Raw genomic sequence first — 65,928 nt, forward strand, 5'->3', positions numbered from 1 at the left:
GCCTCTACGGGCTCGCAGAGGCCTGCTACGGGCTCGTACGGGCTCGCACGGGCGCGCAAGGGCTCGCACAAGCTCGCACGGGCCTCTACGGGCTCGCAGAGGCCTGCTACGGGCTCGTACGGGCTCGCACGGGCGCGCACGGGCTCACACAAGCTCGCACGGGCCTCTACGGGCTCGCAGAGGCCTCCTACGGGCTCGTACGGGCTCGCATGGGCTCGCACGGGATCGCACAAGCCTGCACGGGCCTCTACGGGCTCGCAGAGGCCTCCTACGGGCTCGTACGGGCTCGTACGGGCTCGCACGGGCGCGCACGGGCTCGCACAAGCTCGCACGGGCCTCTACGGGCTCGCAGAGGCCTGCTACGGGCTCGTACGGGCTCGTACGGGCTCGCAAATGCGCGCACGGGCTCGCACAAGCTCGCACGGGCCTCTGCGGGCGGGCAGAGGCCTCCTACGGGCTCGTACGGGCTTGCACGGGCGCGCACGGGCTCGCACAAGCTCGCACGGGCCTCTACGGGCTCGCAGAGGCCTCCTACGGGCTCGTACGGGCTCGTATGCGCTCGCACGGGCGCGCACGGGCGCGCACAAGCTCGCACGGGCCTCTACGGGCTCGCAGAGGCCTGCTACGGGCTCGTACGGGCTCGTACAGGCTCGCACGGGCACGCACGGGCTCGCACAAGCTCGCACGAGCATCTACGGGCTCGCAGAGGCCTGCTACGGGCTCGTACGGGCTCGTACGGGCGCGCATGGGCTCGCACAAGCTCGCACGGGCCTCTACGGGCTCGCAGAGGCCTGCTACGGGCTCGTACGGGCTCGCACGGGCTCGCACAGGCTCGCACAAGCTCGCACCGGCCTCTACGGGCGGGCAGAGGCCTCCTACGGGCTCGTACGGGCTCGTACGGACTCGCATGTGTGTGCACGGGCTCGCACAAGCTCGCATGGCCTCTGCGGGCGGGGAGAGGCCTCCTACGGGCTCGTACGGGCTCGTACGGACTCGCATGGGTGTGCACGGGCTCGCACAAGCTCGCATGGGCCTCTGCGGGCGGGCAGAGGCCTCCTACGGGCGCGCACGGGCTCGCACAAGCTCGCACGGGCCTCTACGGGCTCGCAGAGGCCTGCTACGGGCTCGTACGGGCTCGTACGGGCTCGCACGGGCGCGCACGGGCTCGCACAAGCTCGCACGAGCCTCTACAGGCAGGCAGAGGCCTGCTACGGGCTCGTACGGGCTCGCATGGGCACGCACGGGCTCGCACAAGCTCGCACGGGCCTCTACGGGCTCGCAGAGGCCTGCTACGGGCTCGTACGGGCTCGTACGGGCTCGCACGGGCGCGCACGGGCTCGCACAAGCTCGCACGGGCCTCTACGGGCTCGCAGAGGCCTGCTACGGGCTCGTACAGGCTCGTACGGGCTCGCACGGGCGCGCACGGTCTCGCACAAGCTCGCACGGGCCTCTACGGGCTCGCAGAGGCCTCCTACGGGCTCGTACGGGCTCGCACGGGCGCGCACGGGCTCGCACAAGCTCGCACGGGCCTCTACGGGCTTGCAGAGGCCTGCTACGGGCTCGTACGGGCTCGTACGGGCGCGCACGGGCTCGCACAAGCTCGCACGGGCCTCTACGGGCTTGCAGAGGCCTGCTATGGGCTTGTACGGGCTCGCACGGGCGCGCACGGGCTCGCACAAGCTCGCACGGGCCTCTACGGGCTCGCAGAGGCCTGCTACGGGCTCGTACGGGCTCGTATGGGCTCGCACGGGCGCGCACGGGCTTGCACGGGCCTCTACGGGCGGGCCGAGGCCTGCTACGGGCTCGTACGGGCTCGTACAGGCTCGCACGGGCCTCTACGGGCTCGCAGAGGCCTGCTACGGGCTCGTACGGGCTCGTACGGGCTCGCACTGGCGCGCACAAGCTCGCACGGGCCTCTACGCCTTGCAGAGGCCTGCTACGGGCTCGTACGGGCTCGTACGGGCTCGCACGGGCCTGCAGGGGCTCCCACAAGCTCGCACGGCCTCTACGGGCTCGGAGAGGCCTCCTACAGGCTCGTACAGGCTCGTACGGGCGCGCACGGGCTCGCACAAGCTCGCACGGGCCTCTACGGTCTCGCAGAGGCCTGCTACGGGCTCGTACGGGCTCGTATGGGCTCACACAGGCGCGCACGGGCTCGCACAAGCTCGCACGGGCCACTACGGGCTCGCAGAGGCCTGCTATGGGCTCGTACGGGCTCGCATGTGTTCGCACGGGCTCGCACAAGCTCGCACGTCCTCTACGGGCTCGCAGAGGCCTGCTACGGGCTCGTACGGGCTCGCACGGGCTCGCACGGGCGCGCACGGTCTCGCACAAGCTCGCACGGGCCTCTACGGGCTCGCAGAGGCCTGCTACGGGCTCGTACGGGCTCGTACGGGCTCGCACGGGCGCGCACGGGCTCGCACAAGCTCGCACGGGCCTCTGCGGGCGGGCAGAGGCCTCCTACGGGCTCGTACGGGCTTGCATGGGCACGCACGGGCTCGCACAAGCTCGCACGGGCCTCTACGGGCTCGCAGAGGCCTCCTACGGGCTCGTACGGGCTCGTATGCGCTCGCACGGGCGCGCACGGGCGCGCACAAGCTCGCACGGGCCTCTACGGGCTCGCAGAGGCCTCCTACGGGCTCGTACGGGCTCGTACGGGCTCGCACAGGCTCGCACAAGCTTGCACGGGCCTCTACGGGCGGACAGAGGCCTCCTACGGGCTCGTACGGGCTCGTACGGACTCGCATGTGTGTGCACGGGCTCGCACAAGCTCGCACGGGCCTCTGCGGGCGGGGAGAGGCCTCCTACGGGCTCGTACGGGCTCGTACGGGCGCGCACGGGCTCGCACAAGCTCGCATGGGCCTCTGCGGGCGGGGAGAGGCCTCCTACGGGCTCGTACGGGCTCGTACGGGTGCGCAGGTGCTCGCACAAGCTCGCACGGGCCTCTACGGGCTCGCAGAGGCCTGCTGCGGGCTCGTACGGGCTCGTACGGGCTCGCACGGGCTCGCACAAGCTCGCACGGGCCTCTACGGGCTCGCAGAGGCCTGCTACGGGCTCGTACGGGCTCGTACGGGCTCGCACGGGCGCGCACAGGCTCGCACAAGCTCGCACGGGCCTCTACGGGCTCGCAGAGGCCTCCTACGGGCTCGTATGGGCTCGTACGGGCTCGCACGGGCGCGCACGGGCTCGCACAAGCTCGCACGGGCATCTACGGGCGGGCAGAGGCCTCCTACGGGCTCGTACGGGCTTGCATGGGCACGCACGGGCTCGCACAAGCTCGCACGGGCCTCTACGGGCTCGCAGAGGCCTCCTACGGGCTCGTACGGGCTCGTATGCGCTCGCACGGGCGCGCACGGGCGCGCACAAGCTCGCACGGGCCTCTACGGGCTCGCAGAGGCCTCCTACGGGCTCGTACGGGCTCGTACGGGCTCGCACAGGCTCGCACAAGCTTGCACGGGCCTCTACGGGCGGACAGAGGCCTCCTACGGGCTCGTACGGGCTCGTACGGACTCGCATGTGTGTGCACGGGCTCGCACAAGCTCGCACGGGCCTCTGCGGGCGGGGAGAGGCCTCCTACGGGCTCGTACGGGCTCGTACGGGCGCGCACGGGCTCGCACAAGCTCGCATGGGCCTCTGCGGGCGGGGAGAGGCCTCCTACGGGCTCGTACGGGCTCGTACGGGTGCGCAGGTGCTCGCACAAGCTCGCACGGGCCTCTACGGGCTCGCAGAGGCCTGCTGCGGGCTCGTACGGGCTCGTACGGGCTCGCACGGGCTCGCACAAGCTCGCACGGGCCTCTACGGGCTCGCAGAGGCCTGCTACGGGCTCGTACGGGCTCGTACGGGCTCGCACGGGCGCGCACAGGCTCGCACAAGCTCGCACGGGCCTCTACGGGCTCGCAGAGGCCTCCTACGGGCTCGTATGGGCTCGTACGGGCTCGCACGGGCGCGCACGGGCTCGCACAAGCTCGCACGGGCATCTACGGGCTCGCAGAGGCCTCCTACGGGCTCGTGCGGGCTCGTACGGGCGCGCAAGGGCTCGCACAAGCTCGCACGGGCCTCTACGGGCTCGCAGAGGCCTCCTACGGGCTCGTACGGGCTCGCACGGGCTCGCACAGGCTCGCACAAGCTCGCACGGGGCTCTGCGGGCGGGGAGAGGCCTCCTACGGGCTCGTACGGGCTCGTACGGACTCGCATGGGTGTGCACGGGCTCGCACAAGCTCGCATGGGCCTCTGCGGGCGGGCAGAGGCCTCCTACGGGAGCGCACGGGCTCGCACAAGCTCGCACGGGCCTCTACGGGCTCGCAGAGGCCTCCTACGGGCTCGTACGGGCTCGCATGGGCACGCACGGGCTCGCACAAGCTCGCACGGGCCTCTACGGGCTCGCAGAGGCCTCCTACGGGCTCGTACGAGCTCGTACGGGCTCGCACGGGCGCGCACAAGCTCGCACGGGCCTCTGCGGGCGGGGAGAGGCCTCCTACGGCTCGTATGGGCTCACACGGGCGTGCACGGGCGCGCACAAGCTCGCACGGGCCTCTACGGGCAGGCAGAGGCCTCCTACGGGCTTGTACGGGCTCGTACTGACTCTCACGGGCGCGCACGGGCTTGAACAAGCTCGCACGGGCCTCTATGGGCTCGCAGAGGCCTCCTACGGGCTCGTACGGGCTCGTACGGGCGAACACGGGCGCGCACGGGCTCGCACAAGCTCGCACGGGCCTCTACGGGCTCGCAGAGGCCTGCTACGGGCTCGTACGGGCTCGCACGGGCGCGCAAGGGCTCGCACAAGCTCGCACGGGCCTCTACGGGCTCGCAGAGGCCTGCTACGGGCTCGTACGGGCTCGCACGGGCGCGCACGGGCTCACACAAGCTCGCACGGGCCTCTACGGGCTCGCAGAGGCCTCCTACGGGCTCGTACGGGCTCGCATGGGCTCGCACGGGATCGCACAAGCCTGCACGGGCCTCTACGGGCTCGCAGAGGCCTCCTACGGGCTCGTACGGGCTCGTACGGGCTCGCACGGGCGCGCACGGGCTCGCACAAGCTCGCACGGGCCTCTACGGGCTCGCAGAGGCCTGCTACGGGCTCGTACGGGCTCGTACGGGCTCGCAAATGCGCGCACGGGCTCGCACAAGCTCGCACGGGCCTCTGCGGGCGGGCAGAGGCCTCCTACGGGCTCGTACAGGCTTGCACGGGCGCGCACGGGCTCGCACAAGCTCGCACGGGCCTCTACGGGCTCGCAGAGGCCTCCTACGGGCTCGTACGGGCTCGTATGCGCTCGCACGGGCGCGCACGGGCGCGCACAAGCTCGCACGGGCCTCTACGGGCTCGCAGAGGCCTGCTACGGGCTCGTACGGGCTCGTACAGGCTCGCACGGGCACGCACGGGCTCGCACAAGCTCGCACGGGCATCTACGGGCTCGCAGAGGCCTGCTACGGGCTCGTACGGGCTCGTACGGGCGCGCATGGGCTCGCACAAGCTCGCACGGGCCTCTACGGGCTCGCAGAGGCCTGCTACGGGCTCGTACGGGCTCGCACGGGCTCGCACAGGCTCGCACAAGCTCGCACCGGCCTCTACGGGCGGGCAGAGGCCTCCTACGGGCTCGTACGGGCTCGTACGGACTCGCATGTGTGTGCACGGGCTCGCACAAGCTCGCATGGCCTCTGCGGGCGGGGAGAGGCCTCCTACGGGCTCGTACGGGCTCGTACGGACTCGCATGGGTGTGCACGGGCTCGCACAAGCTCGCATGGGCCTCTGCGGGCGGGCAGAGGCCTCCTACGGGCGCGCACGGGCTCGCACAAGCTCGCACGGGCCTCTACGGGCTCGCAGAGGCCTGCTACGGGCTCGTACGGGCTCGTACGGGCTCGCACGGGCGCGCACGGGCTCGCACAAGCTCGCACGAGCCTCTACAGGCAGGCAGAGGCCTCCTACGGGCTCGTATGGGCTCATACGGGCTCGCACGGGCGCGCACGGGCTCGCCCAAGCTCGCACGGGCCTCTACGGGCTCGCAGAGGCCTGCTACGGGCTCGTACGGGCTCGCATGGGCACGCACGGGCTCGCACAAGCTCGCACGGGCCTCTACGGGCTCGCAGAGGCCTCCTACGGGCTCGTACGGGCTCGTACGGGCTCGCACGGGCGCGCACGGGCTCGCACAAGCTCGCACGGGCCTCTACGGGCTCGCAGAGGCCTGCTACGGGCTCGTACAGGCTCGTACGGGCTCGCACGGGCGCGCACGGTCTCGCACAAGCTCGCACGGGCCTCTACGGGCTCGCAGAGGCCTCCTACGGGCTCGTACGGGCTCGCACGGGCGCGCACGGGCTCGCACAAGCTCGCACGGGCCTCTACGGGCTTGCAGAGGCCTGCTACGGGCTCGTACGGGCTCGTACGGGTGCGCACGGGCTCGCACAAGCTCGCACGGGCCTCTACGGGCTTGCAGAGGCCTGCTATGGGCTTGTACGGGCTCGCACGGGCGCGCACGGGCTCGCACAAGCTCGCACGGGCCTCTACGGGCTCGCAGAGGCCTGCTACGGGCTCGTACGGGCTCGTATGGGCTCGCACGGGCGCGCACGGGCTTGCACGGGCCTCTACGGGCGGGCCGAGGCCTCCTACGGGCTCGTACGGGCTCGTACAGGCTCGCACGGGCCTCTACGGGCTCGCAGAGGCCTGCTACGGGCTCGTACGGGCTCGTACGGGCTCGCACGGGCTCGCACAAGCTCGCATGGGCCTCTATGGGCTCGCAGAGGCCACCTACGGGCTCGCACGGGCTCGTACGGGCTCGCACGGGCGCGCACGGGCTCGCACAAGCTCGCATGGGCCTCTACGGGCGGGCAGAGGCCTCCTACGGGCTCGTACAGGCTCGCACGGGAGCGCATGGGCTCGCACAAGCTCGCACGGGCCTCTGCGGGCGGGGAGAGGCCTCCTACGGGCTCGTACGGGCTCGCACGGGCGTGCACGGGCTCGCACAAGCTCGCACGGGACTCTACGGGCTCGCAGAGGCCTGCTACGGGCTCGTACGGGCTCGTATGGGCTCACACGGGCGCGCACGGGCTCGCACAAGCTCGCACGGGCCTCTACGGGCTCGCAGAGGCCTGCTACGGGCTCGTACGGGCTCGTAAGGGTGCGCACGGGCTCGCACAAGCTCGCACGGGCCTCTACGGGCGGGCAGAGGCCTCCTACGGGCTCGTACAGGCTCGTACGGGCTCGCACGGGCGCGCACGGGCTCGCACAAGCTCGCACGGGCCTCTACGGGCGGGCAGAGGCCTCCTACGGGCTCGTACAGCCTCGTACGGACTCGCATGGGTGTGCACGGGCTCGCACAAGCTCGCACGGGCCTCTGCGGGCGGGGAGAGGCCTCCTACGGGCTCGTACGGGCTCGTACGGGCGCGCATGGGCTCGCACAAGCTCGCATGGGCCTCTACGGGCGGGCAGAGGCCTCCTACGGGCTCGTACGGGCTCGTACAGGCTCGCACGGGCGCGCACGGGCTCGCACAAGCTCGCACGGGCCTCTATGGGCTCGCAGAGGCCTCCTACGGGCTCGTACGGGCTCGTACGGGCTCGCAAGGGCGCGCACGGGCTCGCACAAGCTCGCACGCGCCTCTGCGGGCGGGCAGAGGCCTCCTACGGGCTCGTACGGGCTTGCACGGGCGCGCACGGGCTCGCACAAGCTCGCACGGGCCTCTACGGGCTCGCAGAGGCCTGCTACGGGCTCGTACGGGCTCGCACGGGCTCGCACGGGCGCGCACGGGCTCGCACAAGCTCGCACGGGCCTCTGCGGGCAGGCAGAGGCCTCCTACGGGCTCGTACGGGCTCGCACTGGCTCGCAAGGGCACGCACGGGCTCGCACAAGCTCACATGGGCATCTACGGGCGGGCAGAGGCCTCCTACAGGCTCGTACGGGCTCGTACAGGCTCGCACGGGAGCGCACGGGCTTGCACAAGCTCGCACAGGCATCTACGGGCTCGCGGAGGCCTGCTGCGGGCTCGTACGGGCTCGTACGGGCTCGCACGGGCTCGCACAAGCTCGCACGGGCCTCTACGGGCTCGCAGAGGCCTCCTACGGGCTCGTACGGGCTCGTACGGGCTCGCACGGGCGCGCACGGGCGTGCACAAGCTCGCACGGGCCTCTACGGGTGGGCAGAGGCCTCCTACGGGCTCGTACGGGCTCGTACGGACTCGCATGGGTGTGCACGGGCTCGCACAAGCTCGCACGGGCCTCTGCGGGCGGGGAGAGGCCTCCTACGGCTCGTATGGGCTCACACGGGCGTGCACGGGCGCGCACAAGCTCGCACGGGCCTCTACGGGCAGGCAGAGGCCTCCTACGGGCTTGTACGGGCTCGTACTGACTCTCACGGGCGCGCACGGGCTTGAACAAGCTCGCACGGGCCTCTATGGGCTCGCAGAGGCCTCCTACGGGCTCGTACGGGCTCGTACGGGCGAACACGGGCGCGCACGGGCTCGCACAAGCTCGCACGGGCCTCTACGGGCTCGCAGAGGCCTGCTACGGGCTCGTACGGGCTCGCACGGGCGCGCAAGGGCTCGCACAAGCTCGCACGGGCCTCTACGGGCTCGCAGAGGCCTGCTACGGGCTCGTACGGGCTCGCACGGGCGCGCACGGGCTCACACAAGCTCGCACGGGCCTCTACGGGCTCGCAGAGGCCTCCTACGGGCTCGTACGGGCTCGCACGGGCGCGCACGGGCTCGCACAAGCTCGCATGGGCCTCTACGGGCGGGCAGAGGCCTCCTACGGGCTCGTACAGGCTCGCACGGGAGCGCATGGGCTCGCACAAGCTCGCACGGGCCTCTGCGGGCGGGGAGAGGCCTCCTACGGGCTCGTACGGGCTCGCACGGGCGTGCACGGGCTCGCACAAGCTCGCACGGGACTCTACGGGCTCGCAGAGGCCTGCTACGGGCTCGTACGGGCTCGTATGGGCTCACACGGGCGCGCACGGGCTCGCACAAGCTCGCACGGGCCTCTACGGGCTCGCAGAGGCCTGCTACGGGCTCGTACGGGCTCGTAAGGGTGCGCACGGGCTCGCACAAGCTCGCACGGGCCTCTACGGGCGGGCAGAGGCCTCCTACGGGCTCGTACAGGCTCGTACGGGCTCGCACGGGCGCGCACGGGCTCGCACAAGCTCGCACGGGCCTCTACGGGCGGGCAGAGGCCTCCTACGGGCTCGTACAGCCTCGTACGGACTCGCATGGGTGTGCACGGGCTCGCACAAGCTCGCACGGGCCTCTGCGGGCGGGGAGAGGCCTCCTACGGGCTCGTACGGGCTCGTACGGGCGCGCATGGGCTCGCACAAGCTCGCATGGGCCTCTACGGGCGGGCAGAGGCCTCCTACGGGCTCGTACGGGCTCGTACAGGCTCGCACGGGCGCGCACGGGCTCGCACAAGCTCGCACGGGCCTCTATGGGCTCGCAGAGGCCTCCTACGGGCTCGTACGGGCTCGTACGGGCTCGCAAGGGCGCGCACGGGCTCGCACAAGCTCGCACGCGCCTCTGCGGGCGGGCAGAGGCCTCCTACGGGCTCGTACGGGCTTGCACGGGCGCGCACGGGCTCGCACAAGCTCGCACGGGCCTCTACGGGCTCGCAGAGGCCTGCTACGGGCTCGTACGGGCTCGCACGGGCTCGCACGGGCGCGCACGGGCTCGCACAAGCTCGCACGGGCCTCTGCGGGCAGGCAGAGGCCTCCTACGGGCTCGTACGGGCTCGCACTGGCTCGCAAGGGCACGCACGGGCTCGCACAAGCTCACATGGGCATCTACGGGCGGGCAGAGGCCTCCTACAGGCTCGTACGGGCTCGTACAGGCTCGCACGGGAGCGCACGGGCTTGCACAAGCTCGCACAGGCATCTACGGGCTCGCGGAGGCCTGCTGCGGGCTCGTACGGGCTCGTACGGGCTCGCACGGGCTCGCACAAGCTCGCACGGGCCTCTACGGGCTCGCAGAGGCCTCCTACGGGCTCGTACGGGCTCGTACGGGCTCGCACGGGCGCGCACGGGCGTGCACAAGCTCGCACGGGCCTCTACGGGTGGGCAGAGGCCTCCTACGGGCTCGTACGGGCTCGTACGGACTCGCATGGGTGTGCACGGGCTCGCACAAGCTCGCACGGGCCTCTGCGGGCGGGGAGAGGCCTCCTACGGCTCGTATGGGCTCACACGGGCGTGCACGGGCGCGCACAAGCTCGCACGGGCCTCTACGGGCAGGCAGAGGCCTCCTACGGGCTTGTACGGGCTCGTACTGACTCTCACGGGCGCGCACGGGCTTGAACAAGCTCGCACGGGCCTCTATGGGCTCGCAGAGGCCTCCTACGGGCTCGTACGGGCTCGTACGGGCGAACACGGGCGCGCACGGGCTCGCACAAGCTCGCACGGGCCTCTACGGGCTCGCAGAGGCCTGCTACGGGCTCGTACGGGCTCGCACGGGCGCGCAAGGGCTCGCACAAGCTCGCACGGGCCTCTACGGGCTCGCAGAGGCCTGCTACGGGCTCGTACGGGCTCGCACGGGCGCGCACGGGCTCACACAAGCTCGCACGGGCCTCTACGGGCTCGCAGAGGCCTCCTACGGGCTCGTACGGGCTCGCATGGGCTCGCACGGGATCGCACAAGCTCGCACGGGCCTCTACGGGCTCGCAGAGGCCTCCTACGGGCTCGTACTGGCTCGTACGGGCTCGCACGGGCGCGCACGGGCTCGCACAAGCTCGCACGGGCCTCTACGGGCTCGCAGAGGCCTGCTACGGGCTCGTACGGGCTCGTACGGGCTCGCAAATGCGCGCACGGGCTCGCACAAGCTCGCACGGGCCTCTGCGGGCGGGCAGAGGCCTCCTACGGGCTCGTACGGGCTTGCACGGGCGCGCACGGGCTCGCACAAGCTCGCACGGGCCTCTACGGGCTCGCAGAGGCCTCCTACGGGCTCGTACGGGCTCGTATGCGCTCGCACGGGCGCGCACGGGCGCGCACAAGCTCGCACGGGCCTCTACGGGCTCGCAGAGGCCTGCTACGGGCTCGTACGGGCTCGTACAGGCTCGCACGGGCACGCACGGGCTCGCACAAGCTCGCACGGGCATCTACGGGCTCGCAGAGGCCTGCTACGGGCTCGTACGGGCTCGTACGGGCGCGCATGGGCTCGCACAAGCTCGCACGGGCCTCTACGGGCTCGCAGAGGCCTGCTACGGGCTCGTACGGGCTCGCACGGGCTCGCACAGGCTCGCACAAGCTCGCACCGGCCTCTACGGGCGGGCAGAGGCCTCCTACGGGCTCGTACGGGCTCGTACGGACTCGCATGTGTGTGCACGGGCTCGCACAAGCTCGCATGGCCTCTGCGGGCGGGGAGAGGCCTCCTACGGGCTCGTACGGGCTCGTACGGACTCGCATGGGTGTGCACGGGCTCGCACAAGCTCGCATGGGCCTCTGCGGGCGGGCAGAGGCCTCCTACGGGCGCGCACGGGCTCGCACAAGCTCGCACGGGCCTCTACGGGCTCGCAGAGGCCTGCTACGGGCTCGTACGGGCTCGTACGGGCTCGCACGGGCGCGCACGGGCTCGCACAAGCTCGCACGAGCCTCTACAGGCAGGCAGAGGCCTCCTACGGGCTCGTATGGGCTCATACGGGCTCGCACGGGCGCGCACGGGCTCGCCCAAGCTCGCACGGGCCTCTACGGGCTCGCAGAGGCCTGCTACGGGCTCGTACGGGCTCGCATGGGCACGCACGGGCTCGCACAAGCTCGCACGGGCCTCTACGGGCTCGCAGAGGCCTGCTACGGGCTCGTACGGGCTCGTACGGGCTCGCACGGGCGCGCACGGGCTCGCACAAGCTCGCACGGGCCTCTACGGGCTCGCAGAGGCCTGCTACGGGCTCGTACAGGCTCGTACGGGCTCGCACGGGCGCGCACGGTCTCGCACAAGCTCGCACGGGCCTCTACGGGCTCGCAGAGGCCTCCTACGGGCTCGTACGGGCTCGCACGGGCGCGCACGGGCTCGCACAAGCTCGCACGGGCCTCTACGGGCTTGCAGAGGCCTGCTACGGGCTCGTACGGGCTCGTACGGGCGCGCACGGGCTCGCACAAGCTCGCACGGGCCTCTACGGGCTTGCAGAGGCCTGCTATGGGCTTGTACGGGCTCGCACGGGCGCGCACGGGCTCGCACAAGCTCGCACGGGCCTCTACGGGCTCGCAGAGGCCTGCTACGGGCTCGTACGGGCTCGTATGGGCTCGCACGGGCGCGCACGGGCTTGCACGGGCCTCTACGGGCGGGCCGAGGCCTGCTACGGGCTCGTACGGGCTCGTACAGGCTCGCACGGGCCTCTACGGGCTCGCAGAGGCCTGCTACGGGCTCGTACGGGCTCGTACGGGCTCGCACGGGCGCGCACGGGCTCGCACAAGCTCGCACGGGCCACTATGGGCTCGCAGAGGCCACCTACGGGCTCGCACGGGCTCGTACGGGCTCGCACGGGCGCGCACGGGCTCGCACAAGCTCGCATGGGCCTCTACGGGCGGGCAGAGGCCTCCTACGGGCTCGTACAGGCTCGCACGGGAGCGCATGGGCTCGCACAAGCTCGCACGGGCCTCTGCGGGCGGGGAGAGGCCTCCTACGGGCTCGTACGGGCTCGCACGGGCGTGCACGGGCTCGCACAAGCTCGCACGGGACTCTACGGGCTCGCAGAGGCCTGCTACGGGCTCGTACGGGCTCGTATGGGCTCACACGGGCGCGCACGGGCTCGCACAAGCTCGCACGGGCCTCTACGGGCTCGCAGAGGCCTGCTACGGGCTCGTACGGGCTCGTACGGGTGCGCACGGGCTCGCACAAGCTCGCACGGGCCTCTACGGGCGGGCAGAGGCCTCCTACGGGCTCGTACAGGCTCGTACGGGCTCGCACGGGCGCGCACGGGCTCGCACAAGCTCGCACGGGCCTCTACGGGCGGGCAGAGGCCTCCTACGGGCTCGTACAGCCTCGTACGGACTCGCATGGGTGTGCACGGGCTCGCACAAGCTCGCACGGGCCTCTGCGGGCGGGGAGAGGCCTCCTACGGGCTCGTACGGGCTCGCACGGGCGCGCATGGGCTCGCACAAGCTCGCATGGGCCTCTACGGGCGGGCAGAGGCCTCCTACGGGCTCGTACGGGCTCGTACAGGCTCGCACGGGCGCGCACGGGCTCGCACAAGCTCGCACGGGCCTCTACGGGCTCGCAGAGGCCTGCTACGGGCTCGTACGGGCTCGCACGGGCTCGCACGGGCGCGCACGGGCTCGCACAAGCTCGCACGGGCCTCTGCGGGCAGGCAGAGGCCTCCTACGGGCTCGTACGGGCTCGCACTGGCTCGCAAGGGCACGCACGGGCTCGCACAAGCTCACATGGGCATCTACGGGCGGGCAGAGGCCTCCTACAGGCTCGTACGGGCTCGTACAGGCTCGCACGGGAGCGCACGGGCTTGCACAAGCTCGCACAGGCATCTACGGGCTCGCGGAGGCCTGCTGCGGGCTCGTACGGGCTCGTACGGGCTCGCACGGGCTCGCACAAGCTCGCACGGGCCTCTACGGGCGGGCAGAGGCCTCCTACGGGCTCGTACAGGCTCGTACGGGCTCGCACGGGCGCGCACGGGCTCGCACAAGCTCACACGGGCGTCTACGGGCTCGCAGAGGCCTCCTACGGGCTCGTACGGGCTCGCACGGGCTCGCACGGGCTCGCACAAGCTCGCATGGGCCTCTACGGGCGGGCAGAGGCCTCCTACGGGCTCGTACGGGCTCGTACGGACTCGCATGGGTGTGCACGGGCTCGCACAAGCTCGCACGGGCCTCTGCGGGCGGGGAGAGGCCTCCTACGGGCTCGTACAGGCTCGTACGGGCGCGCATGGGCTCGCAAAAGCTCGCATGGGCCTCTACGGGCGGGCAGAGGCCTCCTACGGGCTCGTACGGGCTCGTACAGGCTCACACGGGAGCGCACGGGCTCGCACAAGCTCGCACGGGCCTCTGCGGGCGGGGAGAGGCCTCCTACGGGCTCGTACGGGCTCGCACGGGCGCGCACGGGCTCGCACAAGCTCGCACGGGCCTCTATGGGCTCGCAGAGGCCTGCTACGGGCTCGTACGGGCTCGTACAGGCTCGCACGGGCGCGCACGGGCTCGCACAAGCTCGCACGTGCCTCTGCGGGCGGGGAGACCTCCTACGGGCTCGTATGGGCTCGTACGGGCTCGCACGGGCGCGCACGGGCTCGCACAAGCTCGCACGGGCCTCTACGGGCTTGCAGAGGCCTGCTATGGGCTCGTACGGGCTCGTACGGGCGCGCACGGGCTCGCACAAGCTCGCACGGGCCTCTACGGGCTTGCAGAGGTCTGCTATGGGCTCGTACGGGCTCGTACGGGCGCGCACGGGCTCGCACAAGCTCGCACGGGCCTCTACGGGCTCGCAGAGGCCTGCTACGGGCTCGTACGGGCTCGTATGGGCTCGCACGGGCGCGCACGGGCTCGCACGGGCCTCTACGGGCGGGCCGAGGCCTCCTACGGGCTCGTACGGGCTCGTACAGGCTCGCACGGGCCTCTACGGGCTCGCAGAGGCCTGCTACGGGCTCGTACGGGCTCGTACGGGCTCGCACGGGCGCGCACGGGCTCGCACAGGCTCGCACGGGCCACTATGGGCTCGCAGAGGCCACCTACGGGCTCGCACGGGCTCATACGGGCTCGCACGGGCGCGCACGGGCTCGCACAAGCTCGCATGGGCCTCTACGGGCGGGCAGAGGCCTCCTACGGGCTCGTACAGGCTCGCACTGGAGCGCACGGGCTCGCACAAGCTCGCACGGGCCTCTGCGGGCGGGCAGAGGCCTCCTACGGGCTCGTACGGGCTTGCACGGGCACGCACGGGCTCGCACAAGCTCGCACGGGCCTCTACGGGCTCGCAGAGGCCTCCTACGGGCTCGTACGGGCTCGTATGCGCTCGCACGGGCGCGCACGGGCGCGCACAAGCTCGCACGGGCCTCTACGGGCTCACAGAGGCCTCCTACGGGCTCGTACGGGCTCGCACGGGCTCGCACAGGCTCGCACAAGCTCGCACGGGCCTCTACGGGCGGGCAGAGGCCTCCTACGGGCTCGTACGGGCTCGTACGGACTCGCATGTGTGTGCACAGGCTCGCACAAGCTCGCACGGGCCTCTGCGGGTGGGGAGAGGCCTCCTACGGGCTCGTACGGGCTCGTACGGGCGCGCACGGGCTCGCACAGGCTCGCACAAGCTCGCACGGGCCTCTACGGGCAGGCAGAGGCCTCCTACGGGCTCGTACGGGCTCGTACGGGCTCGCACGGGCGCGCACGGGCTCGCACAAGCTCGCATGGGCCTCTACGGGCTCGCAGAGGCCTGCTACGGGCTCGTACGGGCTCGCATGGGCACGCACGGGCTCGCACAAGCTCGCACGGGCCTCTACGGGCTCGCAGAGGCCTGCTACGGGCTCGTACGGGCTCGTACGGGCTCGCACGGGCGCGCACGGTCTCGCACAAGCTCGCACGGGCCTCTACGGGCTCGCAGAGGCCTCCTACGGGCTCGTACGGGCTCGCACGGGCGCGCACGGGCTCGCACAAGCTCGCATGGGCCTCTACGGGTGGGCAGAGGCCTCCTACGGGCTCGTACGGGCTCGTACAGGCTCACACGGGAGCGCACGGGCTTGCAAAAGCTCGCACGGGCCTCTGCGGGCGGGGAGAGGCCTCCTACGGGCTCGTACGGGCTCGCACGGGCGCGCACGGGCTCGCACAAGCTCGCACGGGCCTCTATGGGCTCGCAGAGGCCTGCTACGGGCTCGTACGGGCTCGTACAGGCTCGCACGGGCGCGCACGGGCTCGCACAAGCTCGCACGTGCCTCTGCGGGCGGGGAGACCTCCTACGGGCTCGTATGGGCTCGTACGGGTTCGCACGGGCGCGCACGGGCTCGCACAAGCTCGCACGGGCCTCTACGGGCTTGCAGAGGCCTGCTACGGGCTCGTACGGGCTCGTACGGGCGCGCACGGGCTCGCACAAGCTCGCACGGGCCTCTACGGGCTCGCAGAGGCCTCCTACGGGCTCGTACGGGCTCGCACGGGCTCGCACAGGCTCGCACAAGCTCGCACGGGCCTCTACGGGCTCGCAGAGGCCTGCTACGGGCTCGTACGGGCTCGTACTGACTCGCACGGGCGCGCACGGGCTCGCACAAGCTCGCACGGGCCTCTACGGGCTCGCAGAGGCCTCCTACGGGCTCGTATGGGCTCGTACGGGCTCGCACGGGCGTGCACGGGCTCGCACAAGCTCGCACGGGCCTCTACGGGCTCGCAGAGGCCTCCTACGGGCTCGTACGGGCTCGTATGCGCTCGCACGGGCGCGCACGGGCGCGCACAAGCTCGCACGGGCCTCTACGGGCTCGCAGAGGCCTGCTACGGGCTCGTACGGGCTCGCACGGGCTCGCACAGGCTCGCACAAGCTCGCACGGGCCTCTACGGGCTCGCAGAGGCCTGCTACGGGCTCGTACGGGCTCGTACGGGCTCGCAAAGGCGCGCACGGGCTCGCACAAGCTCGCACGGGCCTCTACGGGCTCGCAGAGGCCTGCTACGGGCTCGTACGGGCTCGCATGTGCTCGCACGGGCTCGCACAAGCTCGCACGGGCCTCTACGGGCTCGCAGAGGCCTCCTACGGGCTCGTACGGGCTCGCACGGGCTCGCACAGGCTCGCACAAGCTCGCACGGGCCTCTACGGGCTCGCAGAGGCCTGCTACGGGCTCGTACGGGCTCGTACTGACTCGCACGGGCGCGCACGGGCTCGCACAAGCTCGCACGGGCCTCTACGGGCTCGCAGAGGCCTCCTACGGGCTCGTATGGGCTCGTACGGGCTCGCACGGGCGCGCACGGGCTCGCACAAGCTTGCACGGGCCTCTACGGGCTCGCAGAGGCCTCCTACGGGCGCGCACGGGCTCGCACAAGCTCGCACGGGCCTCTACGGGCTCGCAGAGGCCTGCTACGGGCTCGTACGGGCTCGTATGGGCTCGCACGGGCGCGCACGGGCTCGCACGGGCCTCTACGGGCGGGCCGAGGCCTCCTACGGGCTCGTACGGGCTCGTACAGGCTCGCACGGGCCTCTACGGGCTCGCAGAGGCCTGCTACGGGCTCGTACGGGCTCGTACGGGCTCGCACGGGCGCGCACGGGCTCGCACAGGCTCGCACGGGCCACTATGGGCTCGCAGAGGCCACCTACGGGCTCGCACGGGCTCATACGGGCTCGCACGGGCGCGCACGGGCTCGCACAAGCTCGCATGGGCCTCTACGGGCGGGCAGAGGCCTCCTACGGGCTCGTACAGGCTCGCACTGGAGCGCACGGGCTCGCACAAGCTTGCACGGGCCTCTACGGGCTCGCAGAGGCCTCCTACGGGCTCGTACGGGCTCGCATGGGCTCGCACAGGATCGCACAAGCTCGCACGGGCCTCTACGGGCTCGCAGAGGCCTCCTACGGGCTCGTACGGGCTTGTACGGGCTCGCACGGGTGCGCACGGGCTCACACAAGCTCGCACGGGCCTCTACGGGCTCGCAGAGGCCTGCTACGGGCTCGTACGGGCTCGTACGGGCTCGCAAAGGCGCGCACGGGCTCGCACAAGCTCGCACGGGCCTCTGCGGGCGGGCAGAGGCCTGCTACGGGCTCGTACGGGCTTGCACGGGCGCGCACGGGCTCGCACAAGCTCGCACGGGCCTCTACGGGCTCGCAGAGGCCTCCTACGGGCTCGTACGGGCTCGTATGCGCTCGCACGGGCGCGCACGGGCGCGCACAAGCTCGCACGGGCCTCTACGGGCTCGCAGAGGCCTCCTACGGGCTCGTACGGGCTCGCATGGGCTCGCACGGGATCGCACAAACCTGCACGGGCCTCTACGGGCTCGCAGAGGCCTCCTACGGGCTCGTACGGGCTCGTACGGGCTCGCACGGGCGCGCACGGGCTCGCACAAGCTCGCACGGGCCTCTACGGGCTCGCAGAGGCCTCCTACGGGCTCGTACGGGCTCGTACGGGCTCGCAAAGGCGCGCACGGGCTAGCACAAGCTCGCACGGGCCTCTGCGGGCGGGCAGAGGCTTCCTACGGGCTCGTACGGGCTTGCACGGGCGCGCACGGGCTCGCACAAGCTCGCACGGGCCTCTACGGGCTCGCAGAGGCCTCCTACGGGCTCGTACGGGCTCGTATGCGCTCGCACGGGCGCGCACGGGCGCGCACAAGCTCGCACGGGCCTTTACGGGCTCGCAGAGGCCTGCTACGGGCTCGTACGGGCTCGTACAGGCTCGCACGGGCACGCACGGGCTCGCACAAGCTCGCACGGGCATCTACGGGCTCGCAGAGGCCTGCTACGGGCTCGTACGGGCTCGTACGGGCGCGCATGGGCTCGCACAAGCTCGCACGGGCCTCTACGGGCTCGCAGAGGCCTGCTACGGGCTCGTACGGGCTCGCACGGGCTCGCACAGGCTCGCACAAGCTCGCACCGGCCTCTACGGGCGGGCAGAGGCCTCCTACGGGCTCGTACGGGCTCGTACGGACTCGCATGTGTGTGCACGGGCTCGCACAAGCTCGCATGGCCTCTGCGGGCGGGGAGAGGCCTCCTACGGGCTCGTACGGGCTCGTACGGACTCGCATGGGTGTGCACGGGCTCGCACAAGCTCGCATGGGCCTCTGCGGGCTGGCAGAGGCCTCCTACGGGCGCGCACGGGCTCGCACAAGCTCGCACGGGCCTCTACGGGCTCGCAGAGGCCTGCTACGGGCTCGTACGGGCTCGTACGGGCTCGCACGGGCGCGCACGGGCTCGCACAAGCTCGCACGGGCCTCTACAGGCAGGCAGAGGCCTCCTACGGGCTCGTATGGGCTCATACGGGCTCGCACGGGCGCGCACGGGCTCGCACAAGCTCGCACGGGCCTCTACGGGCTCGCAGAGGCCTGCTACGGGCTCGTACGGGCTCGCATGGGCACGCACGGGCTCGCACAAGCTCGCACGGGCCTCTACGGGCTCGCAGAGGCCTGCTACGGGCTCGTACGGGCTCGCACGGGCTCGCACGGGCGCGCACGGGCTCGCACAAGCTCGCACGGGCCTCTACGGGCTCACAGAGGCCTGCAACGGGCTCGTAGGGGCTCGTACGGGCTCGCAAAGGCGCGCACGGGCTCGCACAAGCTCGCACGGGCCTCTGCGGGCGGGCAGAGGCCTCCTACGGCTCGTACGGGCTCACACGGGCGTGCACGGGCGCGCACAAGCTCGCACGGGCCTCTACGGGCAGGCAGAGGCCTCCTACGGGCTCGTACGGGCTCGTACTGACTCGCACGGGCGCGCACGGGCTCGCACGGGCCTCTATGGGCTCGCAGAGGCCTCCTACGGGCTCGTACGGGCTCGTATGCGCTCGCACGGGCGCGCACGGGCGCGCACAAGCTCGCACGGGCCTCTACGGGCTCGCAGAGGCCTCCTACGGGCTCGTACGGGCTCGTATGCGCTCGCACGGGCGCGCACGGGCGCGCACAAGCTCGCACGGGCCTCTACGGGCTCGCAGAGGCCTCCTACGGGCTCGTACGGGCTCGCACGGGCTCGCACAGGCTCGCACAAGCTCGCACGGGCCTCTACGGGCGGGCAGAGGCCTCCTACGGGCTCGTACGGGCTCGTACGGACTCGCATGTGTGTGCACGGGCTCGCACAAGCTCGCACGGGCCTCTGCGGGCGGGGAGAGGCCTCCTACGGGCTCGTACGGGCTCGTACGGGCGCGCACGGGCTCGCACAAGCTCGCATGGGCCTCTGCGGGCGGGGAGAGGCCTCCTACGGGCTCGTACGGGCTCGTACGGACTCGCATGGGTGTGCACGGGCTCGCACAAGCTCGCATGGGCCTCTGCGGGCGGGCAGAGGCCTCCTACGGGCGCGCACGGGCTCGCACAAGCTCGCACGGGCCTCTACGGGCTCGCAGAGGCCTGCTACGGGCTCGTACGGGCTCATACGGGCTCGCACGGGCGCGCACGGGCTCGCACAAGCTCGCACGTGCCTCTACGGGCTCGCAGAGGCCTGCAACGGGCTCGTACGGGCTCGTACGGGCTCGCAAAGGCGCGCACGGGCTCGCACATGCTCGCACGGGCCTCTGCGGGCGGGCAGAGGCCTCCTACGGGCTCGTACGGGCTTGCACGGGCACGCACGGGCTCGCACAAGCTCGCACGGGCCTCTACGGGCTCGCAGAGGCCTCCTACGGGCTCGTACGGGCTCGTATGCGCTCGCACGGGCGCGCACGGGCGCGCACAAGCTCGCACGGGCCTCTACGGGCTCGCAGAGGCCTGCTACGGGCTCGTACGGGCTCGCACGGGCTCGCACAGGCTCGCACAAGCTCGCACGGGCCTCTACGGGCGGGCAGAGGCCTCCTACGGGCTCGTACGGGCTCGTACGGACTCGCATGTGTGTGCACGGGCTCGCACAAGCTCGCACGGGCCTCTGCGGGCGGGGAGAGGCCTCCTACGGGCTCGTACGGGCTCGTACGGACTCGCATGGGTGTGCACGGGCTCGCACAAGCTCGCATGGGCCTCTGCGGGCGGGCAGAGGCCTCCTACGGGCGCGCACGGGCTCGCCCAAGCTCGCACGGGCCTCTACGGGCTCGCAGAGGCCTGCTACGGGCTCGTACGGGCTCGTACGGGCTCGCACGGGCGCGCACGGGCTCGCACAAGCTCGCACAGGCTTCTACGGGCAGGCAGAGGCCTCCTACGGGCTCGTATGGGCTCGTACGGGCTCGCACGGGCGCGCACGGGCTCGCACAAGCTCGCATGGGCCTCTACGGGCTCGCAGAGGCCTGCTACGGGCTCGTACGGGCTCGCATGGGCACGCACGGGCTCGCACAAGCTCGCACGGGCCTCTACGGGCTCGCAGAGGCCTGCTACGGGCTCGTACGGGCTCGTACGGGCTCGCACGGGCGCGCACGGTCTCGCACAAGCTCGCACGGGCCTCTACGGGCTCGCAGAGGCCTCCTACGGGCTCGTACGGGCTCGCACGGGCTCGCACGGGCTCGCACAAGCTCGCATGGGCCTCTACGGGTGGGCAGAGGCCTCCTACGGGCTCGTACAGGCTCGTACGGACTCGCATGGGTGTGCACGGGCTCGCACAAGCTCGCACGGGCCTCTGCGGGCGGGGAGAGGCCTCCTACGGGCTCGTACAGGCTCACACGGGAGCGCACGGGCTCGCACAAGCTCACACGGGCCTCTGCGGGCGGGGAGAGGCCTCCTACGGGCTCGTACGGGCTCGCACGGGCGCGCACGGGCTCGCACAAGCTCGCACGGGCCTCTATGGGCTCGCAGAGGCCTGCTACGGGCTCGTACGGGCTCGTACAGGCTCGCACGGGCGCGCACGGGCTCGCACAAGCTCGCACGTGCCTCTGCGGGCGGGGAGACCTCCTATGGGCTCGTATGGGCTCGTACGGGTTCGCACGGGCGCGCACGGGCTCGCACAAGCTCGCACGGGCCTCTACCGTCTTGCAGAGGCCTGCTACGGGCTCGTACGGGCTCGTACGGGCGCGCACGGGCTCGCACAAGCTCGCACGGGCCTCTACGGGCTCGCAGAGGCCTCCTACGGGCTCGTACGGGTTCGTACGGGCTCGCATGGGCGCGCACGTGCTCGCACAAGCTCGCACGGGCCTCTACGGGCTCGCAGAGGCCTGCTACGGGCTCGTACGGGCTCGCATGTGCTCGCACGGGCTCGCACAAGCTCGCACGTCCTCTACGGGCTCGCAGAGGCCTGCTACGGGCTCGTACGGGCTCGTACTGACTCGCACGGGCGCGCACGGGCTCGTACAAGCTCGCACAGGCCTCTGCGGGCTCGCAGAGGCCTGCTACGGGCTCGTACGGGCTCGTACGGGCTCGCACGGGCGCGCACGGGCTCGCACAAGCTCGCACGGGCCTCTACGGGCTCGCAGAGGCCTGCTACGGGCTCGTACGGGCTCGCACGGGCGCGCACGGGCTCGCACAAGCTCGCACGGGCCTCTACGGGCTCGCAGAGGCCTCCTACGGGCTCGTACGGGCTCGCATGGGCTCGCACGGGATCGCACAAGCTCGCACGGGCCTCTACGGGCTCGCAGAGGCCTCCTACGGGCTCGTACGGGCTCGTACGGGCTCGCACGGGCTCGCACAGGCTCGCACAAGCTCGCACGGGCCTGTGCGGGCGGGGAGAGGCCTCCTACGGGCTCGTACGGGCTCGTACGGGCTCACACGGGCGCGCATGGGCTCGCACAAGCTCGCATGGGCCTCTGCGGGCGGGCAGAGGCCTCCTACGGGCTCGTACGGGCTCGTACGGGCTCGCACGGGCGCGCACGGGCTCGCACAAGCTCGCATGGGCCTCTACGGGCTCGCAGAGGCCTGCTACGGGCTCGTACGGGCTCGCACGGGCGCGCACGGGCTCGCACAAGCTCGCACGGGCCTCTACGGGCTCGCAGAGGCCTCCTACGGGCTCGTACGGGCTTGTACGGGCTCGCACGGGCGCGCACGGGCGTGCACAAGCTCGCACGGGCCTCTACGGGCTCGCAGAGGCCTGCTACGGGCTCGTACGGGCTCGTACGGGCTCGCACGGGCGCGCATGGGCTCGCACAAGCTCGCACGGGCCTCTACGGGCTCGCAGAGGCCTGCTACGGGCTCGTACGGGCTCGTACGGGCTCGCACGGGCGCGCACGGTCTCGCACAAGCTCGCACGGGCCTCTACGGGCTCGCAGAGGCCTGCTACGGGCTCGTACGGGCTCGTACGGGCTCGCATGGGCGCGCACGTGCTCGCACAAGCTCGCACGGGCCTCTGCGGGCGGGGAGACCTCCTACGGGCTCGTATGGGCTCGTACGGGCTCGCACAGGCGCGCACGGGCTCGCACAAGCTCGCACGGGCCTCTACGGGCTCGCAGAGGCCTCCTACGGGCTCGTACGGGCTCGCATGGCCTCGCACGGGCTCGCACAAGCTCGCACGGGCCTCTACGGGCTCGCAGAGGCCTCCTACGGGCTCGTACGGGCTCGCATGGTCTCGCACGGGCTCGCACAAGCTCGCACGGGCCTCTACGGGCTCGCAGAGGCCTCCTACGGGCTCGTACGGGCTCGCACGGGCTCGCACGGGCGCGCACGGCTCGCACAAGCTCGCACGGGCCTCTACGGGCTCGCAGAGGCATCCTGCGGGCTCGTACGGGCTCGTACGGGCGCGCATGGGCTCGCACAAGCTCGCACGGGCCTCTGCGGGCGGGCAGACGCCTCCTACGGGCTCGTACGGGCTCGCACTGGCACGCACGGGCACGCACAAGCTCTCACAGGCCTCTACGGGCTCGCAGAGGCCTCCTACGGGCTCGTTCGGGCTCGTATGCGCTCATACGGGCGCGCATGGGCTCGCACAAGCTCGCACGGGCCTCTACGGGCTCGCGGAGGCCTGCTACGGGCTCGTACGGGCTCGCATGTGCTCGCACGGGCTCGCACAAGCTGCACGTCCTCTACGGGCTCGCAGAGGCCTGCTACGGGCTCGTACGGGCTCGTACGGGCTCGCACGGGCGCGCACGGGCTCGCACAAGCTCGCACGGGCCTCTACGGGCTCGCAGAGGCCTCCTACGGGCTCGTAAGTGCGCGCACGGGCACGCACGGGCTCGCACAAGCTCGCACGGGCCTCTACGGGCTCGCAGAGGCCTCCTACGGGCTCGTACGGGCTCGCATGGGCACGCACGGGCTCGCACAAGCTCGCACGGGCCTCTACGGGCTCGCAGAGGCCTGCTACGGGCTCGTACGGGCTCGCATGTGCTCGCACGGGCTCGCACAAGCTCGCACGTCCTCTACGGGCTCGCAGAGGCCTGCTACGGGCTCGTACGGGCTCGTACTGACTCGCACGGGCGCGCACGGGCTCGCACAAGCTCGCACAGGCCTCTACGGGCTCGCAGAGGCCTGCTACGGGCTCGTACGGGCTCGCACAGGCGCGCACGGGCTTGCACAAGCTCGCACGGGCCTCTACGGGCTCACAGAGGCCTCCTATGGACTCGTACGGGCTCGTGCGGTCTCGCACGGGCGCGCACGGGCTCGCACAAGCTCCCACGGGCCTCTACGGGCTCGCAGAGGCCTCCTTCAGGCTCGTACAGGCTAGCACGGGCGCGCACGGGCTCGCACAAGCTCGCACGGGCCTCTACGGGCTCGCAGAGGCCTCCTACAGGCGCGTACGGGCTCGTGCATGCTCGCACGGGCGTGCATGGGCTCTCTCAAGCTCGCACGGGCCTCTACGGGCTCGCAGAGGCCTGCTACGGGTTCGCACGGGCGCGCACGGGCTCGCACAAGCTCTCACGGGCTTCTACGGGCTCGCAGAGGCCTCCTACGGGCTCGTACGGGTTCACATGGGCATGCACAGGCTCACACAAGCTCGCATGGGGCTCTACGGGCTTGCAGAGGCCTCCTACGGGCTCATACGGGCTCGCACGGGCCTTTACGCGCTTGCACAAGCTCGCACGGGCATCTACGGGCTCACAGAGGCCTCCTACAGGTTCGTACGGGCCTCTGTGGGCTCGCACAAGCTCACACAGGCCTCTATGGCCTCGCAGAGGCCTCCTAGGGGCTCACACAAGCTCCCACAGGGCTCTACGGGCTCGCACAAGCTCGCATGGGCCTGTATGGGATCGCAGAGGCCTCCTACAGGCTTGTACGGGCTCATACAGGCCTCTACAGGCTCACAAAAGCTCACACGGGCCTCTGCCCATTTTCACGCGGCGCCCCCTTAACCTGGTCCCCCGGGATCCCCCCCCACTTCTGCACAGCACCCTCTCAACCGGGGTGCTCTGGGGCATCCTAAAAGCTTCCTGTGGGTCTGGAAGCATTCCAAAAAGCATAGTCCACTATAGGACATCCCAAAGGCCACTCAGAGGGGCTCGGAACACCCAACAGGGGCTCCTAGGCACACAGAAAAGCTCATAGAGAGTGCTGTGTCAGGCACACCCCGCAGTGGTCCTAGAGACCAGACACAATGCATGACCTGCTCCCTGGGCATTGTCTTCAGGCGCTTTACTGAGCATAAACCGCAAGGATGAGTGGAAAAAAATAAAGCAACTGTTTACTAGTTAATGCACATACTTTACATGTGACTCACTCCCAGGTGTCATTTAAATTATAAAATGCATCAATCCCACCTCTGTCTCCAATGCAGGTAAAGCCACACCCACCCACCCATAGATTCATTGCATTATTTAGAAACTGATGGTGTTGAAGGCAGATTGTCTTCTCTTCACTGTATCGTGAGGCGTATTGCCAAAGACTATGGAAACAAGAAATAATGTTAGCTGTAAACTGGTTTTATTATTTTTGAAAAATGGAATGTTTCATTAACAGAAACTTTGATGTTTGACCAAGAACACATTTATTACAAAAAAAACAAACAAATGCATTGACATAGTATTTGGCTACAATATGGCAGCAGTTTTGCTTTTTGTAATCATAAATTCAAGGTGACCCTGGCTAATAAAATTCACCACCATTGTCGTCTTGCACTGAAAAAAAAAATATATATATATATAGTGCTTTCAGTAGCGGCGGGTAAAACGGGGATCAGTCAGTCTGTTCGGTCGATCCTGGCCTGCAAACCCTCCTTGTACTCCGCTACTCTGCATTATCTGGCTCTGGTTTCCACCTTGTGTGAAGCCTCCACGCCTTAAAAACAAGACCAAACAAATTGAAAATTGCCAAGAACATACTACTCTGACAAAAGATGTTTATTTTTTTCTACTTGCAAATTCATAGTTGAGGAGAAGCTGAAAGTATTATTTTGCACAATTGACAAAGAAATTTCTTCTTTTATTCAGATAAGTTAGCTATTATAAAAGCATCCACGAGCACTTGAGCACTCTGACAAAGCTTCTTACCCTGACATCCCTCCTCGATTCATCACATGGCCTGGTCCTGACTGACCAGGCATGCTTCTATCACCACCTGATTTAAAAAAAAAAAAAAAAAAGTAAGAAAATATTAAAGAAAAATGCATGTTTTCCTATTAAAAAAAAGCCACCTTGTTCCCAGAATTGTATTTGCTTTCTTTGTAATGCTGTTAAAGCTCTGTAGGAATTTTAACTACTGCTAGAAGTTCAACAGTAGCAATTCATAGAAAAACCACGATCACACTGGTAAGCAGCAAGTGTACCTTGCCATCTCTCATGATCCCGTCCCATCATTCCTCCATCCACATTTCCCTGCCATGAACGATCTTGATGCCCCTCTAACTTTCGACCATGATCTCCCCAGTCACGTCCATCTCTTAAAAAAATAAAAGAAAATCTTCTAGGTGTGTCCCTTATCAATTTAATAGCATAGGGTAAAGCCAAATACCATACCCCATACAAAAGTGTATTCAATCGTTTATCAAGCTATATCTATATCCACCCCATCATTACAATAAAAATTGTTCAAAGAGGGACAAAAAGAAACTTGCTGAACAGTGTCCTTTACACAATAAATCTCATCTTTTTCTGGTCTACAGAGGCATAATTAGTATCACAATATTCTGAAACATTTAAACAATGAACAATTAATGGAATGCCATCCCTCCATCTGGGAGTCATAACTAAACATTATATACCTGGAATACACTCAGCTTGATCAGCCAGCTTAAAGAAAAACCTCTAAGATTCCAGAACAGTCTAATTTCCCCACCTTCACTGTCACAGAGATTCTGTCTTGATTTCCCTAAAATCTGACTGCTAGCCTCAAATAAGACTTCTGTTGGCATTACTGGAGCACCCAGTATAGGACTGAATCTCATTTGCAGAAATGGAAGCATTTACAAGAGAACCACAGTTAGCAGCAGAGCTACCTGAGTAGCACCTCTTTACTCACTAACAACACTCCATTCTCTTGATGCACAGGGGAGCTACATGTGTTAAATTCCTTGCTCATCCAGGAGATTAGACCCTCGAAGAAACTATCTGGAGAGAGGATTCACACTTGTGAAACTGCTTCCACCATCACCCTTTGAAGGTTCACCGAGCATAAACATTTTAAGAACCAACACATTGCTTCCCTTGTTTCATATGCACTAACCGGGATTGCGGAGGCATCCCTCTCCCTTCAGTCATTCTTCTGTCAGACCCATAGCCACTCCAACCATCTCGGGAGTCCCGGGAGTGACGATCAGGCCCTCCATGGCGTTCATCTGGGTAATGCTGGAAGGCAAATAGTACGCAGCTATGCTAAGAATCAGCACAGGCCTTTTTTTTTTTTTTTTTTTTTTTGGATAGCAAAATTTTATCCAGCTCCTCTAAGAGGTTGCAATTTTATAAGCTGTTAGAAAATAAAACAGTAGCAGTCTCAGTCTTCACTGGTTCCATTGCTGCTGCCTGTGGTTCATTCTAGGCATTAGTTTTACAGATAGTTTTACAGATAGTTTCACAGATTTCACATTAGTTTCACAAATTCTGGCTCCAATTTCTCCCCCCTATTCTTTAAAGGCTTATTTTCTGGCTCCAGATTTTTTGTCTTAGAAAGAAAAGATCTGCCTACTTCCTTCCTTTGTTCAGAAAGTATACCATTACAGTAATCACACGTCATCTTTTGCAGTCATTTGCCTGTTGTATTATGTCACCATTTATTTTCTATATACTGTTTAGATATATGTTAGATAAGGGGTCCCTCATCAGGTATGGATACACTGCTACAGTAACTACCTCTTACATACATTAAAAACACTTCAAGAGTTAACCAGAAAACTTTTATCACCACCTACTGGCATGACTCCATACTGTAGCTCTGATCACTCAAAATTTTTTTGCTGCTCTATGGCTACTGCCCTAGTGAGCAGCTAACTTATGCTTTGCACATCTAACATGCCAAATCAGTCGCTCCTTTAACATCCGCATTTAAGAAGCGGATGGCATGCATGCTGGGTAGGCGGATGGGTGGGTGTTTCATTGCTTGTTTGTTTTAACTGAGGATAGCATCTCAATATGACCCACCTGCCCATCTCGATCTGGTATTCCTCTTGAACCATCTCTTCTGGAAAATAAAAAGAAAAGTTCAGTCAAATCAACACAGCAATCATAACAATACTAGGGTTTGTATCAAGTAGCACATTGAAATTCATCTTCATTAGGTTGTAAATCTGAGAACAGCAATGCTTATTCAGCAGGAAGCTTTCAGAAGATTTTTTGTTTCATCAACCTAGCATATGAGGAGACCAAAATAGCATGAGTTATTGTAATATGGGTAAGTGAAGTGCCACTAAGGCATGGTCAGGTACTCAAGGCAGGGCACCATACCAGGCTTGGTAACAAGGGAGGACACCAAGTGAACCTACCAGCATCAGAAGCAAGTTACAAGCAAGTCTGTGGAACTAAAGTCAGTGTAAGCTAGGTTGCAAAGATGAGTGTAGGGAAATTTTTAAAGCAAAAGGAAACTTCTAAATCTTAGGCTAATTAACCGAGATTTGGAAACCAGATTTCTGTTCCTGCTATTTTGAGAAAAGTTGCAGGATTGCCCTCAGTGTAATGGCAGGCTACAAGAGACCTTGGCTTATAATCTTTATGCAACCTTTTTTTGATACATCCATAAATGATGAAAACAAAGGTTTGCAAGTAGGTGTAAAATTAGATTCAAGAAATACACAGGGCTTGTTTGTTTTGGGGGGTTTGGGCACTGTTCAAGCCAATAGTAAACCAGAAAGGATACCTAATTTCATTAAAGGGATACAAAGAAAAAACACCACCTTACTGACCTGTCCAAAGAATGATCTTGGTATCTACCACGATCCCTATGGTCAAAGTCATGGAAGCGATCCTGACGACTAAATTCAGAATGGTATCTATCATCCATTGCCATTCGCTTTGCCTCTGGCCAGTACGGGTCATCTCGCCTGCAAGAAAAGATATCATTAGTAGAAAGCTCCCGACAACCTTCCTTTCTTGCTCTCTTGAAATCAGGCCTCGTTCAATCTGATTTTTCAAAGAACTATTTTTGATTTATGACTAAAGTTCCAGGAATGTTAAACTGACATTTTGTTTCAGTTTCAGAAAAGCAGCTAGTTGTAACACCACTGTCCAAAAGCTTAGTCTCAGCATGTGTTGACATGAGAAGAGAATGAATACCCGTTCCTGCCAGCATCCCTGCTTTAGGGTTTACATCCACAATTTCTATTCTCAGTCATTCCCCGTTGGGAAATAGTTTCTCTTTTTTTTTAAACCCACTGCAATAAAGCTGTGCTTAAGGGTAGGTAAGTGTGACATTTGCTCTTTCTAAAGATCAATATTAAAGTGTTAACAGCAACATGTAAATAAGCTTTCAGTTGTGAACTCCAACAACTGTTTTAGTGAAAGTACTTGCAAATTACACAGAAAACCATTCTAGAGCCTATAACGGGATGTAGCTAAAGAGTTTGGAATCTTATTGCAGTTATTACCTGCCATCAGGATCATAAGGCCTTCTCATTGCAGATCGCCGTTCTTGTTCATAACGTAGCTGTTCTTGCTGACGTCGCAGCTCTTCCCTCTCTCGCTGGATGCGTTCCTGTTCTCTTCTCCTTTCCTGCTCTATGTGCATTCTCTCTCTCTCCAAGCGCTCTCTCTCCAAGCGCTCTCTGTCAAGACGCTGCCGTTGAAATTCAAGTCGCTCACGCTCTCTCTGGAGCCTCTGTCTTTCATCCCGTTCATGAATGGCTTGAAGACGCTGCTCTCGCTCTCGCCTCTCTCTCTCTCTAATTGAAACAGATATTTTGTTTTCCAGTGAGTGTCTTAAGACTAGTCCCCCAGCCCATCCTGTCCCCCCTGCCGTTCCCTTCACCCTCCCAGCACTAAATAAGGTTTCCAGGTTATTCCCACTACCTGCTTCACCTGAATGGTCTTTTCTCAACTAAATCACAGCCATTCAGAACAGGTTTTTTAAAAAAAGAAAAAAAAAAACATAAAAGAAGGAAGGTAAGCATTCTGCACAAGTAAACAGTATCTGTTCTAAGAGCTCGCTCTGATAAGGCTTTCACAGAATGCAACATCCTATATGTACTCCTCAGAAGACAGAGCAAGCAGAAAGTATTTTTGAATTTCCAACAATAATTAAATATTATGAAAACTCAAATCTGCTTTAGAAGAGTGGAATACAAGACCTGAAAGTGCCTACAAAAGCTTTTATTCAACAGGAGTCTACTTAAAAGCGTAGATTTAGAGAAGACTGTATGATTTCAGTCGTAAAACCTTCATAATATGGCATTGTGTCCATTTTATCAGTAGTTTAGTATCAAATCAATCTGAAATATTAATGATGGGGAAGGGCCAGCACTACACTAAGTTGAAGCCTGTTCAAAACACTATATAGAAGGTAAAAACAAATGCCATTCAAAGATTAGAGCAAAAACAGAAGACTCACCGTCGTCTTTCTGTTTCTCTGATTTCTCGCTCTCTTTGCCTCTGACGTTCACGTTCTCGCTGTTCTTTGATTTTATCAAATGATAAAATATCTTGCTTCTCTTTGCTCTCAGATTTGCGATCCTGGCTTTTTGTACTCTGTTAAATCAAAACAGTACATCAGCTAAACGCAGCACACTTAGCTGGAATTCCTAGGTAAAACATCCACCTGATGCCCACCTGAACAAAACAGACTATCATACCTTCCAAGAGGCAAATAATGTCGGAATTCTGCAAAACAGTTATGGAAAAGCACCCATAATGTGGCTAGAACTTCTGAAGAGTTTGAATATATAAACATTAGGGGCACAGGGTCTGACATGCACTAGAGGCAAATGATATACCACTTTAAAGGTCACTGGTCGCCACGCTCAGGGAAACATATCATCTGAACACCATTTTCGTATTAAGACCATACTTCAACTAGGGCAACAGTGACAAAGACTAAAAACAGGTGAAGCATAAGCATTTACCCACATAGCATCATAAAAAAAAAGGGGGGGGGGGAGGGAGGGAGGGGGGGAAGGAAGGGGGACAGTTTCCAAATCACAAGGGGAAAAAAAAAGACCTTTTCAAATACATGCACGCAAATCTGTTTTATACCTACTTTTACAAAAAGGCTTCTTTGAAAGTTGTACATACCCTCTCTTTTGATGTAGAAGTTTTCACACTGATAACTGGCTCTCCTTTTGATTTATCCATTACTACTGTCCTTTCAGTTCCTCGACTTGCTATAAAGAAAACATAAGAATAAATGATAATACACCAAGCATTTAAATTACAGTAAAGCAGTATTTTCTAGAGAGTATGACAATTAAAAGAAAGCAAATTTAAGTTCATTCCTGTGCCTGTATAACATATACTTTTGTCACCATTAAAAAACGAAACAAAACACACACACACATCACTTTCATCAGTTCTGGGCCCAGTGATAAGGTTTTACAAAATTCACAGACTGCCTTACAGAGTAGCTAAAGTCCAGTAATTACAACACTGTTGCTAAGCTGCTAGCATTCTATGTTGGGAGGTGGGAGGGAAGTTGCCAAGTTTTTTTCTGGTGCAGTTTTTTTGTTAATTGGAAAGACTTAAGTATTAGAAAGTACTCTTCATAGTCTTTTTCTGAATTATGAACCATCTTTAATAAGAATACACCAAGTCTCACAGACGTTGAAGTTTTGTAATCGGCCACAATTCTGAACGCTTAAGCTTGTTGTTTTTCCATCTCCTACTTAGCTGATGGATTTTTTGGATAAAAAGACAAAACAAAACAAGCCTCACCACACATTCTTTGTATCAGCTTGTTTCTTTTTTTTTTTTTTTTTTTAAGAAATATCCTTGAAAACATTTAACTTTTTTGAAGAGCAGTTAAAGTTACCTGATTTGCTTGCCCTAGATCGATCTGAGGATGCAGTTCTCTGTTCATCTTTTTCTTTTCCTTCTTTTTCATCTTTTCCATCTTTCTCCGATTTCTTAGCATCATCCTTTTTGTCCATCTTCTCATCCTTTTTAATACCAGCAGACCTACAGGTAAACTTTGCTTTACTAGAGAGGCTAACAGAGCATATAACCACTCTTTTTGACCAAGTCAACCATTCAAAACTAAACAACCCCCAAAATACTCCCAACATCTTCTGCCCTGCTGAGCTGAAGCCAATGCAAACTTGTACACAGTTATGTTTAAGAAAAGCAATCAACCCTAAGCTAAAGCAGTCTGAAAATGAGAAGCAGCAGGTGATCTTCCTAAATATTAGGAGAGTTTGAGAGTGCTGGAAATAAAGTTTTCTGCTCTGCCTATAAAGTTTATGCTTAGCACTGGGATATGAGGCCACCCAGAAAGAGGTTGAGCTCCACCAAAAGAGCAGGTTTTATAAACAAATACCTTAAGCACCTCATGCAAGCAGGCCAGCCAGCCAAAACATCTCCTCGCCAAATCTTTCACAATTTTACATGGAAAGAAAAAGTTGTAAAGCAGAACTCCTCTTTCAAAAGCAACAGGCCATGTGAGAGAACAAATATTGAAATATAAATCTTTAACTATGCAAGCAGCCATTCAACAAGATAAGCCAATTACTAGAGAGATTTCAGTTAACAGAGCTGACCATGTCAGAATCAAATTAGAGGACGAACAATCCTGAAGAACATACCCGATATGTTTGATTTTCAATAAAACAGTATCTCCTGATATAACTGACAAGTTTTGATACTGAACCCCAGAGACCTCCAAATTTTTGAATAGAGGACCCATTAAGAAAGAAGCACTTAGTACTATAGAACACCAATTTCAATTTTTCCAGTATTACTCTTACTTCAGATGCACTATGAAGCAGCAAATTAAGACCTATTACAGTCACAGTTTGCTTTTGTCACATAGTCACATTTCAAATGAGCGGTCTGTAAACAAAGAAAAATAGCAAAATCACATTACTTCTCAGACTTGGAATCTGCAGAATGGTGTCTGTCTTTTTCCCTCCTTGCTTCACCTTCCTTTTTGTCTGAAGGCTTTTTTCCAGCTGGTTCATTTTTTGCCTAGAACGTTGTTAGCCAAAAATATTTTTTGTAATAAGACAGACATTAAACTTGCACACTTTTATTTTCAGTATACTGTTATGGATAGCTACCAATTACCTTTTCCACAGAAATCATTTTTCCATGCAGCTCTGTTCTGTGGAGGTGACTAATACACTTGGTGGCTTCTTCAGACGTTGACATTGTTACAAAGCCGTAACAGCGAGCACCAGGACTGCGAGCATTTGTCACTACTTTTGCACCAACCACCTTAACCAAAACAAGCAAACAAGTAAACAACAACAACAACAAAAAAAAACCACACACACACACACACACACACACACAAAAAAAACCCTAGTTTTGCAGATCTGTGGCCAAACAAATTCTGATTTATTTACCATTCAAGTTGTTCTATCTACTGGTAACATACAGTAGAGTGCCTATCCACTTTCAACAGGGAGTAACATTCTTTGCACGTATTACGCCAGCGTTCTAAGATGACAAAATTGCTAAGCTCATCTGACATGCAGCAAAAGAAAGGTTACAGTTTTAACTTGATCTCTATACTGTTTGGCCAACAGTGTTCTAGAAGTGCCTTACAAAGGCTACTTCACAAAATATGATGCTAATAATGTTCACACCTAAGTCAATACCAATACAACCATAGCTGAAAAGGTTCAAGTTTAAGATTACCCTACGTGTACTCTGAGAAAAAGTATAAAACAAATGCAGAATTTAATGAAGCAGAGAAATCATATTACGGAAGAGATTTAGATATAGTTCTGCTGATAAAGCAACCGACATAAGGATGAACTTTTCTGAGTGTGGTTAAGTTGCTAAGCAGGTAGCTAACTAAAGGAGGAAATACATAACCAGGAGAGAAAAAAAAAAAATCATGAATTTTTCTTTCCTTACAGAACATCTATGTTAGTTTCCATCCAATGGAAACAATATCTGAGAGTGCGCAGGCAAGCAAGTAGTGACACAAACAGTTAATATTATGTTCAGAGAAGTCTTAGGAGGAAGGAGAGACGGCCATCTGAAACAGTTCCCTTTCACAACTTCTGGTCCCATAACCTTGCTGGCACTAAAGAACAAAGGGAAGCCTGTCCTCATAGACTATTTCAAAGGAATACCACTAGAACCAGAACAGTTTAAAACAGCAGTATTTCTGAACAGCCAAGAGGTAAATCAATAATTAAATTACAGCATGATAGATGCTGGCCCAACAGACTGTCCTGTCCAGAACTGCCAAGTTTTCAGAAGAATCTGTGCAGTTATTCTATAAAACCTGTGTTTTATTTTTCCCTGTATTTCAGGCAACATTTTTCTGAAGAATAATGCTTTCAGATCAGAGTTTAAAAAGAACACAGAAGAGTTAAGTACTTTATTGATTTGTTAGAGTACTGTTGAAAAGACAAAAGGCTAAATTTTAGGTCATCCCTTGAATTTGACTAAATGGTTTGTTAATGGACATATCCACTACATACCTTTCCATATTTGCTGAAAAGGTTCTTCAAGTCTGTAGCTCTAGTAGAGGAGGAAAGTCCACTAACCCACAAATTTCTGCCAGAACCACTACTTGTGCGGCCTAATATTTAAAGAAAAATACATTAAAAAAACACTAACACAAACTCACTTCATTTTTCTCTTATAACTTACATAAATGCAATTTTACTCCTATCTCTTCCAATACTTAAAATCAACTGACACATCTAAGCCTTCAAAAATTAACTTTTGATCTCAATAACTGATGTGTATTTGTACAGTCATAAGGGGTTCTCATCTACACAGATTTTGTCTTTGCAGATTTCAATCACTTTGATGAGTATTACAAAGTAGTTAATGTTAAATCACAAGAGATACACTAAAAAGAAAAAAAAAAAACACACTTGTCAGTTAGTAAAAGATTTACAGAAGTTAGGTGAACTGAAATTTATAATTCATGCTTTGAAAGTCCGCTTATGCTATGATAGCACTGAGCCTTCACTGTATTAACAATCTTCACCACAATCACCATGCAGAATATAAGTCTATGGAGTTTAGACTCTTTCGAGATTTTCAGAGAAACCCCAGTCTTTGCCAGCATCTATACTACTTTGTGAATCTAGCAGGACACTCCAGAAGGACTACTACAGTGAAGATACACACATGCTTACATAATTCAAAAGCAACCAAAACGGGCAAATCAAGGCATTGAAAAAATGAGTCAAACTATTATTTCATTTACTCATTTGAATTTTTACTTACTACAACTGCCTCAAAAGAAATGGCTAACTTGCCCCAATAACATTTTTTTTCAAGTCAACTGTACATTGTTTTTTAAAAACATACCTTTCTCATCTTTTGAGATTATCTTTGTATCTGCATCCTCAACAGGGCTAAAGACAAAAGATCATGTTATTCAAACAAATATTAGCAAAAATAAATTTGAGATCACACGCACTACAATTTTATACCTACCAGTAAACTAGTTCTGAAATAAAAGATACCTTTGCAAATTTGTAGAAGAGTGACAGGAAATACGGGATTCGTATGCTTAAACAGACAATTAGTTCTGTTTGGCAGATGACAGAAATTAGAGTAATTTAAGAAAACAACCTTTGAAGGTTGAGGAAGGAAAGAAATCAAACCCTCTGTGTTTACGAAAGATCTGCACAAGGAGAAATAAAACAGATTCTTTAGGAATAGGCTACAATTTCATCAGTCTTGGTGGCCAATTGAAGGAAACAGCTTATTCGCATCACTTAATGACCAATGAAAAAAAGATAGCATCTGGTCTAGAACGGAGAAAAAACAAACCTCTTTTTCTGATCACCGCCCTCACTGGTTGAGGACTCTTTAGTAGCAGGGGATTCCTCAGAATTAGCTTTGTCTTCTGTTTTCTTGGCATCTTCTTTGCTATCTTTGGCTTCGGGACCTGCGCCTTTTTCCGCTGTTTCCCCACTAGAGACTTCCAGGCCTTGGGATCGTTTGCTACTCTGATCGCTTAGGGTCTCTACTACTAAAGATTCAGAGTCCAGTTTCTCTTCCTCTATTGTCTGTTCACTTGTCTCCCCTTTTGCTACAACTAAACGCTTTGCTTCCTTCCTTGCCAAAGCTTGTGCCGATTTGCTGTCCAAATCTAAAGCATCTTCCTCCAACTGAGCGGCAGCAAGAGCGTCCTCTTCCTCGGCTAGCCTCTTGCCTGGCATCACGTTACTTGCTTCCTGTGCATGTGGCTGCTCCACTTCAGAAGTTTCTTCGTTAAGTAGTTCAGATTTACAAGTTTCCCCCAAAATGTCGAGTATTTTCTCATTTTCTACGGATTTAACAGGAATAGAATGGCACAAGATTTAATCACCAGGGAAATACAGCAATCACAAACGTGGAACTGGCATGGCTGCCACACTAACACCAAGAGAACTTCTAAGCTACACAGAGATTGGAAAACCCTAGTGTACACAGTGTTAAAACTACTACGCTAACTGCAGTCTGACAAACTACCGTATCAACCCTAAAATGTTACAGGGAAGAAAAATGCCCCCACAGATTTAACAAAAACCTTCTGGCTGATCTTTGATATTCTTCATGAAATCGTTCAAGTCTGTTTCTTCTCTATTTAGCTTCCAAAGTCCAAGATGCTTAACTGAATATATCAATGCATTGAAAGTTCAATTTCCTAATTTCCGTGAAATTCTTTAAGCAGACAGTCCAACATGAAAACTGGGCATCTTCTGACGGTGCATGAGTCTGTTTGCAGTCCACAAAGTGAATGTGATTTGTAGAAGATTCCCATGATGAAACTGTATTCCTTCTTCTGAAGTTGTCACTCTTTAATTTCTGTTCAGTATCAAAGCTTCATATTACCCACACTCCTGTATTTACAGAATTACAGTACAGTGTGATATCACAAGATCTGTTTTATTTTCAGAACCTTTAGATCCTTAAGGCTCATTCTTTAACTCCATTGTAGTTAAGAGTTCTATGCAACCATTTCATTGTATTTAATGCACGTTCTCAAGCAGCAGTTATTCACAGATCTGGTGATATGACTGGGTTTCCAATCTCTATGACCCTGCATGACCTGGCCTGTCCACTATAACAATGTATACTACAGTAATGCACTTAAAAGCAAACAGGGATACAAAAAAGAATAAATGAAGAATGAAACTGTTTCAAAATCTAGGATTTGTTGGTTCAAAAAAAAAAAAAAGCAATCAAAAAAAACCACACACACATACACACACACACACCCCCCCCACAGTACCTGGCTCCAAAGGTAGTTCTTCAATTTCCTGCAGGGAAAAAGACAAAGGAAAAATATCACCGTCTCATAGGAAGTGAAGATGTTAGCTTGGACACAAGAAAATAAAAAATAAAACAATCATAGGGGAGAATTTGGAGGAAGAGTTACTAAAATTTAACCTTTTTATAATTTAACCTTTTTCAGCCTTGAAAAGATTAAATTTTTTAAGTTTCCTGTACGAATGCTTTCAGTTACTTTTTAAAGACTTTAAATGTTATGAAACAAGTATTAAAACTTCATGATTTCTTGAATTCAGATACATGCTGAAAACATGGTGGTCATTTTCAAGCAAGTATAGCACAGATATCTTTTTTTTTTTTAAACTCAGTAATACTTCTGTAACCATATTGCACATTCACATGGATAAATAAATCAGTAAATATTAGTGGTAGAGAGTAACGTGCTACCAAAGGTTGATGCTTGTGCTATCCTTCCCTAAACAAATTCTAGTTTACAAAGTCTACTTTCTGAAAAAGGGATCTGCAGAAATACCAGCTCAACCTGCAGTTACAGGTGATCTTAAACAATTGCGATTGGTCTGGAAACAAGGCTCATACTTCAGGGATAAAATCAGTTTTAGTTTTATGTCAACAGTGGATACTTACACATCTAATGGAAGTTAAAATATAATGCAGGGCATTGTTTTGGTATACACAACAGATAAGAATCCCAACTTTACACCCAAATTCAATAGGACTTCCACGTATCTCTGTTCACGTGCTTAAATTAGAAAGGCATTTATTTCTGGTCTTTGAGGAATGAGAATGCATTACTTTGTACTCCCTGTAAGTATACAGTTTCAGCATACAGTTTACATCATATGCATTATCCCTTTTTGTTTGTAAAGAATAAAATAAGGGATATTTACCTTTATTACAGTTAAATCAGATGAAACAGCATCTAAACTGTTCCCAGCATCTTCAACTTCTACCTTGGAAAAAATAATTAGAAGGCATTTCATTATCTATAGAATGCTATTGTGAATGAAACCTGAACAAGAAATTGAAAGCTTGGAAATGATTTTCATAGACAACTGATATTAAGCAAGTATTTCTAACATCCAAAACAACCAATGAAGTTAAAAACTGACCGATTACCCACATATCTCTTCCACTCCCCAGTGACTGAATGAGCTTTCCCATCACCTCCAAAACATGCTGGTCTGCTCACAGAAACTTTTAAGGATATGGATTCCAATGGCAAAGTTTCTCTTACTATTTATATTTTATTTATAGCAACAACATAGAGCCAGAAGGCCTATGTGACTGGGTAACTATTTTCTTTAGTGAAAAAAAAAGAAGATTGTAGGAGAATACCTAGACTCCAGTAGTTTTATCACTGAAAAGAACTACTTGCTGGGTATTTCTGTTTGAAGGGCAGGGGGGAAGGGAGTGTGTGTCCTTGGACATAAGGGATTAATCTTATTTCTGCAATTTTCAGATTTAGGGGGGAAAAAACACCCAACTCTGGAATCCTAAAAATCCAGACTGATGACACAATGTGCTCACATAATAAACAGCTATACTCCCTATTAGACTGGGTAAGAGTAACTTTCTTCAAATGCTTTGTTGTATGTTTCAGGAGAAAAACCTCTTGACTGTGGCAAAAAACTATCTTCCAGCACAGATGGACAATGTCATAAAAGCAATTCACTATCAAGACAAACACAGAAAACCAACACAAAAATACTCTCAAAACCTGAACAACGGTGAGACCCAATCTCAAACAAACAAAGCAAAACAAAAAAGATCTAGGATATAGTTCCCAGTACGTTGCTGTTCAGCTGAAGTTAGTGAAGTAAACAAAACTATGGCATTTGTATGCCTCACAGTGTCCTCCTAAATAAAGGAAAGATATCAAAATGGGAATATAAATATCATGTAAAGCAGAGAGTTCAAAGCACGACTAAAACGATGCTTTCTTGATTACTATTAATTGGTATAGTAATATGATGCATGCAAACAACATCTAAACATTTTAAAATCAAGAATGCTATTTCCACAAACATGTAAAAGAAAAACAAACGAACAAACAAAAATCAATGATCATAAGAACTGGTAGAGCCCCAAATTATTTCAACTATTCTTTAGGTACTATTTACTATTTAATTTGAAGGAAAAAAAAAAATCTGATTCCACACATGTAAGAGATGCATACCATCACTACTGGTATTTCTCTTGATTCTTCTTTAAATTCTGAAAATTGTGGGGATGCCTCCAAGTTACCTACAGCATATTCTGTAGGCTGATCTGGAAGTTCTTTCATTTCTGCATCAGCATTTTCTTTACTATCACACAGTGAGTCAAGAATATTATCAGCACTGTAATCCTCTCCGCAATCTACAGCATTGCCATTATCTATTTCAGCTTCATCTAACACACTAATATCCATCATGTCAATATCCTGCAAGTTATCCAAACTTGCTTCAATATCCTCCTGTAAAAAGAAAAAAAGTATGTATAATAGTCATTATAACTTGAATGCAACACTACTATATTTCACCTCAAACAAGGCTTCACATACCTGTCCATCTCCTGAATCCTCTTCCAGGCCATTATCTTCAACTCCCTCTTCCTCTGGTCTACGTCCTAGTAACATTACGATTGTCAGAATGAAAAACAGGCAAGAATATGCATCCTTCAAGCTCTAGTTCTTTTCCCCAGATTAGATAACTAAATTGAATGAAATACCTATTTTTCCTTATTTTTGACAATCAGTGTTTATGTAGCATCCCAGTTCGGTAAATGACAAAGTTATAAACAAGCTGCAGTCCAAGATCCTTCATGAGATTTAAAGAAGCACCACCGTGTACTCCCCACAATATTTGACTTAGCTGAGACTACAATAATTTATTATCTCAAGCTTTCACTTCTTTCCAGAAGTTTACTAGGGGAAGGGGGACCTCCCAATACACAACAACAGCAAAGAATCTAAAGATAAGTCTTACTGCAGCACTCCATTCATCAGCTTGACACATAACATCATAAGCGACCAATTACTGAAAACAATATGCTAGTTTTAGCACCAGATAGTAACTCCTCAAACACAGACCTAAGTAATTGCTTCATCTTTTACAGATGTGTTTTCCTCAAAAATCACAAGCACAGTATAATAAAAAAGGGAAAGGTGTTTCAGAGCTAAGAGGAACACTTCAGCTCAGGTATTTTCATCCCAACACTAAAAGTGCTATACTGTAACATTAGGTATTTTTCTGAGAACTGAAAACAAATGTGACTACCAAAGATGCCACTGCTTTTACAGTTTTGAAATTTGTTTTCTTTCCAGTTATGATTACACATTTCAGTTTGCAAGCAAATGAAATGCCACTCCAAGTTGGACATAAAAACAGTCCGAGTCCAACAATTTAGTCAGGCAACAATTCAAGCTTCACCACAAAAATTTACATTTAATTATAATCCTTCATTCTAAATAGTTGTTCTGTTCAGCTCTAATATAAAAGCAAGTTTCAACACTACTCTAATACAGGAAAAGCTCACAAACTGTCCTAAGGCATAACTAATTTTAGAAAGATAGCAAAACATTCTTTAAAAATAAGCATCATCATACAAGAGTATTTTTCACCATTGGAAAGTTATGCATAGGGAAAGCTTTCAAAAAAAAAAAAATCAAATCTCAGATATTGCTTGAAAACTAATCTTCTGTGGAAGAAATGAGACTGCTATTAGCTATGGAAAACACATGCATAACCAACTACAGAGCTAGCTGAATCTGCCAGAACTAGTATTTTTACTTTGAAAACAAACTTGTAGCATTTCTCAAAATAAAAGTACAGTAACATAAAGAAACAATGATCTAGTTTAATCACACTGCTTCAGCACTACATATTAATTTCTACTATGAATTTCAGGGAGCTTTGAGAACAAACCAACAAATATTTTGGGTAGGACAATTCGAGCCTTATGAAACAATATGAAGTTCTATGAATAAATGACTGATTAGTTTATTACCATGCGACTGATCCCCAGAAATCTAGCCACAAATGTTAGGAAGGGTACCAGTAACATATGGCATTCAAGGTCAGGGACTAAGGAAGAGAGACTTCACCTGTGCTTAAGTTTTTCCAGAACACCAGTTTGACCTGAATCTGGCTTGGGCAAGTACTACACACTACAGCTTTGGGAGCACAAAATGTTCAGCAACAGTGCCAAAATTAAACAAAGCACTTTTCCAAAGGGAAAACCAGACATAACAAAGAAAATAAGCAAAGCTCTGCTTCATAGACAAAAGTTGCCAGAAAGATGAGGGGGTCCTCTTTAACTCCCCTGTACCTTTGCTGCTTCTTTTTGGAGTTTTCTTGATGATATTTTCTGAAACCACTGGAATTTCATCAGGATTCCCCCCTTCCTCCTCAATAGCCTATTAGGGGGAAAAGATAAAAGATAGATATCAAGACAGATATAAAACTTTTATTTGTGCATTTCTATTGAGTTAGGAGTTGGATGCCAGAGGGAGAAAAATACTAGAACAAGAATCTTTTACTTTGAATTATACAGAAACAACTTGAATATGCAATATAAAGGAGACCAGATCAAAGCATCAAGCACAGCAGAAACAGTAACGTGTTGGAGTCAGTTCTGGAAAGCAGTCAACAGCATAACCTATAGGCAGAAAAACAACTGTCTCAGTTTTAAGGAAAACAGAGCAAAAATTTGATAAGCAAAACAATGATATCCAGACCATCAATTATCTTGCGCTAGCCAATCCTATGGCATTTACTAGACCACACAGATACCTACAGTGTTGTGACAGAGGAAGAACCTCAGTTCTAAGCGACAGCAAGAGTCAGTCACAGGAAAGAGCCCTACAGCTGTTAACATGCCAAATATTCTGGTGGGGATCTAATGTACAGCTATCAGCCAGAAACACAGGGAAGGAGTACACAGCAGAAAGCCTGGCAGACAGTGCGCAGAACTGGAAATCCAGGCGCTCAACGCACAGCAGGAAGCACAGCGATGCAGGAGACCGAAGCCCCCTGGGCTGAACACCGCGGCAGGCACACTGTGCTGTGCAGGACCAGGGAACGCTGGCGGGGATCTCGCTGCGTGGCTGGAAACGCCGGGCCCGCACACACCAAGCCCCGCCGCGGCGCCCGCCCCAGCTTCCCGTCCCCCCTCCGCAGCCATTTGGCGCCATTTTCCCCAGCGGGGCCGCGCAGGCGCCGGCGGCGCCTCGGCTCGGCGAGTCCCAGCGCGTCCCCCCCGCTCACCTTCCTCAACCGCTCCATGAGGACGCTCTTGTTCCCACCGCTGTCCAAATTGCGGCGCCTGAGCTCAGCCCGCAGGTCTATCACGCGCAGCTCGCTCAGCCGTCGGGTCTCAGGCTCCGAACTGGGGGCTCCGGACCCACACAGGGACACAGATTCTCCCTGCCCGGCCGCTGACTGACTCTCCGCCATGGGGCCGTTTTTTCGACTCGCACGCACGGAGCTAGGCACGATAAAAACAACAACGAGGAGCCGCCGTTACAACAAAATGGTGGCGAAACCGAGACGCGCTGAAGAGAACGGGGGGAGGGGAGGAATCGAGCCTCAGTCCGCAGGCGCGCTGAGCTGACGGCCTGGGCTGAAGGATTATGCGCATGCGCCCAGGAACATCGCTGCTCTGACAACAGCTACGGCAGAAGCGCCGGCGGACGAGCTCCCTTGGCTGCCGCGCTGCGGCCCCGCGCAGACGCAGTCGGCCTCGGGGCGCGGACGCCTGCGCCCGCGAGCCGGCCTGCGCAGCAGTAGACGCCTTCTGCGCCTGCGCGAAGGCCGTCACTCACGTGGTCCTCCAGCTCCCCTCTCCCCCCCGGCTTTCGTCGCTCTTCTCTCCGCGCCTGCGCGCAGCGGGTTTTCTCCCGCTCCCCTTAGCGCGTCTTGGCCTCCCCACCATTTTGTGCTGTGATCGCTACGTTAGTTGCCTGATTGTGCCATATTGCCCCGTGCGTTCGGGCTCGAAGCGGAATACTGAAGGGGCTTTGATGGCGGAGAGTCAATCAGCGGCCGGGCTGGGGGACTTCACATCCCTTGGTGGGGCCGCGGCTGCCGTCTCAGAACCCGAAACCCGGCGGCTGAGCGAGCTGCGGGTCATCGACCTGCGGGCCGAGCTCAAGCGCCGCAACCTGGACAGCGGCGGCAACAAGAGCGTTCTCATGGAGCGGCTGAGGAAGGTGGGGAGCGAGCCCGGCGGGAGAGGGGCGGGGGAGGGGTCATCCGGGCCCTTTGTCCCCTGCCGGAGAGCCTTCGGCGCATGCGCGCTGGAGGCCCGGCCGCGGGGCCGAGGGAGGCCCGGAGAGGAGCCCGACACTGGCCTGCTGCCGCCCGCCTGCCCGCCCCAGGGGTGTGCCCCGCGCCGGCTCCCGGGGAGCCGCGGGCTGTCCGCCAGCACCGGCGCCCCCCTTTCCTCGGCCGCCGCAGGGCCGCTCCCCTTGCAGGGGCCGCTGGCAGCCCCCAGCAGCGCGGCTTCCTGCCATCGCCCCGAGCCGCCTGCGGAGGCCGCGGCGCCCCGCAGCGCCCGACAGCCGCCCGTGCCTCTGCCTCTTCTTAGTTCTCAGACGTGCTACTTACTGATTTCACTCCCCGGTGGCCGTGGTCTTTCCCCCACCGCCTGTCCCTGATGTGCATACATCCTTCCCTGACACCCCGCACACACACAGGGTGCCCTTCCACTGGTCTCGTCTTCACCCCCCTGCGCGCACACTCGCCTGGCTTCATCTCTCCGACCCTTCCCGAATGTGGCATTTTCACTGACTTCTTTGAGGCCAGTATAATGCAGTTCGTCCTGCTCCTTTTATGAGTTGCGTTAGGTCTGCACATTGAGAAGAAAGCACTGCCACATGTGCTTGAGTTCCCATAGCTCTCACTCTCGGTTTTGTACAGATGAAACACTCATCCTCTGGATAGGGAGCTATCTCTACAGACGGGGGGAGAGCCTCATCCCTGCTCGTAGCCTGGTCTGGCTACGGGGTAGTGCTGCATTGGACTTTATTGGTCTCTGTTGCTGATGGATGGGAGGGCTGAATAGGCTCTCTGACCTCCAGGAGGGTGAGACTGTAATAATGTTTCCATCTGACAAATCCTTAAAAGTTCATAGAAACAAACAAAACCATAGATACAATGCTGCTCTCTCCAATAGGCCATTGAGGATGAAGGAGGAGATCCTGATGAAATTCCTGTGGCTTCAGAAATGACCAACAAGAGAATGCCAAAAAGAACTGGCAAAGGTACGGAGTCCAGACAAATACAGTTTCTTGGTTTTACAAGTAGCTGGGACTTAGAGTACAATGTTGATTTATTCTATTTCACTAAAATAAAAAAATCCTTTGCATTTTCTCTGGGTTTTTTTCTTTCTTTTTTCCTTCATGGAAAACTGTAAAACTTTGTTGCATTAGTCAGTGAGGGCAAGTTTAAACAATAACACGACACAAGCGTACTTCTGCTAGCTTGTCTTGAAACCTGTAGGCAAGACCTTAAGTTGCAAATGTATTTTTAGTACTTGTGACCCTGAGTGCAGAACTGTGCCAAGCACAGAGCAAGCAGCTGCAGTGTGAGCTCCCATGGAAAGCTCTGCCAGTGCATATTAATCCTGATCTACAACACCCTGATTACTAATTCCCTTGCCATAACTATGTTTGTATGTTTTCCATTTTTCATAGAAGCCCTTGAACCCCCATCATCACTGGGCTACAATTTTAAGTACAACAAATTGTAGCGCTCTGGAAATAAGAAAAATCATTGCTGCACAAATACAAATGTGTATAATATTTGTTAGTGTTTTATTTTATTTTATAATTGTCTGTTGTTTTGACAGTAAACTATTCTATGTAGTTCATTACTCATTGAAATATGTTTTGCTTCAAAAACTTCACCTATTGATGTGGGCCATATTAGGCATGATTTATTTTAATTGTTCATAGCCAGTTCTTCAAAGACACTTTTGGAAATTTATTTATAAGCTACTTCTTTTGAGATAATACAGTAAAAGTACAGAAAGGGGAGTTTTTGAAGAGTCGTTACGAGTTTGCTGGAGCAAACGTGGCTAAATGTGATTTGCGTGTCCAAAATCTTAAACCTGAAGGCTAATTCTACATCACTAGCTGCATAGACTGCATGAAGCATGGGGACAGACATTTTATGCTGCCAATATTCAGTCCATTTTGCATGATAAATAGACTTAAATGGTAAGAGGGAGATTTTTGTGGCAATCATTATAAGGTCATTCTTTTAAATGGAACATCTTCCTAGAGAGTATTATCTTTTTATGTACTGCAGTGTTGTGGAATGAGAGGAGTGTAGGTGTTAAAATATAGCTGCTCACCTAACTGCGCTATTTCTAGTTCGTGCTCATGCCATTTACCTTCACTGACTGGTAAATCATCCTCAGTTATCTCCAGACATAACTGGACTTCTGAATCAGGGCCTTAATGATTCTTTGTTGAAACAGACTCAGCCTCGAATAGCTAATTTAGCAAAGAGTACAGATATTATGAAATTTAGTGCTGTTTCTCACTTCAGTAATACTATTTTTAGGAAGAAAACCAGAAGAAGAAGGTGTTGAAGACAATGGACTAGAAGAAAACTCTAGAGATGGGCAAGTAAGTGATGCCATGATTGCAGTTACTAAGCACACGCATCATTTAAACCACAGTAAATATACACGTACCCTTTCTCTTTCTATAGGAGGATATTGAAGCAAGTCTGGATACCTTGCAGGATATTGACATGATGGATATTAGTGTGTTAGATGAAGCTGAAATAGATAACGGCAGTGCTGTAGACTGTGGAGAAGACTATAGTCCTGATAATATTCTTGATTCACTGTCAGATCATAAAGACGGTGCTGATGCAGAAATGAAAGAACTTCCAGATCAGCTAACGGAAAATGAAGTAAGTGATTAGAAGTCTCTACAATTTTCAGAGGGTAATTAATAAGGATATGGCCACACAAACAAGTTACTTCAGTGTAATATAGGACATGAATTTAATGTGGATTCTACTTCACATTAACAGCTCTTGTGTCCTACTCTTTAAAAGGTAAGCGCTCTTGCATCTATTAGAGGCTTAAAATGTTCATAATAGCAGGGTCGCAGTGTGCTTTACCTTGCACTAACTTTTTTGTTTGCTGTGAAAGAGATGCCGTTGGTCTGGAATTGAAGGTAATATGTTTTTCTTCCCGTTCATATATGTTTTGAGGTATGCACATACACAGATATCCTTCCATCTAGATATTTCTATATATGGAGAGAGAAAGAAGTATGTTTTCCATGCAGAAATAATGTCCCAATTGAAAGTATTTAGGTTGTAGGGCTTTCTCATAGAGACTATTCATACATGAAAATCTTTATGTACTGTAGTTTCCCCTGTTCTGACAGTGCCAGTCTTTTGACTTGGTTTGAGAGAAATGTGAAATGTTTTTTATAGCAGAGTCTCCTGCTACTAAATGAACAGAGTAACTATCTGTTCTCGCCTCCTTACCTTTTTTATTTTGGACGTATCGTGACTGTCTCAACTTTTTACCATTTACCTTATGAAGTACACTGTCATTGCAACAATGTCCAGTTAACCTGAAAAGCAAATCTTTAGTATTCTGTAAATTCGAGCTGTTGTGAATCATGTAACTGATGACCTTTGAGTCTTAAAATCACATCTTAGGGGAAGAGAACTTTTGGGATGTGTTTTGTTCTCAGAAAAGTGGAAACCTAAGTCATCATCGTTTCTAACTTTTTTTTTTCAGTTAGAAACTAAAGAAGGAAAAAAGTGGGAAGTTATGTAAAGTCACCAAAGAAACATAGGTTAACGTATTTCCTCTCTAAATCAGCATAGCTTTGAAGTTGACAACATCATTTTGAAATTAAAATAAAAGGTAATTGGAAAAAGGTACTCCTTTGCTAATATCATCAAGAATATTTGTATGTCATTCTTCATTCTCGGGTAACGTTCTGAAGAAGGAAATGAGATCTTTGGGATATTGGAAAATATTTCTTATATTATTCCCAGGGAAAACTGTATACAGTAATATTTCTCAGTAAGCTAACTTATTTTTTTTTCTGTAAGGAATGCTATAATTCCTTTTTTACTCTTTTAGGAAGATAATGATGAAATTGAAAACAATTTAGATGCCTGTTCTTCTGATCTAATTGAAGTGAAGGTAAATTGAAAATGTAGCTGTATTTCAGATTTACAGTATTCACTCTGTGTTCATACTGCAAAAGAGAAAACATGATAAAATATGACATTTTACCAGAATTTAGCAAATAACTGATCTTACTCAGATCTGCCAAATGAAAATGTCATCTGTGTGTCTCTAGTTTGCTATTAAGACTTCCTCCTGCTCCACTTCTGTTGCAAATAAGAATGTTCTTGTACTAGAATGAAAACTGTGCCCCAAAATAAAGTATTACAGAAGTATTCTGATGCTTTTCCTTGCTTGGGAAAAGTCACGTTAGTTTGATTTTCAAAAATGGTTTCATCTTTCTCCTACTAATTGTGTCAGGTAGTACAAATATGCAGTATGGGGCGTTTTTTGTTTTCACTCTGTAGTTGATGTGGTACATAAGTGCTTTATTGCTCTGTTTCTTTAACATTCCAGATCAGCTATGAGGACACGATTGTGGTTGAAATTTTGATTTTGCTTTAGTTTGCAAAAAAAAAAATTATATAAAATACTCAGTTCAAATGGACTGTGAAAACCAGAGTGAATTGTAGTAGGTGAATTGGTGTAGTTCTAAATCTTTGAGGGGGAGGGGGGAATTATTATTCTATATTGCAATATACATTTATAAAATCCTGATTCTGTGTTCATTTTCCCATACAGAAAATGGAGAAACTACACTTGGAGCCAGGTACTGTTAAAGAAAAACATATTCCTGTCTTTTCAACTAATACTTTTTAAACCATTAACTATTAAAAAAAAAACCATATAATTTGCATTATTTTTATGATGAACAATCCAGATCATGCAGGGTCATAGAGATTGGAAACCCAATCATATCCCCAGATCTGTGAAGTAATGCTTGTCACCTTTGAAGTATTTTCAGTGAAATGAAATGGTTTAAAAACCTGTTAAACTACATAAATGGATTTAGAGAAGTTAATCACAGTCTAAAAGCTAAAGATTCTACTTGTAAACAGATCTTGTGATATCGCATACACCTTAATTCTGTAACTGAGTAGAGAGCAGTGAAAGCAGTAAAAAGATATTGTAGGGCATTAAAATTTAAAGATTAGTTACTGGATACAGAAGAAAGAAGAGAGTTTCTTCCTGGAAATTCCATACAGATACTTTTCACTTTGTGGACTGCAAACACACTCATGCACCATCGGAAGATGCCCAGTTTTCATGTTGGACTGTCTGCTTAAAGAATTTCACGGAAATTAGGAAATTGAACTTTCAATGCATTGATATATTCAGTTAAGCATCTTGGACTTTGGAAGCTAAATAGAGAAGAAACAGACTTGAACGATTTCATGAAGAATATCAAAGATCAGCCAGAAGGTTTTTGTTAAATCTGTGGGGGCATTTTTCTTCCCTGTAACATTTTAGGGTTGATACGGTAGTTTGTCAGACTGCAGTTAGCGTAGTAGTTTTAACACTGTGTACACTAGGGTTTTCCAATCTCTGTGTAGCTTAGAAGTTCTCTTGGTGTTAGTGTGGCAGCCATGCCAGTTCCACGTTTGTGATTGCTGTATTTCCCTGGTGATTAAATCTTGTGCCATTCTATTCCTGTTAAATCCGTAGAAAATGAGAAAATACTCGACATTTTGGGGGAAACTTGTAAATCTGAACTACTTAACGAAGAAACTTCTGAAGTGGAGCAGCCACATGCACAGGAAGCAAGTAACGTGATGCCAGGCAAGAGGCTAGCCGAGGAAGAGGACGCTCTTGCTGCCGCTCAGTTGGAGGAAGATGCTTTAGATTTGGACAGCAAATCGGCACAAGCTTTGGCAAGGAAGGAAGCAAAGCGTTTAGTTGTAGCAAAAGGGGAGACAAGTGAACAGACAATAGAGGAAGAGAAACTGGACTCTGAATCTTTAGTAGTAGAGACCCTAAGCGATCAGAGTAGCAAACGATCCCAAGGCCTGGAAGTCTCTAGTGGGGAAACAGCGGAAAAAGGCGCAGGTCCCGAAGCCAAAGATAGCAAAGAAGATGCCAAGAAAACAGAAGACAAAGCTAATTCTGAGGAATCCCCTGCTACTAAAGAGTCCTCAACCAGTGAGGGCGGTGATCAGAAAAAGAGGTTTGTTTTTTCTCCGTTCTAGACCAGATGCTATCTTTTTTTCATTGGTCATTAAGTGATGCGAATAAGCTGTTTCCTTCAATTGGCCACCAAGACTGATGAAATTGTAGCCTATTCCTAAAGAATCTGTTTTATTTCTCCTTGTGCAGATCTTTCGTAAACACAGAGGGTTTGATTTCTTTCCTTCCTCAACCTTCAAAGGTTGTTTTCTTAAATTACTCTTATTTTTAAACTTCTTCCAAATATAAGTCTGTTTAAGAATCTGACTTCCCTTATTTCTTGTCAGATTTCTTAAATCAAGCATACAAAGGTGTGGTTTTGTTTGCAACATTTTTTCTGGTAGGTATTTAATTCTAGCATTTTCATAATTTATAGTTAGTTATTTTTCTTTCTGACTTGAATAACATGATCTTTTGTCTTTAGCCCTGTTGAGGATGCAGATACAAAGATAATCTCAAAAGATGAGAAAGGTATGTTTCTTTTTAAAAATGAAAGTTAAAAAAAATCTAACGATTGTTTTGGGAAACACTCTTTTTGTATTAAATGATGTATTTTAGTAGCAAAACATTGGAATCTATGCAGTTGTTAAATATCCAAAATTGCCCTCCTCTTTCTGGATAATATTTATTTATTTATTTATTTATTTATTTATGCAAAGTGAAAAAGAGGTCTTTTGTTTTTATGGATTTATCTAAGAATATCTGTGTTGCACCCTTCTGTTTTTCTCTTGATTTTCAAAGGAAAGACACCTCAATAAAGATAGCAGGTCAGAAAGTTTTTGGAAGAAATATTTCCCCTCAGTGAAAGCAATTCTGAGAAATTTCTTAAACCTCCAAGCAAAATAGCATTTGACAGAAATGCAGATAGCTAGACTGAGACCTGCTTCACACGGTTTGTGGAAGTCTATGGAACTGAACACTATCAAGACTAATAAAAGGACAGTAAAGATATTTCAAAGGAGGCTGGAAACAGTATCCCAACTTAAGTGCTTCAAGTTGACAAGCAAATACTAAAATTTGAGTAAATCAGAACCTTTAGAAAAGGGATAAAGATTCTTCCCTGGTTTCACTCTAGTACATTTCTCAGTAAAAGAGAACTCAACTGGGAATCAGTAAAATTATGGAAGAGCTGGTTGGACTTGCTTGTCACAACTGAGTTTATGGAGATGAGCCTAAGTCATTCAGTGCAGTATGCCAGCTACTAGCACCTATTCCCTTTCCCTCAAGCACCAGAGATATCTAGAGTATGAGCAACCTTCTTGTACTGCCTAAGAACTAATTGTGCTTTAGAGATTTGTATGTCAGCATTTTGAGTTCAGCTTGAACTCTTATTAATCACTAGGCCTTGGATTTTCAGATTTTACAAGTTCGTAAACATTTATAAAAATAAAAAATAAAAAAAATCCTAGTTCAGATGTCAGATTGGGAGTTCTGCAATTCTTCTGTAGTTAACTTAAACCAGGACTTTTCTGACTCCCTCAACTGAAGTGATGGGTGAATTCTTAGTACCCCAGTTGGAATCCATGTGAGCAGAAATTTAGAGAGAGATTTTCATGCTTTCTTTATGGTGAATGTCATTCCTTGAGAGTTATGGTTAATCTGCATCCCATCATCACTCCTTTGGAGTCCTGGTGGTAAGGAGGGCAAGACTCATATGAGCACACAAACGTACTAACCCAGTTCCACAGACCTTACAGGTCTTCAGCCTTTTTCCGTAAGTGCAGAGTTATTGGGATCTATCCAGACACTTTCTGAAGAGCCACAGTTACTCCAAATAACAAACTGTTTGGACTAAGGCATCTCTGAAGAATGACATAACGTACTTCTGTCACACCTATCAAAGCCTGTAGTTTCATCTTAAAAATTTTGGACTTCAGTACTAATTGCCTTTAGGAATATGAAATGCTGGAGGGAAATGTTACACATTGCACTTCATTTGCTCTATGATTTAAAAACATGCAAGGTTTGTGGAACTGCTCCTTTTTAATTTAGAAATAGTTGCTGAAATAATCAGGGGTTTGGGCTTTGTTTTGTTTTGTTTCTATTTAGGTCGCAATGCTAGCAGTTCTAGTAGAAACTTTTGGGTGAGTGGACTTGCCTCCACTACCAGAGCTACAGATTTGAAGAATCTGTTTAGCAAATATGGGAAGGTAAGTCTTTCAGTATTTTTCACTTGAATCTGTCTTAATAAGACTTCCTGTGTTCCTGCCACTGAGAATACCAGTGAAAAGAACAGAATTATCAAAAATATTGTGGAACAACAAGAAAAAAGTTGCACAAGTTCACACTGAATGCCTGTCTAAGCTTTTTTTTATTGTATCTTTCACCGCTAAATAAAAGTAAAATTCCATTTCCAGTCCTTTATTTGAAACAGCTAATGGCTGTTCGAATATGTTTCTGTCTCCTGTGCTGTACTATCGTAATATCTTCACTCATTGGGAATTCACAGTAAACAGTGAGTTTAACGCTGTTTATTAAAGGCATTTTAGGACTAAGTAAAATATGCAGTAAATGTTGAAACATATTTATTGTGGAGTGTTTAAGAATTGTCTCAGTACCTGAAGATTTATTTTTGTCTTGAGATCACACTGTTGCTTAAAAAAGCACCTCTTTGGGTGTTTTTACTGCAGTTATTAATGATAGACAAAATGGCAAATTAAATCTCCCTATCAATTGGGAAGTTGAAAGAGCTAGTTTATTAAAGACAGGTGCCAGAATTAATAACTTTGCTTGCACTGAGATGATTATTAAGTATTTTTCTAAAAACCTGGAAACGTATTTACAGATGACTTTGTCAGCAGGTTATAGTTAGAGAAAGCTGTGTGTGCTAGCAATGGGTTACTGAATATTTAACTAAAGAAATACTGTAGAACCTAAACTGCAACCTTGCAATAAACACAAAAATGAATTAAGTGTAGTACAGCTATGAGATTGTTTGAATGACGTGTGACTATTGCTTTTTTGCAAATTAAATCAAGCCTTTTTTTCCCCTGCATATCATTAAAAAAATGCAGTATTTGTCTTCCATTTATCTGTTCAGAATTCCATCTGGTAAGCTGGAATGTATTGACCATAGAGAAGTAGCACAGAATGTAAAACATGTAATTAAAAAAATATGTGACCGCTACCTTAGTATTTGCCTCTGCTTAGGTGCCTTAGTAACATTTAGTCATTTAAAACAAAATTATTGTTCTTCTCTTTGGAGTATTAACAGAAGCAGAGCTTCCAAGAGGTAAAAGTATATCTGCAGTAAATACAGTGCTCAAAAGTATGTTCTTTATTCAGCTGTACTTTAAAATATGAAGCTTTTGTGAAATTTATTTCTCTAATACAAAGTGAGCTGTATTAAATCTATCTGCATAAGCAAGCAACATTTACGAAAAGACTTAGGTGTTTTATGTAGGCCTTCGAAAGCTATATTTCTTTGGGAGAGCTTTCTGTTTCTGAAACAGGATTATGGATAACATTCTGTCTGCCTCTTAGCAGTGACTCAAAAAGCAACATTTTTTTGAAGGCGAGATGGGACTTAGCAGATTGTTGAGCAAGCATTAGCATGTGGGTGGAAGTTGTCTTACAAATTTGCGCTAGGCTCTTATTCCCTTTGTTGCTCTTCAACAAAATGATGTTGTTGATATCGAGGTAACCGTTTGTTTGTTTGTTTGTTTGTTTTTCCAAAACAGAGTTTACTCTTTGAGTACCCTCTGTTGATTCAGCCTTTGCAGCATTGCATTGGCAACAGAAGAATGTTTGGCTCCAAAAAATATTTCTTTTGTGTTTATCTGTTAAAAGTAGACATCTCATAAATGATGATGGACAGGAATAAAGCAGAGTAGAAATGGAGCTTGCACTTCTTGCTGTTAAATAGTGGGTACTCACTACAATGAGGTTAATGCATCTTTTTTTCTTTTGGAAAGGTGGTTGGTGCAAAAGTGGTCACCAATGCTCGTAGTCCTGGTGCTCGCTGTTATGGCTTTGTTACAATGTCGACAGCTGAGGAAGCAACAAAATGTATTACTCATCTCCACAAAACGGAGTTACATGGGAAAATAATTTCTGTAGAAAAAGTGAGTACTATTCCCCAAAGATATCTCACCAGCATTAGATGGTACAAACAATTGAGACCACATTCTCAGTTGCTGATGTGCAAAATAAATTTCAGGCAAAAAATGAACCTGCTGGAAAGAAGCCGATTGAAAAAAAAGAGAGTGAAGTGAAGAAAGAAACAGTCAATGAGAGGTATTGTTTTACAAATTCTGTGTCCATAGATGTTTTGCTATTCTTCAATTTAGGTTGATTTGTCAGGAGAAGCAAAGTTATGTTAAGAAATCTCTGTGGCAAACATTCAAAACGAGTTCATCTTTACAACTTTTACTACAAAATATACTGCTGTTGATGTTCAGTCCCTCGCTTTTATGTTTCCATTATGTACTTTAAGCTAGTCAATGGAATCTTGCATTTTCAAGCATGCCTTTTAATTTAGCTACATTCATTTTTCAGAAGAGATTGTGGTACTCCATTGTCATAAATCTATGGAAAAGGTCATTTGAGAATTTTGATCAATGTGTCACTCTGTTTCTTCTTTAAATCCTACTCATGAGAACAGGGCTTTCTCGAGAATGTTGATGCCATCACAGTTAAAGATCAGTTTTCCAAGATCCTTTTCCCAGAACATGGTGTTCTATAGCACTATGCTTTTTTTCCACTTTAGTATTAGTGAGAGTAGCTGAAAGGCATTAAGTCTTTTGCTTTAATTATTTTCTCTCATAATAATTCCTATTAAATGCTATTTGCTGACAAACTTTTTGCCTGTATTTCATCTAGTGCTCAGAAAGGCTTGCCTGGTTACTGTGTAGTATTAACTTCCTTGTGTTTGGCAGCAGCACCACAAAAATGCTTCACATTTGCACTTCATAAATTGTCATGTCTTCTTGTAAGAATCTTTGTGGGCATTAAGCACATGGTGATATAGATTTTTTTCATTTTGCATATAGTTGAATTATCTGAATCTCAGCTGAGTTTTTGAGAAAACTGCGTAGCATGGTCTGATTGTATTATATCATAGCAGAAGAAGTTGTAGAAGGAAATCTGTAGAAATCTAATTATGACTCTTTTAGCACATCAGAACTCTACTTCGTTATTGTGTTGCTAGCATTTTTTTCTCTCCTTCATTTTTCTTTTCTCTTACTCTGTATCACTCTAATCTGTATCAATATCTATCCGTAGAGCTGGTAGTGTTAAAAAGGATGAGAAATCTGACCAAAAAGATGATTCTAAAAAAACAGAAGACAAAGATGAAAAAGAAAGAAAAGATAAAGATGAACTGAAGCCTGGTTCATCAGATCAACCTAAAACTACCAAATCAGGTAATTTGGCTACTGTTCTTTCAAAGTGTAAAAGACACAGTTAGATGTGAACAACTGATAGCAGTTAGTTATTTTCAAACCTGCCAGTGTTTCAGGAATGTGTTGAGGTTCTCAGGTGGAAATTCAAATAGTATAATTTGAGGGGTGGTGAGGGTGACATTATTTCATCCTTAACAGAAGTGCTAGGAATAATTGTAGGTGATGAAGTGTTTTTTGAAGAGAGAATTAAATGCCTGTTTTGCATTTTAGAGGAGGTGATTTCTAGCACTGAAAGGAATGGCCTATGTAATAGAGTTCTTTTTTTCTTTTTTTTCCTTCTTTCTTTTTCCCTGTCTCTTCCCCTTCAACCTCCAATTTATTTAGGAAGTAAAGGAACAGAGAGAACAGTAGTAATGGATAAATCTAAAGGAGAACCTGTTATTAGTGTGAAAACATCAACTACATCAAAAGACAGAGTAAGTAATGTTTCTGCAGAGGAACGCTATATATAAGTTTTGCTTAGAAACAGATATTGAATCCTGCCAAGCTACATATAACCTACACTTACTGATTTGTCTGATGAGAGTTTCTATGATATGTATTTAGATCTTAATTAGTAAAATACTTTTCATATGGCTGATACCATATTCAGCAATGAAGTCCAGCCAAACTAAACGAGGGAGCCTAAGTCTTCTGTGTTAATATATGATGTTTCTGCAACAGTAAAAATGCACAACTTGTTGTTTTTGGGGTTTTTTTTAATGTGAAGACCAAGCTTTGACACACATGTATGGATGGAAATACTGCTTAGAGTATTGTTTGTTACAGTTTTCCTTTTGTAAATGTACTCCCTTAAGTTTTTCTATTTCAATATTAAATACAGAGCATTAAGAGTCAGGATCGCAAATCAGAGAGCAGAGAGAGACAAGGCATTGTGCCATTTGACAAAATTAAAGCACAACGAAAAATGAGAGAGGCAGAACAGCGCCGGTAAGAGCAACAGTGAAATTGTTTGATTTTTTTTTTTTCCCCAGAATGAAGATAATTTTCTTTTAATTTAAGTGATTAAGAAATGAAGAGTTTTCTAATTTGTCTTCTATTCGTAGTTAGTTATACGTTTGTGGGTCACATACCTATTGAATTGGAAAAGCACTGATTGTTAACACTACTTGTTTTGAATATTGAGCTTGAAATTCTTTGGTCTTTTTTCCATTTTGTAGATGTTGGGTTTTAGATTGGTTAAATATGCTGCTCTCCTTAGCAGAGAATACATTTTAGTAGAGAAATGATAATTCTGAACTCCCTGCACTCAACTATACTGGGAAAGGCCAGGATAAGGGTTATCTTTCTCAAAATAAGACCTTGCCTTGTCACAGTATTCAAAGTCTCCATAGCATTTGAAATAAAACAAGGTGAATGTTTTTGAATTTAAATACACTGTGTCTGTAGAGAAATTGTAGGATTTTTCAGCAACCCTTCAAAGTTTCCACTTTGGATCCTTTTAGTAAAGAACCTAATTCAGGTACTTAATTACATTTGAGGGTTTTTTTCTTTTTATGATGGTTAATACAGGATAGAGGTGGTAATGGCTATACTTCAAATTCCCTGCTAAAGCCGTGATCTGAATTCCATGCTGAGACATTTTCCAGTCATTAGAGAACTTTGTAACTTATCTAAGGAAAGCTGAATTGGATAGGGGGGAAATGCTTTCATCATTCTTAATGGAGATGGAAAAGCTTATCTATCCTAAGTGGATTTCTGAGCTCTAGTGGAGTCATATTACCCAGCTCACCTTTCCTGCTTCTTTAGAGTTGGATGTTACATTTGAATAGAAGGAAAGAGCTTGGGGCATTTGGGTTCAAATTCTCATGACTGTACAGGATTATTTGCCCCCACAGATGGATACTTTTGGGGGCAATACAGTCAGTCTCCAAATAAAGTAATTCATGTGTACATTGAGTGTCTGCCCTCCTTGCCCCCCTCCCGTACATCTAATTTAGAGGAACTGACCCAACTTTGCAATTATTGTGGGTTTAATCTTCTTTTCCCTTTAACTTCATTTATTTGTTGAAGTATTAGACCTGTAACCTTTCATTTCTGTTAAAATAGCACACGTGAGCGTCGGGAAAGACAGCAGCACCTGCAAACTATCCGGGAACGAGAAGAAAGAGAGAGGCTTGAGATTGCTCGTGAGAGACTGGAAATTGAAAGACAGCGTCTTGAACGAGAACGAATGGAAAGAGAGAGACTGGAGAGAGAAAGAATGCACATAGAGCATGAAAGGAGAAGAGAACAAGATCGCATTCAGCGAGAAAGAGAAGAACTGCGACGCCAGCATGAGCAATTGCGCTATGAACAGGAACGTCGGTCTGCAATGAGAAGACCATATGACATAGATGGCAGGTAAAGCCAGCAAATACAAGTGGAAAACATGTTGCTGCTAGGTTCTGTCTTGTCAGCCTGCACTATGAAAAGCTGTCTTTCTCCTTCCATACATTCTCAGCTTCCAGTATTCTGCAGGGGTAGGTTGCATTGAGATGATCATGTTTAATAGCCCCAACAACCTACCTCTCTGAATTTGTCGAATCCCTCTTTGAACTTATTTACATGCTTCTGGCTTGCATGGTTTGGAGGGAGAGAACAATTTAAAAAAATCACTGTCTTGACTAAAATGAATATGCTCTTTCTCTCAGGAGAGATGACCCATACTGGCCAGAAGCAAAACGAATGGCAATGAATGATAGGTACCATTCAGATTTCAGTCGCCAGGATCGCTTCCATGACTTTGATCATCGGGATCGTGGCCGTTATCAAGACCATTCAATAGACAGGTTGGTGTTTTTCCCTTCACTGTGTTGCCTGAAACCAAAAGGAAAAATATATTTAATGTTGCATTTTGCTGCCTTTTCTGTACTGTGTGTTTGTTTTGCGCTTTATTTTTTAAGTGTGGCTTAGTGGCTGTGGACTTTCTTTTGAAATCCTATATAACCCTGAAGAGACCCGTACTGTGCCATGAGTTAAACCTTTTGGCAGGCTTGTTCGGAGTGTTCTGTTTATGATGCTGTTTCACAGGGTTTTTTGTTTGTTTGTTTGGGGTTTTTTTGTAGGATTCTGAAAAAAATCTAAATAATACTGTAGACACCTAGCACTTTCCACCAGGGACCTATCTAGACCATGAATATTCTGTTTTATATCTTAGGACCGATTATGTTTTCCAGCAAGCTAAAATGTGTTATGGCTTCCATATATTCCAGCTATCTCTTGGCACTACATGGAAGCAGGATTTTTCATCTGTGAAAGTCCTACACTAATTGGGTTGTTACAGACTACTGTATATTTTACTAACAGAATCTGATTTGAATTGGCTCTTTGTAGGAGAGATGGATCAAGAACAATGATGGGAGATCGGGATGGACAAGTGAGTTGCTTTTAGATACTTGCTTTATAAAGCTACAAAATGTCTAATTTTTTTTATAACCCAGTTTCCCATGGTGTGTGTCAGATTAAATTTCAGTAGTTAACAAGTAAATTATGTAGACTGAAATACATATCCATTATAAGATTGTCCTTTTTTCTTTAGTAGGTAAGGATGAATTTGTAGTTCGAGTACTTGTTCATTATAAAAGTCAGATATAGGTTTTTTGACATGCTGTAAACAAAACAAGTGAAGCATGCCAAAAGAGGTAGAATATTGCAAATGATTGTAGAGAAAATGCAGAGGTACAAAACACCGATGGAACTGAGTAAGTAGGTCACTGAGGAAGCTTCACTCTGCTAGGTCGTTTGGAAATAACAGCAAAACTGGTAAAGACGTTTGCAGGTTTTTGAGTGGGTGAGGGGAAAGGGGAAGACTCTCAGGGCAGATTCAAGCAGTGAGAGATGATTTTTGTGGAGTCTTGGAATCCTCAAATGCCCTTTGCTGATGGCTAAGCCGTGAGATTGAGTAATTGCAGCTGAGCTACTTTTAACAATTATAGAGTCAGATTTGGGCATTCCTATAAACATTCTTTTTCTTCTAGCATTATCCAGATGAGCGCCACGGAGGACCGGACCGTCATTCACGGGACTCTCGGGAGAGTTGGGGTAGCTACGGATCTGACAGAAGAATGAGTGAAAGTAGAGGGATCCCTCCACAATCTCGGTTAGTATGCATGAGAATGTTTTTTCATGTGCACCTAATGAATATTTTCATGTGTAAAAGTTGGATGCAGTTTTGGAAGCGCAGTTTGCTTTATCCAGGTTTTACCCCTAAGTCTGTCCTCTGCTGGATGGACTACAAATGAGTAGTTCTTTCAATTGCCTTTGCATCAAAACATATATCTTGGCATGTTTTTTTTTTAACCAACTTCACATCTGAAAGTCCTCATGGTTTCAGTTAACTTTTGCTTATGTTTCTGTTAAGGCTTCACATTTTCATGGTAGTCTTTCTTCCCTGGTTTGTAATTTGTAGTTGTTGGCAGGACCATCCTGTCAGCCTTTGAAAGGAAAACAAGTCAGTAAGAGATTTGCACTTTTTTTTTAATCCTATGAGTAAGCCAGCCTACAGAACACACCAAAAAATTTGATGGTCAAAACAGCAAGCTGGGATATTTGGAGAAAGAATCAATGTAGTGTGAACCAGATTAAGAAAATCCTGTTTTCTTATACGTTGGGGTAGGGAGATTGTGCAGAAGGCTAATTACTAAGATTTGACTAAACAGATGACCAGTATAAATACAGGATAGGCATGCATCTTGGTGAATACTTTGAATATGTTTGTGACTGGGGTGTTCTATTTGAATCTATTTTGTATGTTCCAGCTAACATAAAATTACATGAATTTAATACCTTTGCAGGGATGGACGTGACTGGGGAGATCATGGTCGAAAGTTTGAAGGACATCAAGATCGTTCATGGCAAAGCAATGTGGATGGAGGAATGATAGGACGGGATCATGAGAGATGGCAAGGTATGCTTTTTGCAGAAGAGCTCATTAGGTGTGCTACCTCTAGCAGAAATTACAGGCATTATTAGCCTTGGAGATGAAGTAAAATTGTTACTATGGATATAAAGGAAGCATTTGAACTTTTGTAGGTGGAGGTAGAGGCAGACCTGGCCATGTGATGCATCGTGGAGGCATGTCAGGGTAAGAAAGTTATGAGGCGCAAAGCATTTGTTCTTGTTCCAGTTTCCTTTCCCCTTAAAGGACATCTGTTATATTTAAATTAGCCAAAAAAAAAAAAAAAGAATTTATGAGAGCATCAGTTATCTGATTTGTTATTTGGATGCCAGGGAATAATAAAATATTCCCATGGTTTTTATCTAGTGCATCTTACTGAAGAGTGAAAAATCATACAGGAAGTGTAAACAACATGCATTCTCTCAGCCTGACAACCAGAGTCACAAGAGAAAATTAAAATGTCTGAATCTTCTTTTTTTTTTTTAGGCGTGGAGGTTTCATGCAAGGTGGCAACCAAAGCCAGATGATGCATGGAGGAGGAATGCAAGGAGAAGGATTTGCTGGCCAGGAGAGAGCAAACAGACCCAATGATCCCCGTTTCAACCGTCGCTACTGAATGTGTTTTAATTTTTAATGCAAGATGGCAACAGAAATGAATCTGTTACCCAGGGTTACCATTAATCGTAACTTATGGGTTACTGTAAGTGTAATTTTTTTTTTAAGCTGCTGCCATATTATATCCTCAAGCCAATGTGAACTCATTTGTTTTGTAATGTGTTGTTCATATCCCATTTAAAACGTTTGTTAATGAAGCATTCCATTTTCCATAAATAAAAAACAGTTTACAGTTAATTGCTTTGTTTCAGCAGTCACTGGAAGAGGTTTTTTGAAAACCAAGTTAACTCAGCTATATGTTAAATAGTGTAACTTTTTTTTCAAAGATGGAGTATGAAAATGCTTTACAGGTCTCCCTTTGTGCTTTCAGTAAGAGCTCCCAGAAATACACTGACATATTTTGTTACTTTAGAAATCTTAAAATTAACTTGCAAATTCAAAAGCATGCAAGAATGTTAGTAGACTGCAAATGTCAGAGTTTGAACAGCCTGTCCCTGCAAAATGTGACTTACGATCCTGTAGGACAAGTGGTGAAGACTTTTTTTCACTGTCTCATGTTGGGTGGTACTGTGCACCATAATGCTGAAAATTTAGTTTACTCTTCACTCTGTGGAAAGTGCTGTCTGCTGATTTACCAGCACAGCTTCTATAAGAGAAAAGACACAGGTAGTGGTGGAAGTAATGACTTGCAGAGGCAAGTCAGAATCATTTTTGTTTAGCCTCTAAAGTGTCAGGATAGTCCAAAACTCTATCGGTTTCAAGCCATTAAGAGTATATTTACCTAGCAACCTATAATTTCTTTGAAGACGTAGATCAGGTACAGCCATTAGCTGTGCTTTGGTATAATTCTCAGAATGTGTTGAGAACTAATACAATCAGGACTCGTGCAGAGATGTGTCACTTTGTCATACCCAAATTATAGTTTATCTTTGTTTAGTAATCTCTGGATCAATGTGGCCTGACTTACCCACCAAGCTGCTCTTTACTGATGCCGTAGGAGCTCTGTGAGAGCACTGGGAGATATAAAACCTGCCAACCTTTATTAGAAATTCTGTTACTTTCACCAGTAGGGTCACTGCTTTTTTTTCCATCTTCAGAGAGGTTTTTTTTCTTCCCCCCCAGTTGCCTGAAGAAATTTTCCTTCGTTCCTTAAAGCCTGCATTGTTACGGAAATGAAACTCTTACAGTTTATGTCCCACAGTGGAGGAGGATCGCAGTGGACAAACCAACTGAATTCTGAAAGGCTGCTTTGATTTCAGTTGCCCAAGGCAGTCTGGATTCAGGCCTGCTAACTTCAACCTCGGTATATAAGTTGTTTTTGTTTTAAAGGTGAAGCTAAGGCCCAGAAAGACTGAGTCATTTGTTAAAGAACACATAAGCCAGGAATACCACCAGAAAGAACTGATTTCCAGGCTTTCTTATAACAACTAACTGTAATAATTATGTGGGTCAGGCTAGAATCTAATGCCTCCTTGCTTTAATCCTTTAGATGTACGCTTCTGAGTTGGAGACGGAAAACAAGACTGGGGATTCCCAGGCCTGCTCTGCTTTGCCTTTAAGCATGAGGACAAGTGAATCATTCCTGTAGAAATGCCCTCTGCCTGTTCCTAGTCTTCTTCTGTCTGGAGTTTCTCTGCAGGAATTGCATGGAAATGTAAAGCTCCAGCACAGCCAGCCTGTCCAGTTCAGCTTTAAGGGCAACATCTCCCTGTACTCAGAGGGCATGTAGCATCCCTGAAGGACTATGAGATTTCCCCTCCACACAGGGCAGGCTCTATTTACAGCAGCACACAGTCATTCATTAGAGGACATCCCCACCTTCTCACTGGTCTGCTCTACTATTTGAAGAGTCTGGAGAAGTCTATGACCCTGACCATTATATTGACAACCTACCTTGCGGTTGATGCAAAAGGGGTGTAGTTTATCATCTGGGAAGACAACTGTTCTGATAAAAGAACTCTTTTGACCACTTAGAAAAAAGAAAAACCTATGCTGAGACTTCTCTGATGTTTCCCTTTACATCTCCTTATGATGTTTACTGCATCTGAAAATCAGGTTTAACTTAGGATAAAGGGGTTCTTTCCTTTCCTCTAGGTTTTTAACCAAACTGCATTTACCTCTAATCCCACTAGATGGCCACATCGAGCACATGCATGCTTCTAAAAATGGTGATAGCTGGTTACTTAACCATTGACACCAATCAGTGGATCTGGTATCTGTCTTTATTAAATCCAGTGCACGGAAATGACTTGACAAATTCTGCATTGTTTTGTTTGCCTGGTGCAAAGATTTCCATAGCCTATCAAAAGCATATCCATGCACAATAGATAGACAAAGCTAAATAGCTGTCCTCTGTTCCCCAGTTCCAGTAAACTCAGGATAGACAATGGGACCAAACCTCAGCAGAACTCCGGAATGCCCATTACTGGTGTAGGCAAGTTGCATCTGTATGGTTAATTATTCTTTTATACACAGCACATTTACTCTGGTCAGACCCAGCATCTTAAAAGCACCTGCACTGCAAGACAGATGCTAGCAGCAACATTTGCAATTTGACTTACATAGGAATAGGAATCCACATGTTTTAGCTAGCCAAGAATGGCATCAAAGATGTATCTTCAAAGGTTTTGGCAAAACTACAACAAAATCTGCTAAGCCATAAATCCATTCGTATCTCTTCCTTCTGGTTGTTGTTCATTGTGCCAGTTTAGATAGCTAGACAGAGGTATACTTATGCAATATCTGGAAAGATGTTTCTTTTTCTGTTCCCAGATATTGCTGTAACATGTAAAGCCACAATAAAACTTCTTAAATATACTGATTAAATCACGTTTGGATAGGGATTTTTGTTCAAATGGCAAATGTGAGTTCCCTGAGTTTCAGAAACCCACATTCATCTAACTTTTGCAGGTTAGAGTACTCAAAAATAGTTCTACTAAATATCCTAAAATCATTCAGATGTTTTTAAAAATGCTCCTGATAAATGTGTTTATGAATCAAAAAAAAAAAAAGTGATTTTAATGCTGCTTTTGTCTGCTTTATTCATTAACTTTACTGACTCTGCAAACCTATACGGGCATCAGCAATGGAAGGACAACTTCCAGGCCAGTTCCAGCTTTTCATCTTCTTAAAATTGTCAAGTGAAGCATGCAAATTCTTTGAGGAGAAAAGCAAACAGTGTGTTCAAAGGAGGTGGAATAATCCTATTAACTGAGAAGCAAAAGTCAGGTGTATTTTAATACTCCAGGTACTAGGACTAATGCTGATCTCCCAGTCATCTCAAGCTGATACACAAAACTGCATACTTGTGCCACAGATGCAGATTTTTGATGTTAACGAGCCTGTGCAAGCAAGATCCTGGGCAATTGTCTGCTTCCAATTTAATTGCCCTTCAAGGAGAGATCTAGCTACCACAGTGCAGTGGAGTGAGCTGCTTGCTCTACCGTGTTTGTGCCTCAGTACTTTGGTTTAGTATTATGCAGTATTGCTGTCATAGCCTCCTCAGCTGGTAGCTCAGGTGAGAATATGTTTGGTTATTTTTCTTTGTCTGATCTCTGACAGCTACAGCAACGTGAAGAGTTGCTCTTACTGAGGCTATCCACTGCAGCTTTGTTTGCAAAGGAAGTAAGGCAAACTCTACTGGGGCTGAGTCACGTAACAGCTCTGTACAAAGAAGAAAAACAATCTTGGTAAGTTGTGTGGGGTTTGGGTTTGACCTGGTACTTGCATAACTTGGAATGAATGGTCTATGCTGCTAGCATAGAGGGACTCTTGCAGCATCTAGCTTTTAAACAGCTTAGCTAGTGAGTCTGTATTAGAAGCCTAGCCTTTCTTTATCATCAGCCGAGGGAAACAATTTCTGACTGGTTTGGAGGCTTTCACTGACTTTGTGTAACTAACTTTGATGCCAGTTTGATGGCATAAACCCTCCTCCATAATTCACTTTTACTTCATAAACTTACTATAGATGCTGATGGTGCAGGGTGCCCATGCTCCTTGGGAACTGTGTTGGAATGACAACACTGCAGGAAGTGTGAGGATGGAAAGGGGTACCTCATTGCAACACTGTAGCCTTGAGACGACAACTGAAGCCTTTGCGCAAGCAAAACTAGGGCTTTTACTGTTAACCTACAACAAAAACTGTATTCACTTGTATGTAACGTCCTCTTCTTTCTAGTAAATAACTTGAATTATTTAAGATTATTCATAAAATACCATGAGAAAACGCATTATGATGTAGAAGCTTTAGAAAAGAATCAAAGGGCAAAAAGATGTATGGAAGATCATGAGAGTATCTGAGCTAGCACGTGTATAGCCATTTCTGGTCTACACAAGCTGCAGTGCAGATGACTTGGAGACGATCTTGAGAAGAAAGCCATCTTCTTCTGCTTCAATCAGGCCATGTCAATCTTTATTTAGTTTTAATTGGCTCCTCAGCAAGGACACTTCCAAGCACAGCAGGCCTGGGAATCCCCGCTTCCAATGTTTAAAGGCACATTCCATCTGTTCACAGCAAAATAAATAAGGAAACAAATTTATGCCTTTATGCAGCATGGCATTAGTCTGGAAAAAGAACTTCATTGTTACCAGCAAAACAAATTATATAGAGAAATCACAAGGGCACATTTGGATCAGCTGCGTCAATGAAGACGCTAAGCTGGAAAAGTCACAGTGAAACAGTACTGCAGTTCCACAATATAGACCCAGGTACTAGGACCAGCAGTGTTCATAGAGTGAATAGACCAGGGGTAAAAGTTTTCCTATAGTTCTCGTTTGCATTCTGCATCACAGAATTATAAACTCCCTTCTGTTGCACTTTGCCATCAACAGGAAGTACTGCAACTAGCACTGGCAATTTCCAGTTCTGTGACAGGTCACAGACAACTGGAAAGCAGCTTTCACATAAATAATGTGCTCTTTGTCCAGCAGAGGCACTCCTTCCTCAGGCAGTTTGAAGACAAGTGCTTTGTCTTCAAAATGCATCTTTTACTGCTATCTTTGGATTTGTTAATTCTTTTAGACTTGTTTTGAATTAGATGGCATTCACCTTCAAGATCAATTCAGATTCAGAAACACCTATTTAGATGGCAAATTTGGAAGCTTTAAAACAGGGGCTATATCTCAGCATATAGCCATCACTTCAGTAAAACTGATTCATGATCTCTGTTGAAGTCTCTAGTCACTAGTATGATACAAAACAATGATTGCAGTCTGTGAGCTAAAACCAACCCAAATACAAAGGGAAGTTCCGAAGTCTTTTATTTGTAGCCCTTGCATGGCTGAGCTGCCCTCTAGAGGGATGGACTACGCAGCATCCCAAAGACAAGATAGCATGGAGACAACCGTGAACCCTGGAGAATGTGTTCATTTGACAAGTTCCTTCACATACTTCCAGCCTTCCACAGTGTATTCACAGGCCCTGGTGGGAGCTACAGATAAGGCAGACATGACTGTCTGCACTCCTGCAAGGAAAGCAGAGAAGAGTTATCCCAAGAAGAGCATCATTCAAACCAAACTTACTAATGTTACTCTAGCATCATGGATCTCTTCAAACACAGGAAGAAAATCTAGCTTTATCCCGGAAGCTTTCAAATACACCGAGGCTTGAACAATATTTGAATTTTATTGTCTCAATAGACCCTAAAACAGAGAAATTCCAACTTCATGAC

At 51.3% G+C, this 65,928-nt stretch overlaps 3 protein-coding genes across 6 annotated transcripts in view; 1 reads left to right on the forward strand and 2 right to left on the reverse strand.

Moving 5' to 3' along the window:
• Nucleotides 1-25,225: 25,225 nt before the first annotated feature.
• Nucleotides 25,226-42,817, reverse strand: LOC106486408 (scaffold attachment factor B1-like). Of its 3 annotated transcripts, XM_013944989.2 has the most exons (21): nucleotides 42,355-42,816; nucleotides 41,417-41,504; nucleotides 39,651-39,715; nucleotides 39,285-39,563; nucleotides 37,996-38,058; nucleotides 37,089-37,116; nucleotides 35,642-36,140; nucleotides 35,174-35,220; nucleotides 34,330-34,430; nucleotides 32,957-33,106; nucleotides 32,757-32,857; nucleotides 31,707-31,852; nucleotides 30,974-31,062; nucleotides 30,294-30,430; nucleotides 29,335-29,628; nucleotides 28,654-28,791; nucleotides 27,896-27,935; nucleotides 26,985-27,106; nucleotides 26,089-26,201; nucleotides 25,814-25,880; nucleotides 25,226-25,601 (listed from the first exon to the last, which is right to left on the reverse strand). In XM_013944989.2, the coding sequence occupies exons 1-21, from the start codon at nucleotides 42,541-42,543 to the stop codon at nucleotides 25,475-25,477; spliced, it is 2,883 nt and encodes a 960-aa protein (XP_013800443.2). In that variant the 5' UTR covers nucleotides 42,544-42,816; the 3' UTR covers nucleotides 25,226-25,474. The 3 variants fall into 3 exon arrangements, 2 of the variants coding, with proteins under 2 accessions (XP_013800443.2, XP_067168685.1); XM_067312584.1 differs by lacking the exon at nucleotides 39,285-39,563 and having other exon boundaries at nucleotides 42,355-42,813; XR_010886576.1 differs by lacking the exon at nucleotides 26,089-26,201 and having other exon boundaries at nucleotides 25,574-25,601; nucleotides 42,355-42,817.
• A 137-nt stretch (nucleotides 42,818-42,954) lies between these two features.
• LOC106486407 (scaffold attachment factor B1-like) lies at nucleotides 42,955-60,496 on the forward strand. 2 transcript variants are annotated; one of them, XM_013944988.2, is made up of 21 exons: nucleotides 42,955-43,298; nucleotides 44,264-44,351; nucleotides 45,658-45,722; nucleotides 45,808-46,014; nucleotides 47,213-47,275; nucleotides 47,942-47,969; nucleotides 48,866-49,364; nucleotides 49,788-49,834; nucleotides 51,413-51,513; nucleotides 53,278-53,427; nucleotides 53,523-53,599; nucleotides 54,587-54,726; nucleotides 55,090-55,181; nucleotides 55,589-55,695; nucleotides 56,815-57,108; nucleotides 57,399-57,536; nucleotides 58,081-58,123; nucleotides 58,725-58,846; nucleotides 59,541-59,653; nucleotides 59,779-59,830; nucleotides 60,131-60,496. In XM_013944988.2, exons 1-21 carry the CDS (start codon nucleotides 43,110-43,112, stop codon nucleotides 60,258-60,260), a joined length of 2,745 nt encoding a protein of 914 aa, XP_013800442.1. In that variant the 5' UTR covers nucleotides 42,955-43,109; the 3' UTR covers nucleotides 60,261-60,496. The 2 variants fall into 2 exon arrangements, with proteins under 2 accessions (XP_013800442.1, XP_013800440.1); XM_013944986.2 differs by lacking the exon at nucleotides 59,779-59,830 and having other exon boundaries at nucleotides 43,024-43,298; nucleotides 60,131-60,265.
• A 5,005-nt stretch (nucleotides 60,497-65,501) lies between these two features.
• Nucleotides 65,502-65,928, reverse strand: part of MICOS13 (mitochondrial contact site and cristae organizing system subunit 13) — a 3,594-nt gene continuing 3,167 nt past the window's right edge. The window contains exon 4 of the mRNA XM_067312968.1: nucleotides 65,502-65,721. Within this exon, the coding sequence (XP_067169069.1) occupies nucleotides 65,624-65,721 (98 nt within the window). The 3' untranslated portion in view covers nucleotides 65,502-65,623. The remainder of the gene's footprint in view (nucleotides 65,722-65,928) is intronic.

Source organism: Apteryx mantelli, chromosome 30 (genome assembly GCF_036417845.1).
Source record: "Apteryx mantelli isolate bAptMan1 chromosome 30, bAptMan1.hap1, whole genome shotgun sequence".
In the NCBI taxonomy this organism is placed as follows: Eukaryota; Metazoa; Chordata; class Aves; order Apterygiformes; family Apterygidae; genus Apteryx; species Apteryx mantelli.

Bases quoted from the DNA above. Each gene is read 5' to 3' on its own strand.
- LOC106486408 (XM_013944989.2), bottom strand. From the start codon at position 42,543: ATGGCGGAGAGTCAGTCAGCGGCCGGGCAGGGAGAATCTGTGTCCCTG. The intron at 41,505-42,354 runs GTGAGCGGGGGG...TCCCCCTAATAG, and splicing joins TCATGGAGCGGTTGAGGAAG to GCTATTGAGGAGGAAGGGGG. The intron at 32,858-32,956 runs GTAATTGGTAGC...ACAACGTTCTAG, and splicing joins AAATGATTTCTGTGGAAAAG to GCAAAAAATGAACCAGCTGG.
- LOC106486407 (XM_013944988.2), top strand. From the start codon at position 43,110: ATGGCGGAGAGTCAATCAGCGGCCGGGCTGGGGGACTTCACATCCCTT. The intron at 47,970-48,865 runs GTACTGTTAAAG...TTAAATCCGTAG, and splicing joins GAAACTACACTTGGAGCCAG to AAAATGAGAAAATACTCGAC. The intron at 53,600-54,586 runs GTATTGTTTTAC...ATCTATCCGTAG, and splicing joins AAAGAAACAGTCAATGAGAG to AGCTGGTAGTGTTAAAAAGG.